Source organism: Triticum urartu, chromosome 3 (assembly GCF_003073215.2).
Source record: "Triticum urartu cultivar G1812 chromosome 3, Tu2.1, whole genome shotgun sequence".
Taxonomy (NCBI): Eukaryota; Viridiplantae; Streptophyta; class Magnoliopsida; order Poales; family Poaceae; genus Triticum; species Triticum urartu.
The window spans coordinates 101,912,992-101,978,376 of NC_053024.1; the positions used below are offsets into that span (position 1 = coordinate 101,912,992).

The 65,385-nt window shown below is 42.5% G+C and overlaps 2 protein-coding genes and 1 long non-coding RNA gene across 3 annotated transcripts; 1 reads left to right on the forward strand and 2 right to left on the reverse strand.

The window, feature by feature from the left end:
* Positions 1–19,607: 19,607 nt before the first annotated feature.
* Positions 19,608–20,695, forward strand: LOC125548086. Its single transcript, XM_048711767.1, has 2 exons — positions 19,608–19,731; positions 19,830–20,695. Exons 1-2 carry the CDS (start codon positions 19,666–19,668, stop codon positions 20,367–20,369), a joined length of 606 nt encoding a protein of 201 aa, XP_048567724.1. The 5' UTR covers positions 19,608–19,665; the 3' UTR covers positions 20,370–20,695.
* Positions 20,696–47,774: 27,079 nt separating this feature from the next.
* Positions 47,775–49,979, reverse strand: LOC125548087. Its single transcript, XR_007300898.1, has 3 exons — positions 49,673–49,979; positions 49,308–49,560; positions 47,775–49,059 (listed from the first exon to the last, which is right to left on the reverse strand). It is a non-coding gene; the product is annotated as an uncharacterized LOC125548087 (long non-coding RNA).
* Positions 49,980–51,287: 1,308 nt separating this feature from the next.
* Positions 51,288–52,419, reverse strand: LOC125548088 (chitinase 10). Its single transcript, XM_048711768.1, has 2 exons — positions 51,904–52,419; positions 51,288–51,812 (listed from the first exon to the last, which is right to left on the reverse strand). The coding sequence occupies exons 1-2, from the start codon at positions 52,371–52,373 to the stop codon at positions 51,446–51,448; spliced, it is 837 nt and encodes a 278-aa protein (XP_048567725.1). The 5' UTR covers positions 52,374–52,419; the 3' UTR covers positions 51,288–51,445.
* Positions 52,420–65,385: the final 12,966 nt, after the last annotated feature.

Sequence of the window (65,385 nt, forward strand, 5' to 3'; positions counted from 1 at the left end):
AGTACTTACTAAAAATAAACTAGTTTAACTAGTTCTATTATTTATCGACCCCCCTCATGTCGAAGTTATCGGGGAGGGGGTATATCGACAACGACATACCTGATAAAAAATAAGAAGAGGAAGAAGAAGAAAAAAAGAGGAGAAGAAGAAAGGAACAGAGGAGAAGATCGAAGAAAAAAATAAGAAAAAATGAGGAGCTCTCTATTCCTTTTTTCTTCTCCTCATTTTTTTCTCTTCTTATTTATTTCTCCTCTTCTTCTTCTCCTCTTCTTCTCTTTCTTCTCCTCCTCCTTCTCCTCCTTCCTCTTCTTATATTCATACATCCATACATAGCCACATGCATCCATACATATATGAATTAATACCTACTAATTAACAATCTAAATAAAAAAAATTAATACACATATGAACATTATATCCATACATACATAGCCACATCCACACATCCATACATACATAGGGCACGACGAGGGCGGCGAGGGGCACGGCGACGGCGACAGTGGGGGCTGGCCGGGGCAGGGGCGCGGCCGGCCGGCGCGCTCGGGGGCGGGGCAGGGGCGGTCCGGGGCTGGGGCGCGCGGGGTCGGGGACGGCGACGGCGACGGCGAGGACGAGGCACGGGTGACGGTAGGGGCGGCGGACGGCGTCGGGGCAGGGGCGGGCCGGGGCCGGGGCGCGCGGGGGGTCGGGGTCGGGGATGGCGATGGCGACGACGACGGCGAGGAAGAGGCACGGGCGACGGCAGGGGCGGCGGACGGCGTCGGGGCAGCCTGGCGTCGTCTACATCGTCGGCGTCGTCGGGGAGGAACTGAATGAAAATTTTGACAAGTGCTGTATATATAGCCAGAGCTTTGGTCCCGGTTCGTGTCAGCAACCGGGACAAATGACACCTTTGGTCCCGGTTTGTGCCACCAACCGGGACCAAAGGCCTGGCGTTGTCCGCGGCCAAAACTTTAGTCCCACCTCTCTAGTTGAGAGGGGCTCGGAGTGGTTTATAAGCCCCACTCCGGCTGCCCTCTCGAGCTCCTCTCAAATGCAGGCTTATGGGCCTAATATGACACTATGTTGTCTGTGGGCCTACTGGGCCTTCTGCGGGCCTGAATCCTGGCCCATAGTTGGGTTTCTAGTCGTATTCAGGCCGTGGATGCTCAGTAGGTGGCATTTTCCCCCTGTTTTTTGTTTTCTTTTTTTTGCTTTATTTATTTTATTTAGTTTCTACTTAGAGCAAAATACTTATTGTTTTTCTGTGATTCTTTTTTGCTTTCAGGTAATAAAATTATAAATTGTCTGTTAGTGCCATTAGTTAAAGTTTATTTTGTTTTATTTTTCCTTTTTTCCGTGATTCTTTTTGTTTCTATTTTCATTTATTTTATTAAAGTTTTTTTGTTTTATTTTGTTTCTACTTATTTGTTAGAGTTTATTTTGTTTCTACTTATTTATTTTATTTTGTTTCTACTTATTTATTTTATTTTATTTTTTATTATTTTATTTATTTTATGAAAATTCTTTTTGCTTATAATGTTTTGAACAGAAAATACTTTGATAATTTTAGTTGCATAAATTTTATATAATTTTAGTTTCAATAATACTAGAGGTTTATAAAAGTTTTATGAAAATTCTTTTTGCTTATTATTTTTCTATTAGAGTTTCATAAATGTTTTCTAGATCATTCTTTTTTATATTAGTTCATTATTTGAGCTAAATGACCCAAAAATTGAAAATGCACCATTCAGAGCCACATCATCAATTTTCAACCCTTTCTGACTTCATTTGTTATTTTTCATGCATTTATTGAATTTTTGAGCTATATGACCCTGAAAATGAAAAGCACTACAAATGAACTCTGAAAAGGTTGAAAGTTGGCATGGTATAATCATTTCACCCATGTAGCATGTGCTAAAAAGTTGAGAGGGTTACGGCAAAAACTGGATGCACTTCGTGTACAAAACAGACAATCTCTTTCGAAGTATCAGGGTTTCATACGGAAACTCGTCTGTTACAAAGGGATTTCATTTTTTTGAACTTATTTGAACTCCAGACTTTTTGTGTGTTCAAAATGCACCATTCAAAGCAACATCATCAATTTTCAACCCTTTCTGACTTCATTTGTTATTTTTCATGCATTTACTGATTTTTTGAGCTATATGACCCTGAAAATGAAAAGCACTACAAATGAACTCTGAAAAGGTTCAAAGTTGGCATGGTATCATCATTTCACCCATATAGCATGTGCTAAAAGTTGAGAGGGTTACGGCAAAAGCTGAATGCACATCGTGTACAAAGCGGACAATCTCTTTCGAAGTATCAGGGTTTCATACGGAAACTCGTCTGTTACAAAGAGATTTCATTTTTTTGAACTTATTTGAACTTCAGACTTTTTGTGTGTTCAAAATGCACCATTCAAAGCCACATCATAAATTTTCAACCCTTTCTGACTTCATTTGTTATTTTTCATGCATTTACTAATTTTTTTGAGCTATATGACCCTGAAAATGAAAAGCACAACAAATGAACTCTAAAAAGGTTCAAAGTTGGCATGGTATCATCATTTCACCCATATAGCATGTGATAAAAAGTTGAGAGGGTTACGGCAAAAACTGGATGCACTTCGTGTACAAAACGGACAATCTCTTTCTAAGTATCAGGGTTTCATACGGAAACTCGTTTGTTACAAAGGGATTTCATTTTTTTGAACTTATTTGAACTCTAGACTTTTTGTGTGTTCAAAATGCACCATTAAAAGCCACATCATCAATTTTCAACCCTTTCCGACTTCATTTGTTATTTTTCATGCATTTACTGTTTTTTTGAGCTATATGACCCTGAAAATAAAAAGCACTACAAATGAACTCTGAAAAGGTTGAAAGTTGGCATGGTATCATCATTTCACCCACATAGCATGTGCTAAAAAGTTGAGAGGGTTACGGCAAAAACTGGATGCACTTCATGTACAAAATGGCAGAAACTCGTCTGTTACAACATGCATTTCAAATGAACTAGGAAAAGGTTGAAAGTTGGCTTGGTATCATCATAATAGTTGTGGACAGAAAGTCTTCACTTTTTATTCGCTTGTGTGCTTTGCTTATTGCGCCGTAACCATGGATAATCTTCATCGTTTATCAGGATGCTTGGGTCAGCCTTGACTTTGAAGGGAGGAATTTCATGAAACTTTTCATAATCTTCGGACATGTCTGTCTTGCCCTCCACTCCCATGATGTCCCTTTTTCCTGAAAGAACTATGTGGCGCTTTGGCTCATCGTATGATGTATTCGCTTCCTTATCTTTTCTTTTTCTCGGTTTGGTAGACATGTCCTTCACATAGATAACCTGTGCCACATCATTGGCTAGGACGAACGGTTCGTCAGTGTACCCAAGATTGTTCAGATCCACTGTTGTCATTCCGTACTGTGGGTCTACCTGTACCCCGCCTCCTGACAGATTGACCCATTTGCACTTAAACAAATGGACCTTAAAATCATGTCCATAGTCAAGTTCCCATATGCCCACTATGTAACCATAATATGTGTCCTTTCCCCTCTCGGTTGCTGCATCAAAGCGGGCACCGCTGTTTTGGTTGGTGCTCTTTTGATCTTGGGCAATCATGTAAAATGTATTCCCATTTATCTCGTATCCTTTGTAAGTCAATATAGTCGAAGATGGTCCCCTGGACAGCGAGTAGAACTCATCACAAACAGTGTTGTCACCTCTGAGACATGTTTCCAACCAACTGCTGAAAGTCATGATGTGTTCACATGTAATCCAGTCGTCACACTGCTCCGGGTGTTTGGAGCGCAGACTGTTCTTGTGTTCATCGACATACGGGGTCACCAGGGTAGAGTTCTGTAGAACTGTGTAGTGTGCTTGAGACCAAGAATGCCCGTCCTTGCATATTATTGAGTCCGCTCCTAGCGTGCCTTTTCCAGTCAGTCTCCCATCATACTGCGATTTAGGGAGACCTATCTTCTTAAGGCCAGGAATGAAGTCAACACAAAACCCAATGACATCCTCTGTTTAATGGCCCATGGAGATGCTTCCTTCTGGCCTAGCACGGCTACGGACATATTTTTTTAGGACTCCCATGAACCTCTCAAAGGGGAACATATTGTGTAGAAATACGGGGCCCAGAATAACAATCTCGTCGACTAGATGAACTAGGACGTGCGTCATCATATTGAAGAAGGATGGTGGGAACACCAACTCGAAACTGACAAGACATTGCGCCACATCACTCCTTAGCCTTGGTATGATTTCTGGATCGACCACCTTCTGAGAGATTGCATTGAGGAATGCACATAGCTTCACAATGGCTAATCGGACGTTTTCTGGTAGAAGCCCCCTCAATGCAACCGGAAGCAGTTGCGTCATAATCACGTGGCAGTCATGAGACTTTAGGTTCTGGAACTTTTTCTTTGGAATATTTATTATTCCCTTTATATTCGATGAGAAGCCAGTCAGGACTTTCATACTGAGCAGGCATTCAAAAAAGATTTCCTTCTCTTCTTTGGTAAGAGCGTAGCTGGCAGGACCTTCATACTGCTTTGGAGGCATGCCGTCTTTTTCGTGCAAACGTTGTAGGTCCTCCCGTGCCTCAGGTGTATCTTTAATCTTCCCATACACACCCAAGAATCCTAACAGGTTCACGCAAAGGTTCTTCGTCACGTGCATCACGTCGATTGAAGAGCGTACCTCTAGCTCTTTCCAGTAGGGTAGGTCCCAAAATATAGATTTCTTCTTCCACATGGGTGCGCGTCCCTCAGCGTCATTCGGAACAACTAGTCCGTGATGTCTACTACACAACCTTCTTCTTGTAGACATTGTTGGGCCTCCAAGTGCAGAGGTTTGTAGGACAGTAGCAAATTTCCCTCAAGTGGATGACATAAGCTTTATCAATCCGTAGGAGGCGTAGGATGAAGATGGTCTCTCTCAAGCAACCCTGCAACCAAATAACAAAGAGTCTCTTGTTTCCCCAACACACCCAATACAATGGTAAATTGTATAGGTGCACTAGTTCGGCGAAGAGATGGTGATACAAGTGGTATATGGATGGTAGATAAAGGTTTTTGTAATCTGAAAATATAAAAACAGCAAGGTAACTAATGATAAAAGTGAGCACAAACGGTATTGCAATGCTAGGAAACAAGGCCTAGGGTTCATACTTTCACTAGTGCAAGTCCTCTCAACAATAATAAAATAATTGGATCATATAACTATAAACTATCCCTCAACATGCAACAAAGAGTCACTCCAAAGTCACTAATAGCGGAGAACGAACGAAGAGATTATGGTAGGGTACGAAACCACCTCAAAGTTATTCTTTCCAATCAATCCGTTGGGCTATTCCTATAAGTGTCACAAACAGCCCTAGAGTTCGTACTAGAATAACACCTTAAGACACAAATCAACCAAAACCCTAATGTCACCTAGATACTCCAATGTCACCTCAAGTATCCGTGGGTATGATTGTACGATATGCATCACACAATCTCAGATTCATCTATTCAACCAACACATAGGAACTCAAAGAGTGCCCCAAAGATTCTACCAGAGAGTCAATACGAAAACATGTGCCAACCCCTATGCATAGGTTCATGGGCAGAACCCGCAAGTTGATCACCAAAACATACATCAAGTGGATCAATAGAATACCCCATTGTCACCACGGGTATCCCACGCAAGACATACATCAAGTGTTCTCAAATCCTTAAAGACTCAATCCGATAAGATAACTTCAAAGGGAAAACTCAATCCATTACAAGAGAGTAGAGGGGGAGAAACATCATAGGATCCAAATATAATAGCAAAGCTCGCGATACATCAAGATCGTAACACCTCAAGAACACAAGAGAGAGAAAGAGATATCAAACACATAGCTACTGGTACATACCCTCAGCCCCGAGGGAGAACTACTCCCTCCTCGTCATGGAGAGCACCGAGATGAAGAAGATGGCCACCGGAGAAGGATTCCCCCTCCGGCAGGGTGCCGGAACGGGTCTAGATTGGCTTTCGGTGGCTACGGAGGCTTCTGGTGGCGGAACTCCCGATCTATTGTGCTCCTGATAGTTTTTGGGTATATGGATATATATAGGCGGAAGACATACATCAGGGGAGCCACGAGGGGCCTACGAGGGTGGAGGGCGCGCCCCCTGCCTCATGCTCTCCTCGTTGATCCCCTGACGTGCACTCCAAGTCTCCTGTATTGCTTTCTTTCCAAAAATAACTTTTCCGAAGGTTTCATTCCGTTTGGACTCCGTTTGATATTCCTTTTCTGCGAAACACTGAAACAAGGGAAAAACAGAAACTGGCACTGGGCTATGGGTTAATAGGTTAGTCCCAAAAATCATATAAAATAGCACATAAATGCATATAAAACATCCAAGGTTGATAATATAATAGCATGGAACAATCAAAAATTATAGATACGTTGGAGACGTATTAACATCCCCAAGCTTTATTCCTGCTCGTCTTCGAGTAGGTAAATGATAAAAACAGAATTTTTGATGTGGAATGCTACCTAACATATTTCTCTATGTAGTTCTCTTTATTGTGTCAAGAATATTCAGATCCATAAGATTCAAGAAAAAAGTTTAATATTGACATAAAAATAACAATACTTCAAGCATACTAACAAAGCAATCATGTCTTCTCAAAATAACATGGCCAAAGAAAGCTATCCCTACAAAATCATATAGTCTGGCTATGCTCCATCTTCACCACACAACATATTTAAATCATGCACAACCCCGATAACAAGCCAAGCAATTGTTTCATACTTTTGATGTTCTCAAACTTTTTCAATCTTCACGCAATATATGAGCGTGAGCCATGGACATAGCACTATAGGTGGAATAGAATGGTGGTTGTGGAGAAGACAAAAAAGAGAAGATAGGCTCACATTAACTAGGCGTATCAACGGGCTATGGAGATGCCCATCAATAGATATCAATGTGAGTGAGTAGGGATTCCCATGCAACGGATGCACTAGAGCTACAAATGTATGAAAGCTCAACAAAAGAAACTAGTGGGTGTGCATCCAACTCGCTTGCTCACGAAGACCTAGGGCATTTTGAGGAAGCCCATCATTGGAATATACAAGCCAAGTTCAATAATCAAAGATTCCCATTAGTATATGAAAGTGACAACATAGGAGACTCTCTATCATAAAGATCATGGTGCTACTTTGAAGCACAAGTGTGGTAAAAGGATAGTAGCATTGTCTCTTCTCTCTTTTTCTCTCATTTTTTTATTTTTTTATTTGGGCCTTCTCTTTTTTATGGCCTCTTATTTTTTGGGGGGCTTCTTTGGCCTCTTTTTTTCGTCCGGAGTCTCATCCCGACTTGTGGGGGAATCATAGTCTCCATCATCCTTTCCTCACTGGGACAATGATCTAATAATGATGATCATCACACTTTTATTTACTTACAACTCAAGAATTACAACTCGATACTTAGAACAAGATATGACTCTATATGAATGCCTCCGGTGGTGTACCAGGATGTGCAATGACTCATGAGTGACATGTATGAAAGAATTATGAATGGTGGCTTTGCCACAAATACGATGTCAACTACATGATCATGCAAAGCAATATGACAATGATAAAGCGCGTCATAATAAACGGAACGGTGGAAAGTTGCATGGCAATATATCTCGGAATGGCTATGGAAATGCCATAATAGGTAGGTATGGTGGCTGTTTTGAGGAAGGTATATGGTGGGTGTATGGTACCGGCGAAAGTTGCGCGGTACTAGAGAGGCTAGCAATGATGGAATGGTGAGAGTGCGTATAATCCATGGACTCAACATTAGTCATAAAGAACTCATCTACTTATTGCAAAAATCTACAAGTTATCGAAGCAAAGTACTATGCGCATGCTCCTAGGGGGATAGATTGGTAGGAAAAGACCATCGCTCGTCCCCGACCGCCACTCATAAGGAGGACAATCAACAAACAAATCATGCTCCGACTTCGTCACATAACGGTTCACCATACGTGCATGCTACGGGAATCACAAACTTCAACACAAGTATTTCTCAAATTCACAACTACTCAACTAGCATGACTTTAATATCACCATCTTCATATCTCAAAACAATCATCAAGTATCAAACTTCTCATAGTATTCAATGCACTTTATATGAAAGTTTTTATTATATCCCTCTTGGATGCCCATCATATTAGGACTAAATTCATAACCAAAGCAAATTACCATGCTGTTTAGGACTCTCAAAATAATATAAGTGACTCATGAGAGTTCATCTATTTCTATAAAATAAAACCACCATGTGCTCTAAAAAGATATAAGTGAAACACTAGAGCAAATGACAAACTACTCCGAAAGATATAAGTGAAGATCAACGAGTAGTCAAATAATTATGCAACTATCTGAAGACTCTCTAACATTTAAGAATTTCAGATCTTGATATTTTATTCAAACAGCAAGCAAAACAAAATAAAATAAAATGACGCTCCAAGCAAAACACATATCATGTGGTAAATAAAAATATAGCTCCAAGTAAAGTTACCGATGAACGAAGACGAAAGAGGGGATGCCATCCGGGGCATCCCCAAGCTTAGGCTCTTGGTTGTCCTTCAATATTACCTTGGGGTGCCTTGTGCATCCCCAAGCTTAGGCTCTTGCCACTCCTTATTCCATAGTCCATCGAATCTTTATCCAAAACTTGAAAACTTCACAACACAAAACTTAACAGAAAACTCGTGAGCTCCGTTAGCGAAAGAAAACAAAACACCACTTCATAGTACTGTAATGAAATCATTATTTATTTATATTGGTGTTAAACCTACTGTATTCCAACTTCTATATGGTTTATAAACTATTTCACTAGTCATAGATTCATCAAAATAAGCAAACAACACACGAAAAACAGAATCTGTCAAAAACAGAACAGTCTATAGTAATCTGGGTCAAACGTGTACTTATGGAACTCATAAAATTCTCAAATAAATTGCTGGACGTGAGGAATTTATATATTAATCATCTTCAAAAATAATTAACTAAATATCACTCTCCAATAAAAAATGGCAGCAATTCTCGTGAGCGCTAAAGTTTCTATTTTTTATAGCATGATCAACAAGACTTTCCCCGAGTCTTCCCAACGGTTCTACTTGGCACAAACACTAATTAAAACATAAAAACTCAATCATAACAGAGGATAGATAAATTATTTATTACTAAACAGGAGCAAAAAGCAAGGGACAAAAATAAAATTGGGTTGCCTCCCAACAAGCGCTATTGTTTAACGCCCCTAGCTAGGCATGATGATTTCAATGATGCTCACATAAAAGATAAGAATTGAAACATAAAGAGAGAATAATGAAGAATATGACTAGCACATTTAAGTCTAACCCACTTCCTATGCATAGGGATTTTGTGAGCAAACAACTTATGAGAACAAGAATCAACTTGCATAGGAAGGTAAAACAAGCATAACTTCAAAATTTTAAGCACATAGAGAGGAAACTTGATATTATTGCAATTCCTACAAGCATATATTCCTCCCTCATAATAATTTTCAGTAGCATCATGAATGAATTCAACAATATAGCCATGACATGAAGCATTCTTTTCATGATCTACAAGCATAGAATTTTTATTACTCTTCGCATAAGCAAATTTCTTCTCAATCGGAATAGTGGGAGTATCATAAGAGACTCGAATACTATAAATTGTTTCCACATTAAAAGAGTAATGTTCAGAAAAAGGGTAATCATAATCATGACAAGTTTTATAGATATAATCATCACTACTTTTTATAACATACGTATCATCACAATAATCATCATAAGTAGGAGGCATGCTATAATCATTATAAATTTGCATATCAAAACTTGGGAGACTAAAAATATCATCTTCATTAATCATAGCTTCCCCAAGCTTGGGACAAACATTAATTGCAGCAAATATATTCTCAAAAAAATCATCTTCATCAAACATAGCATCCCCGAGCTTGGGCCTTTTCATATCATAAGCATAATCACTTTCATCATTAATTGTATGGATAGAACCAATAGTATAGCAATTATCATATTATTCCAAGCAAGTGCCAAAAAGATTTTCAAGATCATAAGAAGTATCATTATCTTCCCAATCATAATCATCACAATAAGCAATAGGCATAACGAGATCACCATCAAGTGCATCATCTTCCACAATTATATTTTCATGAGGCACAACAGTAATAGGAGCAACATTATTTGGGAGAGATATCCTTTTACCTCTCTTCCTTTTTCTTTTATTCTTCTTCTTCACCACATCATGTGTGGGTTCAATCCTCTTTTTGGAGCTCCTTATTAATGAGATTGGTTGAATAGGAGGCTCCTCCTCATTACCTGATTCATCATAAGAAATAATAGGAGGGTATTGGGAAGTCTCTTCCCTTTCATTAGTATTATCTTCATCTTCTATTTCTTTTCTTTTCTTTATGTAGTTGGCAATATAAGGATTTTCAATACAATTCACCGCACAATACACATAAATTTCCTCTAGATCAAAATGAAGAACTCTATCAAGGGCAAATTCTGGAATATCCTTAGTTATACGTTCCATTTCTTCATAACCCAAGAGCAAACTAAGTTCATTATGACATGCAAGGGAAATCAAGTCATCACAATTTTTGGACACGATACGATCATGAAACAATTTGCATTGGGTACTGAAATGATCACGTTCATTGCAAAGTTCACAAGTACGGCTAAGAAAATTTAAATTTTCAGCACAAACTTCTAGCCTTTCTTGCAACCATTTAGTTTCTAAATGCTTATGCCTCTTGCAATATCTATCTTCTCTATTTGGTGTGTACTTGCAAACCCAATGCACTCCACAAAAATTGACATGTTTATAAGAGACATTTTCATCATAACTAGTGCAATCATCATTAGTACTATGGATATTCAAGAAGTTCATACTAACAACATTGCAATCATGCTCATCATTCAAATATTTAGTGCCAAACATTTTAATGCATTCTTCTTCTAACACTTTGGCACAATTTTCCTTTCCATCATACTCACGAAAGATATTAAAAAGGTGAAGCGTATGAGACAAACTCAATTCCATTTTTATAGTTTTCTTTTATAAACTAAACTAGTGCTAAAACAAGAAACAAAAAGATTCGATTGCAAGATCTAAAGATATACCTTCAAGCACTCACCTCCCCGGCAACGGCGCCAGAAAAGAGCTTGATGTCTACTACACAACCTTCTTCTTGTAGACGTTGTTGGGCCTCCAAGTGCAGAGGTTTGTAGGACAGTAGCAAATTTCCCTCAAATGGATGACCTAAGGTTTATCAATCCGTAGGAGGCATAGGATGAAGATGGTCTCTCTCAAGCAACCCTGCAACCAAATAACAAAAAGTCTATTGTGTCCCCAACACACCCAATACAATGGTAAATTGTATAGGTGCACTAGTTCGGCGAAGAGACGGTGATACAAGTGGTATATGGATGGTAGATAAAGGTTTTCGTAATATGAAAATATAAAAACAGCAAGGTAACTAATGATAAAAGTGAGCACAAACGGTATTGCAATGCTAGGAAACAAGGCCTAGGGTTCATACTTTCACTAGTGCAAGTCCTCTCAACAATAATAACATAATTGGATCATATAACTATAAACTATCCCTCAACATGCAACAAAGAGTCACTCCAAAGTCACTAATAGCGGAGAACGAACGAAGAGATTATGGTAGGGTACGAAACCACCTCAAAGTTATTCTTTCCAATCAATCCGTTGGACTATTCCTATAAGTGCCACAAACAGCCCTAGAGTTCGTACTAGAATAACACCTTAAGACACAAATCAACCAAAACCCTAATGTCACCTAGATACTCCAATGTCACCTCAAGTATCCGTGGGTATGATTATACGATATGCATCACACAATCTCAGATTCATCTATTCAACCAACACATAGGACCTCAAAGAGTGCCCCAAAGATTCTACCGGAGAGTCAGGACGAAAACGTGTGTCAACCCCTATGCATAGGTTCATGGGCGGAAGCCGCAAGTTGATCACCAAAACATGCATCAAGTGGATCAATAGAATACCCCATTGTCACCACGGTTATCCCACACAAGACATACATCAAGTGTTCTCAAATCCTTAAAGACTCAATCCGATAAGATAACTTCAAAGGGAAAACTCAATCCATTACAAGAGAGTAGAGGGGGAGAAACATCATAGGATCCAAATATAATAGCAAAGCTCGCGATACATCAAGATCGTAACACCTCAAGAACACAAGAGAGAGAGAGAAAGATCAAACACATAGCTACTGGTACATACCCTCAGCCCCGAGGGAGAACTACTCCCTCTTCGTCATGGAGAGCACCGAGATGATGAAGATGGCCACCGAAGAAGGATTCCCCCTCCGGCAGGGTGCCAGAACGGGTCTAGATTGGCTTTCGGTGACTACGGAGGCTTCTGGCGACGGAACTCCCGATCTATTGTGCTCCTGATAGTTTTGGGGTATATGGATATATATAGGCGGAAGACATACATCAGGGGAGCCACGAGGGGTCTACGAGGGTGGAGGGCGTGCCCCCTGCCTCGTGCTCTCCTCGTTGATCCCCTGACATGCACTCCAAGTCTCCTGTATTGCTTTCTTTCCAAAAATAACTTTTCCGAAGGTTTCATTCCGTTTGGACTCCGTTTGATATTCCTTTTCTACGAAACACTGTAACAAGGGAAAAACAGAAACTGGCATTGGGCTCTGGGTTAATAGGTTAGTCCCAAAAATTATATAAAATAGCATATAAAACATCCAAGGTTGATAATATAATAGCATGGAACAATCAAAAATTATAGATACATTGGAGACGTATCAGTCCACCGGGACCCTTTCTAAATATTAAGTGTAAATCAGAGACCATATCAAGTACGTGATCACCGGTATGCATGGCGGGCTTCTTCCGGTGATCTGCCTCGCCTTTGAAATGCTTGCCTTTCTTTCGACATTGATGGTTGGTCGGGAGAAATCGAAGATGTCCCAGGTACACATTCTTCCTGCATCTGTCAAGGTATATACTTTCGGTGTCAGCTAAACAATGCGAGCATGCATGGTATCTCTTGTTTGTCTGTCCTGAAAGGTTACTGAGAGCGGGCCAATCATTGATGGTTACAAACAACAACGCATGCAGGTTAAATTCCTGCTGTTTGTGCTCATCCCACGCACGTACACCGTTTCCATTCCACAGCTGTATAAGTTCTTCAACTAATGGCCTTAGGTACACATCAATGTCGTTGCCAGGTTTCTTAGGGCCTTGGATGAGAATTGGCATCATAATGAACTTCCGCTTCATGCACATCCAAGGAGGAAGGTTATACATACATAGAGTCACGGGCCAGGTGCTGTGATTGCTGCTCTGCTCCCCGAAAGGATTAATGCCATCCGCGCTTAAACCAAACCATATGTTCCTTGGGTCACCTGCAAACTGAGCCCAGTACTTTCTCTCGATTTTTCTCCACTGCGACCCGTCAGCGGGTGCTCTCAACTTCCCGTCTTTCTTACGGTCCTCACTGTGCCATCGCATAAACTTGGCATGCTCTTTGTTTCTGAACAGTCGTTTCAACCGTGGTATTATAGGAGCATACCACATCACCTTCGCAAGAACCCTCTTCCTGCGGGGCTCGCCCTCAACATCACCAGGGTCATCTCGTCTGATCTTATACCGCAATGCACCGCATACCGGGCATGCGTTCAAATCCTTGTACGCACCGCGGTAGAGGATGCAGTCATTAGGGCATGCATGTATCTTCTCCACCTCCAATCCTAGAGGGCATACGACCTTGTTTGCTGCGTACGTACTGTCGGGCAATTCGTTATCCTTTGGAAGCTTCTTCTTCAATATTTTCAGTAGCTTCTCAAATCCTTTGTCAGACACAACATTCTCTGCCTTCCACTGCAGAAATTCCAGTACGGTACCGAGCTTTGTGTTGCCATCTTTGCAATTGGGGTACAACCCTTTTTTGTGATCCTCTAACATGCGATCGAACTTCAGCTTCTCCTTTTCACTTTCGCACTTTTCCCTTGCATCAACAATGACCCGACGGAGATCATCATCGGGCACATCGTTTGGTTCCTCTTGATCTTCAACTTCCTCTTGATCTTCAGCTTCCCCCGTTGCAGCATCATTGTATTCAGGGGGCACATAGTTGTCATCGTCCTCTTCTTCTTCGTTGTCTTCCATTATAACCCCTATTTCTCCGTGCTTCGTCCAAACATTATAGTGTGGCATGAAACCTTTATAAAGCAGGTGGGTGTGAAGGATTTTCTTGTCAGAGTAAGACCTCGTATTCCCACAATCAGGGCATGGACAACACATAAAACCATTCTGCTTGTTTGCCTCAGCCACTTTGAGAAATTTACGCACGCCCTTAATGTACTCGGAGGTGTGTCTGTCACCGTATATCCATTGCTGGTTCATCTGCGTGCATTATATATAATTATGTGTATCAAAAGTAAGAAAATTAGACAAGTATCTATCTAAAGTAAGATTTTTTTCTTTCAGAATTAAGATAAGAACAAGAGGCTCACCACGGTGGTGCCGGCGACGAGATCGGCGCGGGCGATCGACGACGGTGAAGACGAGGACGGGGCGTGACGGACCGCTAAACCTAGACAAATCTCAGAAAAAATGGAGATCCTAGGTCGAGCTTCGAGAGGAGAAAGCTTAACTAATGTGGCTCGGACATTTCATCGAACACCTCACATGCATAAGAGGTGAGCTAGAGCACCCAAATGCCCTTCCTCGCCGGCCAGCAAAAAACAAAGCACTATGGAGTGCTCTGCTCCCCGGTGATGGGGTATATATAGGAAGCTCATTTGTCCCGGTTCGTGGCTGGAACCCGGACTAAAGCCCAGCCTTCTGTCCCGGTTCAAGCCAAGAACCGGGACCTATGTTTGTGGGCCAGGAGCGAGGCCCATTGGTCCCGGTTCATGCCAAGAACCGGGACAAATGGGCCCAGAAGAACAGGGACCAATGCCCACGAGGCCCCGGCCGGCCCCCTGGGCTCACGAACCGGGACGAATGCATTCATTGGTCCCGGTTCGTGGCAGAACCGGGACTAATGGGCTGGCCAGGCCCGAACGAAAGCCCCTTTTTCTACTAGTGAAGCACCTCCACCTCCAGCGAGTCCGCCGTCTCCTCTCCGCCTGTTACTCTAGCGGCCGGTGGCGGGAAGGAGAATCCCGGTGCCTCTGCTCTGGCTAGTAGGTTAAGTTAGGGTTTTGTCCCCGCAAGGCGGCGTTTGCGCGGATGGCAACGCTTCTTCGTCGAATTGTTCTTCCGGGCTCCGTTCCTCCTCAAGTTCATCCATCTGAATGGAATCGAAAAAGCTCCAGCGTAGATTCCTGCCGTCTCCTTGGGGTGGTGAGGTTAGGGTTTCTCGTCATGCATGTGCGGCGGCGAGCTATGGTGCCAGGCACTTCGGATCGAGTCAAGGGTTCAACGACGATGATTGCGGCTTCAGGGAGTTGGTCCTTAAGGGCATGTGCACAAAGACTTTCCTACTGTCGTCGACAAGGTCATGCCGGCTCCGGTAGGGGAGCGATGACAACGGCGCATCGACGGTTTGTTCTGGCAGCAATATTGGTTGTTTGATGGCCTAAGTATCTCGATATAATTTTTTTTATGTTCTGGATGCTTTGTACTTCTGATGAATTTTTATAAGACATCCGAATGCTTTTGTCAAAAAAAAACCCCATCTACAATTCAGCAGCTTCTACCTTGCACTGCTGTCACGAGGCTAGCCATTCGACATGATGCTAGGACTAGGATCTGCCTGATCTCTGTGATGCGCATGCAAGCTAGGTTCATGCCACTAGACAGGATGGGCACGCAAAATTTGTGCCACTAGGCTAGGCTCTCTCATTCTCATAGTTAGTTGAGGTGATCACGGGGACGATTGCTCCTTGGTTCTGAGGTTGTAGCTCTTGTAATGCAGATGCTTTGAATTGTAGAGCACTGCTAGCTGTGCCACTGGTAGCTAGGTGCACCCTAGGCTCATCGACCGCTGGCATGCATGTACTAGCTAGGGTGGCCATTTCAGTAGCCCCGATCGCGGGCTCACACGAGGGCATCGTGCATTCCTGTAGCTTTTCTGAGGGGATGCGCCTCATTGGCCAACTTGACCACTTCATTGATCACTTCGACGGCGATGATTGGCTGATAGGTAGAAATGTCTCGTGATGACAGGGAAACGGTGCGAACGAACATGAGTGGATACGACGCATGTACTATAAGAATCTGGACCTAGATTGCGAAAATCCTAAACTTAGGGGAGGTTGGATCATGGGCTGGATGAGGAAAGAGTTTAACTTTATTTTTGAGGGAAATCAAAAGTTTAACTTGAATGAGGAAAAAGTAGCCACTGTCGTGCAAATACTAGAGAGCCAATGCGAACCAACGTGTAGTTGGATGGTTAGGAGGACAGTGATATCCCCTGCCATCAAAGTTCAAGTCACATATTTGACACCGGTGCTCGCATTTTTCTGCATTTATTTCAGGCTTTTCAGCGATGTGCGTCCAGTGAGAGAAAACGTTCCCGTCGACTACAAAGGCATCTGTGGCGACTTCATCAATCTCAACATGATGTGCCGGCTCAGTCTCTCGGAGGCGCTCATAGGGGTAGGGTGCGTGCGTGCGTTCGTAGGGATGAGTGTATGTGCGTATGTATGAGTGTCCGTGTCTGTATTGTATTAAAAAAATAGGAAGCCAATTATCCAATGATTGTAGAGCAGCTCAACCCAAATGGTGTTACTATAATCCAACACAATACTCGATGTAGTATATAAGGAAATACACTACTTTTTTTCTTACTTTTTTAGTCCCTTGAGAAATTGCTATTTCCAACCAAGTCAATTAAATCGCATGTCATGAAACCTACCGTTGGACACGCAAAATTTAGATGCAGTAGAAACTCTGCAGTTTCTCAACTGCACAAAATTTCTAGGAAGTTATGGAGGTCTTCTTGAGTCACCCCTGCCTCTATACCAATGGCGCCACCTAGTTCGACATCACCATCTTAGGGTCCATTGTATTACCCGTCCCCACGACCATCTTCACCATCTTGCTCCCGGACGACACGGTCAAATAATGCTATCTGCAGCTCCAGATGGGCTCGCTCGCGATGGAGGTGACCATTCTTGCCAAAATTGTGCCCATGTTCGACATTATACAATTCAATTCAAAAATGACGATTAGGATACAATTTTAGGTTGAAAACTTGAAAATAGCATAGATAAATTAGATTGGTTTCGAAATAGTATAGCCTTATTAGTATCATGCATACACCTTAAAGAAACCGGTGGTCAAACTTATATTTTGAAAACCATGCTAGTGTCCAAAATGTCTTTACCACCTCTCATCATCCACATCTACTAACATCGTGAACTACTTCCACGTTGCCTTATACCTCATCTCCATCATCTGCAGCTTATTCATTGACTGAAAGATCGATCGACATCTCACCATCGTCATCTTCAACGCCATGGCAACTTACTGCGGTATGCTGGCTTCATATTGGCGTTCATTGCATCAATAGTCACCATCTTCGTCTTCTTAGCGTGCCATGGGGGAGCTTGGTCATGACATATGAGGTGAAGAATATCTTCAAGCTGCCCATATGTAGAAGTTAATGCTTGACGCGTATTTTACAACACGTTAGGGCCTTGAAGGGAATGGATGCATTCAAGAGCTATTTTACAAAATTATTAGCACAAATCTTGACGGAATCAACGATCTAGATAATTCTTGTACATCCAAGTAGGTGTGGACTTGAGTTTTCACCAGCAGGAGAGTGTGAACCTACACATGGTGTACTTGGAGCTCGCCATGGTTGGTATGGTAACGACGAAGAAATCACCAATGGAGCCCCATTGACCCACGAGCTGAACACAGGGCTACCCCCCTCCTCCCGCTCGACCTCAATAGTGCACATTACACAAGCACGGATGCATGACCCCTACAAAAGCACACGCATATCGCGCGTTAGTGTAGATGGACCACAAATACCCAGCCGCGATGCACTGAAGGGCTCCCTTTCTAAGAAGCTTAGTAGTTGTAAAGATGTGCAACACGTACCATGCATCGTGTACGGTCTGATGCCCACAAATTTTGTCCATGCTAGGGCCTTATAGCCCGCCCCCTAGGACATAGGTATTTGCAAACTAAATACAAAAAGGTGTCTCTCACATCCATTTCGTAATCAAGATGACATCGCCTTCATCGGATCTCTCTTTCTGCACCTTTTCTGCAATTTGCATGATGCATGATTGCTTGTGATACTAGCCAGTGATCGACCCCATAAACTGCACACGGCGTTATTGTTTGCATGGGATGCATGCATGTTCCAAGCCTAGAAGCATTCGTTTTCCTAGGATCTAGGCTTTGCTTTGCGGCTCCTAGTTGGGTCTACGCTGGACAGTGCCATGCAGGTAATTTGAAAGTTTTCCATCAATAAATAAATAAATAAATAAATAAATAGAAGTTCCCTTTTTTTAAGGACCCAAATATATTATAGAGGTTCATGAAAGTATAAAGCACTCTAAACATAATAAAAAAAATATGCCGAGGACATTGGACTACCGAACAACCACTACCGCAGTCAGAACAAGCCGTCAATGCACCGTTGTCGCCGACCCCTATCAGAGTTGGTCCGACCTTGTCGATGACAGCCGGGAACTCTTCATGTACGTGCCCCTAAGGACCAATGATGCAATCTTCGACATCCTTGAGTCGATCCGCAGTCGTCGCATATGCATGGCGAGAAACTTTAACCTCGCCGCCCCAAGGAGACAACATGAATTTACGCCGATGCTTCATTGACTACGTCTCAACGGACGAACTCGAGAAGGATTGTAGTCCAAAAGTCCAGCTCAAAGATGAAGCACCACTATCTGTCCGAGCGTCATCCCCTGCAAGTACCCCCCCCCCCCCCCCCCCCCCCCCCCCCACACACACACACATAATTAAACTACTAGCGGAGCCGAGGCACCGGGATCCCCGTCCCTGCCATCGGCCACCTGAGTGGTAAGCAGCGGGGAGGTGGATCCATTGGCTCGCTGACGAAGCCAAGAGGGGACCTAGGTGGCACAGTCACATGTGGGAAAGAGTCGAGTCTCACGAAGTTTCCCTTTGCATCCTTCTCGGCCTCACATTGCATGGAACCCTTGGTACATGATTCACAGTTTCGCGCCATAACTCTCTCTATCATGAATAAGATGATGCACTGTTATGAGAAAGGCCTATAATCTTGCTATCGATTAACGCCACAAGTTGATGGGTTAAACAGCCCGGGTTCAAGGCAACTACCTATTTAAATTGAATATAACTCCTCCTATGCTCAACTCATTTTAAGATGATGCACTGCTCTGCATTTAAGAGTGCATATCCATCAGACTATCACCAATCGCTGCACCTTTTTGTAACCTAGTTGCAGGGAAAAGCGATTCAAGTTGCACTTCCCTTTTAACTTTAGCAGTTAAACGGTTCACACTTTGAGCAGAAAACTTCTAATCATCACCGGTCGCTCTCTCGATCCGCCTATAAATAGGAGATTTGATCATCACGCGGCATCATATTCCCTAGCTTCGACGTACTAAATTACATCACGAGCGGCAGAACTTGGGACTCGAGGTGCAGCTCGACATGGCGACTATCCAAAGCAAATCGACAGCACCACAATCTGTTACTGCAAGCAGGCTTCCTCCCAAGGTAATTGCACATCAAATTCTCTTTCCAAATGAAGCATTATCAATTAAGCAAGTACGTGTATATGTATGTCGACTCATTTCTCATCTGTGGTTGATCAGAAGGAGGAGCAAGAACTCCGGCGAGCCTACTCTGAAATGGCGAGCAACATGGAGAAGCTCGTCGTCGCAAGCAGCAGCAGCAGCAACCCATGCCCCGACGACGGCGCCGACGTCTCGGAGGTGGAGACGGTGCGCTGCGCGTGCTGCGCCGTGGCCGAGGAATGCACGGCGGCGTACGTGGGCGGGGTCCGCGCGGCCTTCTGCGGCGACTGGCTGTGCGGGCTGTGCGGGGAGGCCGTGAAGGAGCGGATGGTGCGGGACCCGTCCGGCGGCGTGGAGGCGGCGCTGGGGTCCCACGAGGCCGAGTGCCGGGACTTCAACGCCACGAGGCTGAACCCGACGCTGTCGCTCGCCGGGTCCATGCGGGGCATCGCGCGCAAGAGCTTCGACCGGAGAAAGACGACGACGTCGACGTCGTGCCAGGACCGCCACCTCCGCACGGCAGCGTCCAGGGCGGTGGCGCTCGCGAGGTCAGTCAGCTGCGACCCGCGGTTCCTGGCGGACGTGATTAACGGGCCGTCCGGGGAGCAGTCCCGATGAGGCCACGGCCCACAACCTCACCTGGCCAGCCGGGTTTAATGATTTGTACTCGTATTTGCTAAAAAAAGACATCCATCTATTCATAAATAGCAGGAGTGTCGAGTAAGTAATAAGCTTACTAAAAGAGGACATCGATTATGTAGTACTATGTGCCATCGATGTGAACGTAGCCTACGCCATACACTTCCTGTAGACAGTTTCATAGATCTTTCATGCATACAAACATATTGTGTGTATGCACGTGATGTATTCCTTTGATGCACGTGGGCAATATAGAACGTTATGTGTGTAATTATTCTAAGAAAATAAATGCTACAACATGTTTCTCAACTTGGTCGTGAAATTATTTGTTATTTTCTCCAATTAATTGACATTCTTAAATCGATCTCTAGGGAACAAGGTAATAAACAATAAACAATACTCCATCTGGTCCTTTTTACTCCGCATATAAGATTTGTCTGAAGTCAAACTTCGTAAAGTTTGACCATATTCATATGAAAACATATCAACATCCACAATACTAAAATTATACAATATGAAAATTCAATTCATGATGCAACTAATGATATTGATTTCGTATTATGGATGTTGATACTTTTTTCTATAAAGTTGGTCAAACTTTACGAAGTTTAACTTTATAAAAAACATATATGCAGAATAAAAAGGAGAGAAGGGAGTCTTATAGTATCACTAATGTTGAATAAACCATCACATACAACACATCTTTGGTGCTTCTAAAGAGCCCCCGAGATAAAAAATTGTCTTACATTGTTAATAGAGAACTACCTCGCAATAAAAAAAATAGAGAACCACACAAATGGGTCTCAGTGGATCAATTGTCTTTAATATGAAAATATTTGTGGTGCTTTTATATTTATTGGCAGACTTCTTATGTGAACCGTCTAAGATAGGTAATTATCAGCGGCAAGCTACAAATTATAGATTTTTAGTCTATCGTACAAATTATAGGTTTTTCTTTTGAGAAGATACAAATTATAGGTGTTTCGGCCCGCTAGTGATACCAATACATGGCGAGCTCTTTTTCAAGCCTGCCAAATATATCTGGCGGGCCATGTCTAAAAGTCCAAAGCAATCCCATCTCTAAATATACACCCATCTCTCATATCTTCAAGAGTTGTAGCTTTGTCTTTGAAGGTCGAGCATCAAATCATGAAGCTCATAACATTGCCAATTTTTCACACTCGCTTGATCCGGGTCGTCATTTGTGGCTTATTTCACCTCATGACCCTATTTGTATACCTCTAAATATTCCTCTGGATCAATAAAAATTTGGCAAACTCCTAACAAAATATCCATCTCTCATCCCTAAAAAAAATGTCCATCTCTCTCTCCATGGACTCCCCTAAAAAACTCTCTCCGGGGACAGCTATGTATGGCTTCAAGCGGTACGTGTGCCTCGCATCGCTCACGTCCCCACGTTGATCACTTAACTCGCTGTGGTAGGGTGGGCCAACCCATCAGCTCTGATCGCTACATTCTGTACCATAGCGCAACATGGATATGTGGTTTTTCATTTTATTTTTTCCCACCGCATAAATAAACCTCAAAAAATTTCGTGAATACAACAATAACTGCACGAATTTGAGATTTTGTTTTGCGAATGCGAAAAAAAATCATGAACTACACAAATCTTCATGAACTAGAAAAAATGTTCACGAATTCCAAAAATGTTCACACTTTTTTAATGAATAAAAAACGATCATGGATTTGAAAATGTTCAAAAATTAATATATTATTTGTGAATTTAAAAAATCTTCACAATTTCAGAAGATGTGCACGAATTTAGAAAAATGTTCACAAATTGAAAAATAATCATGTATTGAAAAAATGTTCATGAATAATAAAATTTTATGCGAAATAAAAAATATCCATGAATTCAGGAATATTCATGAATTAAAAAATATGTTCATGAATTCAAGAACAAATTTTTTTGAAATCCCGAACAAATTTTCAAATTCCATGCTTGTTTGATTTTTTTAATTTATGAGCATTTGATTGAAATTTGAACAAATTTTAAAATTATGAACATTTTCAAAATTGCATTTTTAAAAAAAATTCAAGCATATTTTTGAAAAATCACAAACAAAATTTGATAACATGATTTTTTTGTCGAAATTTGATATAAATTTGTGAAGATTTTGAACATTATTTTAATTAATGAAAAAGTGAACATAGAAAAAGAAAAGAAAAAAGTGAAAAAATAACCAAAAAGAAAACCAGTAAAACAAGAAGTAGGAAAAATAAAAGGGTTCAGGAATCTTCTTCTAGAAGGTTCCTGAAGCCGGTGCCTTAGGTTCGCTTTGATTTTCTTCAAAACCGTTGAATGGGCCGGCCGAGGAGATGGCCATAGTTCGCGATCGCCATCTTAAAACTCGTAGTGAGCGATCTATATCATTGAGGTAGTCGCCACCTTATCTTCTATCCTCTAGGGGTGTGTTTGGCTTGTGCCAATGTTGGGCTTGCCAAATAATTGGCGAACGATTTCGCCACCCACACTTCTTCAAAAAGTTGGCACAAATTGAACTATAGTGGTACAAAAGGCTTGGCACGACCAAAATAATGAGTGTCCATCCAAATGAGTACCCAAGGTTGGGTTGACACCAACTTTTTGGCTTGACATCTCAAGGCATCAATCGGAACAACCCTTAGGTAACGATCCTGACCAGGTCACCGTCGTCTATACACAAATCGGTTGCCACTGCCAATCGCCACCTCGTTCTGGCCTTGGTCTCAGGCACGGTGACATCATAGATGTTAGTGCTGCCCTTCGTGATTTATAACTCGAGTATCCACAACCATTCTGCACCTCTCCATACAACTTTGCTTTCCTTGTGTTGTTGACATGGCAAGACACTTTATTAAATGCTATGTTAATATGTGGTTTACACCCTTGGTATCCCTTCTTTGAGACACCAGTCAATCCAAGTTCTTCTTTATCCACATCTCTGTTGGTCTCTTGCCTTTGGCCGCTGATATAACATTATGAGGCAGAGGGAACCCCGTAAAAATGTTTAGTGTGCACTTTAGGTACCTTCTACGTTAGGTTTGTGTGTCTTTGGCGGTGGTGAAGCCAATAAAGTGAAGGCTATATTAATTGTACGGGGTATAGGTCTACTGACCATAGTGGCAACAACACAATACAGTGCTTTTTAATTTTCTGTCACTATGGTAGATTACTTGCAAGATTGAACCCAACTATCACACACAAGTCCCTCTTGGAGATCATCTATCAAACTTGGCCAAAGAAAGACAAATATATTGGAGATCATACATGAATAAAAATTATGCAGCAAAGAAACCAAATTGATATAAAAAAATTGACGGATATATCTGATCATAAACCGATAATTCATGACATTGCAACAAAAACAACACAAGAATGTATCAAATCGATCACAATAATGTAGAGCAGCTCATGTGATCTTTGTATTGAGAAGTGATGGAGAGAAAACCATCCTGCCACTGCTACGGACTCATAGCCCAAAGGAAACTACTCATGGACGATGATGGCCATCAAGTTGGTGGATATGGCCACAGTGATGATTCCCCTCTGGCGGAATACTAGAAAAGCTCTAGATTGGATCACCACATAATGAGAGGTGCGCTGACAAAAACAAAATAACTCCTTGATTGATAGGGTTTTTGGAGCGAACGGCAAAATATATAAGCGCCCAAAGGCGGTGCTACCTCTTGAGCACTGCGTTGGTTTTCCCTTGAAGAGGAAAGGGTGATGCAGCAAAGTAGGTAAGTATTTCCCTCAGTTTTTGAGAACCAAGGTATCAATCCAGTAGGAGGCTACGCGCGAGTCCCTCGCACCTACACAAAACAAATAAATCCTCGCAACCAACGCGATAAGGGGTTGTCAATCCCTACACGGTCACTTACGAGAGTGAGATCTGATAGATATGATAAGATAATATTTTTGTTATTTTTATGATAAAGATGCAAAGTAAAATAAAAGGCAATGAAAATAACTAAGTGGTGGAAGATTAATATGATGAAGATAGACCCGGGGGCCATAGGTTTCACTAGTGGCATCTCTCAAGAGCATAGGTATTTTACGGTAGGTGAACAAATTACTGTTGAGCAATTGCCATAATTGAGCATAGTTATGAGAATATCTAGGTATGATCATGTATATAGGCATCACGTCCGAGACAAGTAGACCGACTCCTGCCTGCATCTACTACTATTACTCCACACATCGACCGCTATCCAGCATGCATCTAGAGTATTAAGTTCATAAGAACAGAGTAACGCCTTAAGCAAGATGCCATGATGTAGAGGGATAAATTCATGCAATATGATAAAAACCCCATCTTATTATCCTCGATGGCAACAATACAATACGTGTCTTGCTGCCCCTACTGTCACTGGGAAAGGACACCGCAAGATTGAACCCAAAGCTAAGCACTTCTCCCATTGCAAGAAAGATCAATCTAGTAGGCCAAACCAAACTGATAATTCGAAGAGACTTGCAAAGATAACCAATCATACATAAAAGAATTCAGAGAAGATTCAAATAATGTTCATAGATAAACTTGATCATAAACCCACAATTCATCGGTCTCAACAAACACACCACAAAAGAAGATTACATCGAATAGATCTCCACAAGAGAGGGGGATAACTTTGTATTGAGATCCAAAAAGAGAGAAGAAGCCATCTAGCTAATAACTATGGACCCGAAGGTCTGAGGTAAACTACTCACACTTCATCGGAGAGGCTATGGTGTTGACGTAGAAGCCCTCTGTGATCGATGCCCCCTCCGGCGGAGCTCCGGAACAGGCCCCAAGATGGGATCTCGTGGAGAAAGTTACGGCGGTGGAATTAGGGTTTTGGCTCCGTATCTGATCATTTAAGGGTACGTAGGTATATATAGGAGGAAGAAGTACATCGGTGGAGCAATAGGGGGCCACGAGGGTGGAGGCGCGCCTGGGGGGGGGGGGGGGTAGGTGCGCCCCTACCTCGTGGCTTCCCTGTTGGTTGCTTGACGTAGGGTCCAAGTCTCCTGGGTCTTGTTCGTTCCAAAAATCACGTTCCCGAAGGTTTCATTCCGTTTGGACTCCGTTTGATATTCCTTTTCTTCAAAACCCTAAAATAGGCAAAAACCAACAATTCTGGGCTAGGCCTCTGGTTAGTAGGTTATGAAGGAAATATGCCCTAGAGGCAATAATAAAGTTATTATTTATTTCCTTATATCATGATAAATGTTTATTGTTGTTCATGCTAGAATTGTATTAACCAGAAACATAATACATGTGTGAATACATAGACAAACAAAATGTCACTAGTATGCCTCTACTTGACTAGCTCGTTAATCAAAGATGGTTATGTTTCCTAACCATGAACAAAGAGTTGTTATTTGATTAACGGGATCACATCATTAAGTGAATGATCTGATTGACATGACCCATTCCATTAGCTTAGCACCCGATCGTTTAGTATGTTGCTATTGCTTTCTTCATGACTTATACATGTTCCTATGACTATGAGATTATGCAACTCCCGTTTGCCGGAGGAACACTTTGTGTGCTACCAAACATCACAACGTAACTGAGTGATTATAAAGGAGCTCTACAGGTGTCTCCAAAGGTAAATGTTGGGTTGGCGTATTTCGAGATTAGGATTTGTCACTCCGATTGTCGGAGAGGTATCTCTGGGCCCTCTCGGTAATGCACATCACTTAAGCCTTGCAAGCATTGCAACTAATGAGTTAGTTGCGGGATGATGTATTACAGAACGAGTAAAGAGACTTGCCGGTAACAAGATTGAACTAGGTATTGGAATACCGACGATCGAATCTCGGGCAAGTAACATACCGATGACAAAGGGAACAACGTATGTTGTTATGCGGTCTGACCGATAAAGATCTTCGTAGAATATGTAGGAGCCAATATGAGCATCCAGGTTCCGCTATTGGTTATTGACCAGAGACGTGTCTCGGTCATGTCTACATTGTTCTCGAACCCGTAGGGTCCACACGCTTAAGGTTACGATGACAGTTATATTATGAGTTTATGCATTTTTGATGTACCGAAGTTTGTTCGGAGTCCCGGATGTGATCACGGACATGACGAGGAGTCTCGAAATGGTCGAGACATAAAGATTTATATATTGGAAGCCTATGTTTGGATATCAGAAGTGTTCCGGGTGAAATCGGGATTTTACCGGAGTACCGGGAGGTTACCGGAACCCCCCGGGAGCTATATGGGCCATAGTGGGGCCTTAGTGGAAAAGAGAAGAGGCAGCCCAACATGGGCCGCGCGCCCCTCCCCTCCCTTGGTCCGAATAGGACAAGGAGAGGGGGCCGGCCCCTCTCTCTCTTTTCCCCCCTCCGCGAATCCTATTCCAACTAGGGTTGGGGGGGGGGGGGAATCCTACTCCCAGAGGGAGTAGGACTCTCCTGGCGCGCCTCTCCTAGGCCGGCCACACCCCCCCTTTAGTCCCTTTATATACGGAGGCAGGGGCACCCCAGAAAGACACAAGTTGATCCACGTGATCATATTCTTAGCCGTGTGCGGTGCCCCCTTCCACCATAGTCCTCGATAATATTGTAGCGGTGCTTAGGCGAAGCCCTGCAGCAGTAGTACATCAAGATCGTCACCACGCCGTCGTGCTGATGGAACTCTTCCCCGACACTTTGCTAGATCAGAGTCCGGGGATCGTCATCGAGCTGAACGTGTGCTAAAACTCGGAGGTGCCGTAGTTTCGGTGCTTGATCGGTCGGGCCGTGAAGACGTACGACTACATCAACCAAACGCTTCCGTTGTCAATCTACCAAGGGTACGTAAATCACACTCTCCCCTCGTTGCTATGCATCACCATGATCTTGCGTGTGCGTAGGAATTTTTTTGAAATTACTACGTTCCCCAACAGTGGCATCCGAGCCTAGGTTTTATATGTTGATGTTACATGCACGAGTAGAACACAAGTGAGTTGTGGGCGATATAAGTCATACTGCTTACCAGCATGTCATACTTTGGTTCGGCGGTATTGTTGGACGAAGCGGCCCGGACCGACATTACGCGTACGCTTACGCGAGACCGGTTCTCCCGACGTGCTTTGCACATAGGTGGCTTGCGGGTGACAGTTTCTCCAACTTTAGTTGAATCGAGTGTGGCTACGCCCGGTCCTTGCGAAGGTTAAAACAACACCAACTTGACAAACTATCGTTGTGGTTTTGATGCGTAGGTAAGATTGGTTCTTGCTTAAGCCCGTAGCAGCCACGTAAAACTTGCAAAAACAAAGTAGAGGACGTCTAACTTGTTTTTGCAGGGCATGTTGTGATGTGATATGGTCAAGACATGATGCTGAATTTTATTGTATGAGATGATCATGTTTTGTAACCGAGTTATCGGTAACTGGCAGGAGCCATATGGTTGTCGCTTTATTGTATGCAATGCAATCGCGATGTAATGCTTTACTTTATCACTAAGCGGTAGCGATAGTCGTGGAAGCACAAGCTTGGCGAGACGACAACGATGCTACGATGGAGATCAAGGTGTCGCGCCGGTGACGATGGTGATCACGACGGTGCTTCGGAGATGGAGATCACAAGCACAAGATGATGATGGCCATATCATATCACTTATATTGATTGCATGTGATGTTTATCTTTTATGCATCTTATCTTGCTTTGATTGACGGTAGCGTTATAAGATGATCTCTCACTAATTATCAAGAAGTGTTCTCCCTGAGTATGCACCGTTGCGAAAGTTCTTCGTGCTGAGACACCACGTGATGATCGGGTGTTATAGGCTCTACGTTCAAATACAACGGGTGCAAAACAGTTGCACACGCGGAATACTCAGGTTATACTTGACGAGCCAAAGCATATACAGATATGGCCTCGGAACACGGAGACCGAAAGGTCGAGCATGAATCATATAGTAGATATGATCAATATAGTGATGTTCACCAATGAAACTACTCCATCTCACATGATGATCGGACATGGTTTAGTTGATTTGGATCACGTAATCACTTAGAGGATTAGAGGGATGTCTATCTAAGTGGGTGTTCTTTAAGTAAATTAACTGAACTTAAATTTATCATGAAACTTAGTACCTGATAAGTATCTTGCTTGTTTATGCTTGTTTGTAGATAGATGGCTCGTGCTGTTGTTCCGTTGAATTTTAATGCGTTCCTTGAGAAAGCAAAGTTGAAAGATGATGGTAGCAATTACACGGACTGGGTCCGTAACTTGAGGATTATCCTGATTGCTGCACAGAAGAATTACGTCCTGGAAGCACCGCTGGGTGCCAGGCCTGCTGCTGGAGCAACGCCGGATGTTATGAACGTCTGGCAGAGCAAAGCTGATGACTACTCAATAGTTCAGTGTGCCATGCTTTACGGCTTAGAATCGGGATTTCAACGACGTTTTGAACGTCATGGAGCATATGAGATGTTCCAGGAGTTGAAGTTAATATTTCAAGTAAATGCCCGGATTGAGATATATGAAGTCTCCAATAAGTTCTATAGCTGTAAGATGGAGGAGAACAGTTCTGTTAGTGAGCATATACTCAAAATGTCTGGGTATAATAATCACTTGATTCAATTGGGAGTTAATCTTCCAGATGATTGCGTCATTGACAGAATTCTCCAATCACTGCCACCAAGCTACAAGAGCTTCATGATGAACTATAATATGCAAGGGATGAATAAGACTATTCCCGAGCTCTTCGCGATGCTGAAAGCTGCGGAGGTAGAAATCAAGAAGGAGCATCAAGTGTTGATGGTCAACAAGACCACTAGTTTCAAGAAAAAGCACAAAGGGAAGAAGAAGGGAAACTTCAAAAAGAACAGCAAGCAAGTTGCTACTCAAGAGAAGAAACCCAAACCTGGACCTAAGCCTGAAACTGAGTGCTTCTACTGCAAGCAGACTGGTCACTGGAAGCGGAACTGCCCCAAGTATTTGGCGGATAAGAAGGATGGCAAGGTGAACAAAGGTATATGTGATATACATGTTATTGATGTGTACCTTACTAATGCTCGCAGTAGCACCTGGGTATTTGATACTAGTTCTGTTGCTAATATTTGCAACTCGAAACAGGGACTACGGATTAAGCGAAGATTGGCTAAGGACGAGGTGACGATGCGCGTGGGAAACGGTTCCAAAGTCGATGTGATCGCAGTCAGCACGCTACCTCTACATCTACCTTCGGGATTAATATTAGACCTAAATAATTGTTATTTGGTGCCAGCGTTAAGCATGAACATTATATCTGGATCTTGTTTGATGCGAGACGGTTATTCATTTAAATCCGAGAATAATGGTTGTTCTATTTATATGAGTAATATCTTTTATGGTCATGCACCCTTAAAGAGTGGTCTATTTTTATTAAATCTCGATAGTAGTAACACACATATTCATAGTGTTGAAGCCAAAAGATGCAGAGTTGATAATGATAGTGCAACTTATTTGTGGCACTGCCGTTTAGGTCATATCAGTGTAAAGCGCATGAAGAAACTCCATACTGATGGACTTTTGGAACCACTTGATTATGAATCACTTGGTACTTGCGAACCGTGCCTCATGGGCAAGATGACTAAAACACCGTTCTCGGTACTATGGAGAGAGCAACAGATTTGTTGGAAATCATACATACAGATGTATGTGGCCCGATGAATATTGAGGCTCATGGCAGATATCGTTATTTTCTCACCTTCACAGATGACTTAAGCAGATATGGGTATATCTACTTAATGAAACATAAGTCTGAAACGTTTGAAAAGTTCAAAGAATTTCAGAGTGAAGTTGAAAATCATCGTAACAAGAAAATAAAATTTCTACGATCTGATCGTGGAGGAGAATATTTGAGTTACGAGTTTGGTGCACATTTGAAACAATGCGGAATAGTTTCGCAACTCACGCCACCCGGAACACCACAGCGTAATGGTGTGTCCAAACATCGTAATCGTACTTTACTAGATATGGTGCGATCTATGATGTCTCTTACTGATTTACCGCTATCGTTTTGGGGATACGCTCTAGAGACAGCCGCATTCACGTTAAATAGGGCACCATCAAAATCCGTTGAGACGACGCCTTATGAACTGTGGTTTGGCAAGAAACCAAAGTTGTCGTTTCTGAAAGTTTGGGGCTGCAATGCTTATGTGAAAAAGGTTCAACCTGATAAGCTCGAACCCAAATCAGAGAAATGTGTCTTCATAGGATATCCAAAGGAGACTATTGGATACACCTTCTATCACAGATCCGAAGGCAAGACTTTTGTTGCTAAATTCGGAAACTTTCTGGAGAAGGAGTTTCTCTCGAAAGAAGTGAGTGGGAGGAAAGTAGAACTTGACGAGGTAACTGTACCCGCTCCCTTATTGGAAAGTAGTACATCACAGAAAACTGTTTCTGTGACACCTACCCCAGTTAGTGAGGAAGCTAATGATGATGATCATGAAACTTTAGAACAAGATACTACTGAACCTCATAGATCAACCAGAGTAAGATCCGCGCCAGAGTGGTACGGTAATCCTGTTCTGGAAGTCATGCTACTAGATCATGATGAACCTACGAACTATGAAGAAGCGATGGTGAACCCAGATTCCACAAAGTGGCTTGAAGCCATGAAATCTGAGATGGGATCCATGTATGAGAACAAAGTATGGACTTTGGTTGACTTGCCCGATGATCGGCAAGCAATTGAGAATAAATGGATCTTCAAGAAGAAGACTGACGCTGACGGTAATATTACTGTCTACAAAGCTCGACTTGTCGCAAAAGGGTTTCGGCAAGTTCAAGGGATTGACTACGATGAGACCTTCTCACCCGTAGCGATGCTTAAGTCTGTCCAAATCATGTTAGCAATTGCCGCATTTTATGATTATGAAATTTGGCAGATGGATGTCAAAACTGCATTCTTGAATGGATTTCTGGAAGAAGAGTTGTATATGATGCAACCAGAAGGTTTTGTCGATCCAAAGGGAGCTAACAAAGTGTGCAAGCTCCAGCGATCCATTTATGGACTGGTGCAAGCCTCTCGGAGTTGGAATAAACGCTTTGATAGTGTGATCAAAGCATTTGGTTTTATATAGACTTTTGGAGAAGCCTGTATTTACAAGAAAGTGAGTGGGAGCTCTATAGCATTTCTGATATTATATGTAGATGACATATTACTAATTGGAAATGATATAGAATTTCTAGATAACATAAAGGGATACTTGAATAAGAGTTTTTCAATGAAAGACCTCGGTGAAGCTGCTTATATATTAGGCATTAAGATCTATAGAGATAGATCAAGACGCTTAATTGGAATTTCACAAAGCACATACCTTGACAAAGTTTTGAAGAAGTTCAAAATGGATCAAGTAAAGAAAGGGTTCTTTCCTGTGTTACAAGGTGTGAAGTTGAGTAAGACTCAATGCTCGACCACTGCAGAAGATAGAGAGAATATGAAAGATGTTCCTTATGCTTCAGCCATAGGCTCTATCATGTATGCAATGCTGTGTACCAGACCTGATGTGTGCCTTGATATAAGTCTAGCAGGGAGGTACCAAAATAATCCAGGAGTGGATCACTGGACAGCGGTCAAGAACATCCTGAAATACCTGAAAAGGACTAAGGATATGTTTCTCATATATGGAGGTGACAAAGAGCTCATTGTAAAAGGTTACGTTGATGCAAGCTTTGACACTGATCCGGACGATTCTAAATCGCAAACCGGATACGTGTTTACATTAAACGGTGGAGCTGTCAGTTGGTGCAGTTCTAAACAAAGCGTTGTAGCGGGATCTACATGTGAAGCGGAGTACATAGCTGCTTCGGAAGCAGTAAATGAAGGAGTTTGGATGAAGGAGTTCATATCCGATCTAGGTGTCATACCTAGTGCATCGGGTCCAATGAAAATCTTTTGTGACAATACTGGTGCAATTGCCTTGGCAAAGGAATCCAGATTTCACAAGAGAACCAAGCACATCAAGAGACGCTTCAATTCCATCCGGGATCTAGTCCAGGTGGGAGACATAGAGATTTGCAAGATACATACGGATCTGAATGTTGCAGACCCGTTGACTAAGCCTCTTCCACGAGCAAAACATGATCAGCACCAAAGCTCCATGGGTGTTAGAATCATTACTGTGTAATCTAGATTATTGACTCTAGTGCAAGTGGGAGACTGAAGGAAATATGCCCTAGAGGCAATAATAAAGTTATTATTTATTTCCTTATATCATGATAAATGTTTATTGTTGTTCATGCTAGAATTGTATTAACCGGAAACATAATACATGTGTGAATACATAGACAAACAAAGTGTCACTAGTATGCCTCTACTTGACTAGCTCGTTAATCAAAGATGGTTATGTTTCCTAACCATGAACAAAGAGTTGTTATTTGATTAACGGGATCACATCATTAAGTGAATGATCTGATTGACATGACCCATTCCATTAGCTTAGCACCCGATCGTTTAGTATGTTGCTATTGCTTTCTTCATGACTTATACATGTTCCTATGACTATGAGATTATGCAACTCCCGTTTGCCGGAGGAACACTTTGTGTGCTACCAAACGTCACAACGTAACTGAGTGATTATAAAGGAGCTCTACAGGTGTCTCCAAAGGTAAATGTTGGGTTGGCGTATTTCGAGATTAGGATTTGTCACTCCGATTGTCGGAGAGGTATCTCTGGGCCCTCTCGGTAATGCACATCACTTAAGCCTTGCAAGCATTGCAACTAATGAGTTAGTTGCGGGATGATGTATTACAAAACGAGTAAAGAGACTTGCCGGTAACGATATTGAACTAGGTATTGGAATACCGACGATCGAATCTCGGGCAAGTAACATACCGATGACAAAGGGAACAACGTATGTTGTTATGCGGTCTGACCGATAAAGATCTTCGTAGAATATGTAGGAGCCAATATGAGCATCCAGGTTCTGCTATTGGTTATTGACCGGAGACGTGTCTCGGTCATGTCTACATTGTTCTCGAACCCGTAGGGTCCGCACGCTTAAGGTTATGATGACAGTTATATTATGAGTTTATGCATTTTTGATGTACCGAAGTTTGTTCGGAGTCCCGGATGTGATCACGGACATGACGAGGAGTCTCGAAATGGTCGAGACATAAAGATTTATATATTGGAAGCCTATGTTTGGATATCGGAAGTGTTCCGGGTGAAATCGGGATTTTACCGGAGTACCGGGAGGTTACCGGAACCCCCCGGGAGCTATATGGGCCATAGTGGGCCTTAGTGGAAAAGAGAAGAGGCAGCCCAACATGGGCCGCGCGCCCCTCCCCTCCCTTGGTCCGAATAGGACAAGGAGAGGGGGCCGGCCCCTCTCTCTCTTTTCCCCCCTCCGCGAATCCTATTCCAACTAGGATTGGGGGGGGGGGAATCCTACTCCCAGAGGGAGTAGGACTCTCCTGGCGCGCCTCTCCTAGGCCGGCCGCACCCCCCCTTTAGTCCTTTATATATGGAGGCAGGGGCACCCCAGAAAGACACAAGTTGATCCATGTGATCATATTCTTAGCCGTGTGCGGTGCCGCCTTCCACCATAGTCCTCGATAATATTGTAGCGGTGCTTAGGCGAAGCCCTGCAGCAGTAGTACATCAAGATCGTCACCACGCCGTCGTGCTGATGGAACTCTTCCCCGACACTTTGCTAGATCAGAGTCCGGGGATCGTCATCGAGCTGAACGTGTGCTAAAACTCGGAGGTGCCGTAGTTTCGGTGCTTGATCGGTCGGGCCGTGAAGACGTACGACTACATCAACCAAACGCTTCCGTTGTCAATCTACCAAGGGTACGTAGATCACACTCTCCCCTCGTTGCTATGCATCACCATGATCTTGCGTGTGCGTAGGAAATTTTTTGAAATTACTACGTTCCCCAACAGGTTAGTCCCAAAAATAATATAAAAGTGTATAATAAAGCCCAATAATGTCCAAAACAGTAGATAATATAGCATGTAGCAATCAAAAATTATAGATACGTTGGAGACGTATCAAGCATCCCCAAGCTTAATTCCTGCTCGTCCTCGAGTAGGTAAATGATAAAAACAGAATTTTTGATGTGGAATGCTACTTGGCATATTTTCAATGTAATTCTTCTTAATTGTTGTATGAATATTCAGATCCGAATGATTCAAGACAAAAGTTCAATATTTACATAGAAATAATAATACTTCAGGCATACTAACTAAGCAATTATGTCTTCTCAAAATAACATGGCCAAAGAAAGTTATCCCTACAAAATCATATAGTCTGGGTGTGCTCTATCTTCACCACACAAAGTATTTAAATCATGCACAACCCCGATGACAAGCCAAGCAATTGTTTCATACTTTTGACATTCTCAAAACTTTTTCAATCTTCACGCAATACATGAGCGCGAGCCATGGACATAGCACTTTAGGTGGAATAGAATGGTGGTTGTGGAGGAGACAAAAAGGAGAAGATAGTCTCACACCGACTAGGCGTATCAACGGGCTATGGAGATGCCCATCAATAGATATCAATGTGAGTGAGTAGGGATTGCCATGCAACGGATGCACTAGAGATATAAGTATATGAAAGCTCAAAAAGAAACTAAGTGGGTGTGCATCCAACTTGCTTGCTCACGAAGACCTAGGGCATTTTGAGGAAGCCCATCATTGGAATATGCAAGTCAAGTTCTATAATGAAAAATTCCCACTAGTATATGAAAGTGATAACATAGGAGACTCTCTATTATGAAGATCATGGTCCTACTTTGAAGCACGAGTGTGGTAAAAGGATAGTAGCATTGTCCCTTCTCTCTTTTTCTCTCATTTTTTTATTTGGGCCTGTTTTATGGCCTCTTTTTTTTGTCCGGAGTCTCATCCCGACTTGTGGGGGAATCATAGTCTCCATCATCCTTTCCTCACTGGGACAATGCTCTAATAATGATGATCATCACACTTTTATTTTCTTACAACTCAAGAATTACAACTCGATACTTAGAACAAGATATGACTCTATATGAATGCCTCCGGCGGTGTACCAGGATATGCAATGACTCATGAGTGACATGTATGAAAGAATTATGAACGATGGCTTTGCCACAAATACAATGTCAACTACATGATCATGCAAAGCAATATGACAATGATGGAGCGTGTCATAGTAAACGGAACGGTGGAAAGTTGCATGGTAATATATCTCGGAATGGCTATGGAAATGCCATGATAGGTAGGTATGGTGGTTGTTTTGAGGAAGGTATTGAAGGAAATATGCCCTAGAGGCAATACTAAAGTTATTATTTATTTCCTTATATCATGATAAATGTTTATTATTCATGCTAGAATTGTATTAACCGGAAACATAATACATGTGTGAATACATAGACAAACAGAGTGTCACTAGTATGCCTCTACTTGACTAGCTCGTTGATCAAAGATGGTTATGTTTCCTAGCCATAGTCATGAGTTACCATTTGATTAACGGGATCACATCATTAGGAGAATGATGTGATTGACTTGACCCATTCCGTTAGCATAGCACTTGATCGTTTAGTTTGTTGCTATTGCTTTCTTCATGACTTATACATGTTCCTATGACTATGTGATTATGCAACTCCCGTTTACCGAAGGAACACTTTGTGTGCCACCAAACGTCACAACGTAACTGGGTGATTATAAAGGTGCTCTACAGGTGTCTCCAAAGGTACTTGTTGGGTTGGCGTATTTCGAGATTAGGATTTGTCACTCCGATTGTCGAAGAGGTATCTCTGGGCCCTCTCGGTAATGCACATCACTTAAGCCTTGCAAGCAATGCAACTAATAAGTTAGTTGCAAGATGATGTATTACAGAACGAGTAAAGAGACTTGCCGGTAACGAGATTGAACTAGGTATTGAGATACCGACGATCGAATCTCGGGCAAGTAACATACCGATGACAAAGGGAACAAACGTATGTTGTTATGCGGTCTGACCGATAAAGATCTTCATAGAATATGTAGGAGCCAATATGAGCATCCAGGTTCCACTATTGGTTATTGACCGGAGACGTGTCTCGGTCATGTCTACATTGTTCTCGAACCCGTAGGGTCCGCACGCTTAACGTTACGATGACAGTTTCATTATGAGTTTATATATTTTGATGTACCGAAGGTTGTTCGGAGTTCTGGATGTGATCATGGACTTGACGAGGAGTCTCGAAATGGTCGAGACATAAAGATCGATATATTGGACGACTATATTTGGACACCGGAAAGGTTCCGGGTGAGATTGGGACAATACCGGATCACCGGGAGGTTATAGGAACCCCCCGGGAGGTATATGGGCCTTATTGGGCCTTAGTGGAAAGGAGGGGAAAGGAGCAATGGAGGGGGCGCACCCCCCCAAGCCCAATCTGAATTGGGAGGGGGGCCGGCCCCCCCTTTCCTTCCTCCCTCCTTCCTCTTCCTTCCATCTCCTACTCCTAATAGGAAAAAGGGGAGTCCTACTCCCTGTGGGAGTTGGACTCCCCCCAGGGCGCGCCACCCTCCTTGGCCGGCCCCCTCCTCCACTCCTTTATATAAGGGGGCAGGGAGGCACCCCAGAGACACAATAGTTGATCATTGATCTCTTAGCCGTGTGCGGTGCCCCCTCCACCATAGTCCTCGATAATATTGTAGCGGTGCTTAGGTGAAGCCCTGCGACGGTAAAACATCAAGATTGTCACCACGCCATCGTGCTGACGGAACTCATCCCCGACACTTTGCTGGACCGGAGTCCGGGGATCGTCATCGAGCTGAACGTGTGCTAGAACTCGGAGGTGCCGTAGTTTCGGTGCTTGATCGGTCGGGCCGTGAAGACGTACGACTACATCAACCGCGTTGTGCTAACGCTTCCGCTTCCGGTCTACGAGGGTATGTAGACAACACTCTCCCCTCTCGTTGCTATGCATCACCATGATCTTGCGTGTGCGTAGGATTTTTTTGAAATTACTACGTTCCCCAACAGGTATATGGTGGGTGTATGATACCGGCGAAAGGTGCGCGGTATTAGAGAGGCAAGCAATGGTGGAAGGGTGAGAGTGCGTATGATCCATGGACTCAATATTAGTCATAAAGAACTCATATACTTATTGCAAAAAACTACAAGTTATCAAAGCAAAGTATTATGCGCATGCTCCTAGGGTGATAGATTGGTAGGAAAAGACTATCGCTCGTCCCCGACCGCCACTCATAAGGAAGACAATCAATAAATAAATCATGCTCCGACTTCATCACATAACGGTTCACCATACGTGCATGCTAAGGGAATCACAAACTTTAACACAAGTATTTCTCAAATTCACAACTACTCAACTAGCATGACTCTAATATCACCATCTCCATATCTCAAAACAATTATCAAGTATCAAACTTCTCATACTATTCAACACACTCATAAGAGAATTTTATTATTAATCTTGTATACCTAGCATATTAGGATTATTTAAGAAAATTACCATGCTATTTAAGACTCTCAAAATAATCTAAGTGAAGCATGAGAGATCAATAATTTCTATAAAGAAAATCCACCACCGTGCTCTAAAAGATATAAGTGAAGCACTAGAGCAAAACTATATAACTCAAAAGATATAAGTGAAGCACACAGAGTATTCTAATAATTTTCGAATCATGTGTGTCTCTCTCAAAAGGTGTGTACAGCAAGGATGATTGTGGTAAACTAACAAATAAATACTCAAATCATACAAGATGCTCCAAGCAAAACACATATCATGTGGTGAATAAAAATATAGCTCCAAGTAAAGTTACCAATAGAAGTAGACGAAAGAGGGGATGCCTTCCGGGGCATCCCCAAACTTTGGCTTTTAGGTGTCCTTATATTATATTGGGGGTGCCATGGGCATCCCCAAGATTAGGCTCTTACCACTCCTTGTTTCATAATCCATCAAATCTTTACCCAGAACTTGAAAACTTCACAACACAAAACTTAAAGTAGAAAATCTCGTGAGCTCCGTTAGCGAAAGAAAACAAAAGACCACTTGAAGGTACTGTAATGAACTCATTCTTTATTTATATTGGTGTTAAAACTACTGTATTCCAACTTCTCTATGGTTTATAACTATTTTACTAGCCATAGATTCATCAAAATAAGCAAACAACACACGAAAAACAGAATTTGTCAAAAACAGAACAATCTGTAGTAATCTGTAGCTAGTGCAAGATCTGGAACCCCAAAAATTCTAAAATAAATTTCTGGATGTGAGGAATTTATCTATTAATAATCTGAAAAAATAATTAACTAAATATCACTTTCCAAATAAAAATGGGAGCATTTCTCGTGAGCGCTAAAGTTTCTGTTTTTTACAGCAAGATTAACAAGACTTTCCCCAAGTCTTTCCAACGGTTCTACTTGGCACAAACACTAATTAAACACAAAAAACACAACCAAAACAGAGTCTATGTAAATTATTTATTACTAAACAGGAGCAAAAAGTAAGGAATAAAAATAAAATTGGGTTGCCTCCCAACAAGCGCTATCGTTTAACGCCCCTAGCTAGGCATAAAAAGCAAGGATAGATCTAGGTGTTGCCATCTTTGGTAGAGAATCCATAAGTGGCTCTCATAATAGATTCATAAGGTAATTTAATTTTCTTTCTAGGAAAGTGTTCCATGCCTTTCCTTAACGGAAATTGGAATATAATATTTCCTTCCTTCATATCAATAATTGCACCAATCGTTCTAAGGAAAGGTCTACCAAGAATAATATGACATGAAGTATTGCAATCTATATCAAGAACAATAAAATCTACGGGCACATAATTCCTATTTGCAACAATAAGAACATCATTAATTCTTCCCATAGGTTTCTTAATAGTGGAATCCGTAAGGTGCAAGTTTAAAGAGCAATCATCAAAATCACGGAAACCTAACAAATCACACAAAGTCTTTGAAATCGTGGAAACACTAGCACCCAAATCACACAAAGCATAGCATTCATGATCTTTAATTTTAATTTCAATAGTAGGTTCCCACTCATCATAAATTTTTCTAGGGATAGAGACTTCCAACTCAAGTTTTTCTTCATAAGATTGCATCAAAGCATCAACGATATGTTTGGTAACAGCTTTATTTTGGCTAAAAGCATGAGGAGAATTTAGCACGGATTGCAAGAAGGAAATACAATCTATCAAAGAGCAATTATCATAATTAAATCCCTTGAAATCCAAAATAGTAGGTTCATTAACATCTAGAGTTTTGATCTCTTCAATCCCACTTTTATCAAATTTAGCATCAAGATCTAAAAACTCCGAATTTTTGGAACGCCTTCTAGGTAAAGGTGGATCATATTCAGTCCCATCATTATCAAGATTCATATTGCAAAACAAAGATTTAATAGGGGACACATCAATAACTTTTAGATCTTCATCTTTATTATCATGTAACTAGAAGAACATGCTTTTATAAAGGAATCTTTCTTAGCACGCATCCTAGCGGTTCTTTATTTGCACTCATCAATGGAAATTATCATGGCTTTGAGAGACTCATTGATATCATGCTTAGGTGGAATAGATCTAAGTTTCAAAGAATCAACATCAAGAGAAATTCTATCAACGTTCCTAGCCAACTCATCAATCTTAAGCAATTTTTCTTCAATCAAAGCATTGAAATTCTTTTGCGAAGTAATACATTATTTAATATTAGATTCAAAATCAGAGGGCATCTTATTATAATTTCCATAAGAATTGTTGTCGGAATTACCATAATTATTAGAGGAATTACTAGGATAAGGCCTAGGATTAAAGTTTCCTCTATACGTGTTGTTACCAAAATTATTCCTACCAACAAAATTCACATCCATAGATTCATTATTATTCTCAATCAAAGTAGACAAAGGCATATCATTAGGATCAGAAGAAACACTCTTATTAGCAAATAATTTCATAAGTTCATCCATCTTTCCACTCAAAACATTAATTTCTTCTATCGCATGCACTTTTTTATTAGTAGATCTTTCAGTGTGCCATTGAGAATAATTAACCATAATATTATCTAGGAGTTTAGTAGCTTCTCCTAAAGTGGCTTCCATAAAAATGCCTTCCGCGGCCGAATCTAAAAGATTTCTAGAAGCAAAATTCAATTCGGCATAAAAAATTGTATAATCATCCACAAATTCAAACCATGTGTTGGGCAATTACGTATCATTAATTTCATCCTCTCCCAAGCTTGTGCAACATGTTCATGATCAAGTTTCTTAAAATTCATAATATCGTTTCTAAGAGAGATGATCTTAGTGGGAGGAAAATACTTAGAGATAAAAGCATCTTTGCACTTATTCCACGAATCAATACTATTTTTAGGCAAAGACGAAAACCAAGCTTTAGCACGATCTCTAAGCGAAAAAGGAAATAGCTTCAATTTAACAATATCATTATCAACATCTTTCTTCTGTTGCATATCACACAAACCAACGAAGCTATTTAGATGGGTAGCGACATCTTCACTAGGAAGGCCGGAAAACGGATCTTTCATGACAAGATTCAGCAAGGCAACATTAATTTCACAAGATTCAGCATCGGTAAGAGGAGCAATCGGAGTGCTAATAAAATCATTGTTGTTGGTATTGGTAAAGTCACACAATTTAGTGTTATCTTGAGCCATCGTGACAAGCAAGCAATCCAACACACAAGCAAACAAGAAACGGGCAAAGAGAGGCAAATAAAGAAAGAGAGGGAGGATAGAGAGAGAGAGGGCGAATAAAACGGCAAGGGTGAAGTCGGGAGAGGAAAACGAGAGGCAAATGGCAAATAATGTAATGCGGGAGATAAGGGTTCGTGATGGGTACTTGGTATGTTGACTTTTGCGTAGACCTCCCCGACAACGGCGCCAAAAATCCTTCTTGCAACCTCTTGAGCACTGCGTTGGTTTTCCCTTAAAGAGGAAAGGGTGATGCAGCAAAGTAGCGTAAGTATTTCCCTCAGTTTTTGAGAACCAAGGTATCAATCCAGTAGGAGGCTACGCGCGAGTCCCTCGCACCTGCACAAAACAAATAAATCCTCGCAACCAACGCGATAAGGGGTTGTCAATCCCTACACGGTCACTTACGAGAGTGAGATCTGATAGATATGATAAGATAATATTTTTGGTATTTTTATGATAAAGATGCAAAGTAAAATAAAAGGCAATGAAAATAACTAAGTGTTGGAAGATTAATATGATGAAGATAGACCCGGGGGCCATAGGTTTCACTAGTGGCTTCTCTCAAGAGCATAGGTATTTTACGGTGGGTGAACAAATTGCTGTTGAGCAATTGACAGAATTGAGCATAGTTATGAGAATATTTAGGTATGATCATGTATATAGGCATCACGTCCGAGACAAGTAGACCGACTCTTGCCTACATCTACTACTATTACTCCACACATCGACCGCTATCCAGCATGCATCTAGAGTATTAAGTTAATAAGAACAGAGTAATACCTTAAGCAAGATGACATGCTGTAGACGGATAAATTCATGCAATATGATAAAAAAACCGTCTTGTTATCATCAATGGCAACAATACAATACGTGCCTTGCTGCCCCTACTGTCACTGGGAAAGGACACCGCAAGATTGAACCCAAAGCTAAGCACTTATCCCATTGCAAGAAAGATCAATCTAGTAGGCCAAACCAAACTGATAATTCGAAGAGACTTGCAAAGATAACCAATTATACATAAAAGAATTCAGAGAAGATTCAAATAATGTTCATAGATAAATTTGATCATAAACCCACAATTCATCGGTCTCAACAAACACACCGCAAAAGAAGATTACATCGAATAGATCTCCACAAGAGAGGGGGAGAACTTTGTATTGAGATCCAAAAATAGAGGGGGATAACTATGGACCCGAAGGTCTGAGGTAAACTACTCACACTTCATCGGAGAGGCTATGGTGTTGTTGTAGAAGCCCTCCGTGATCGATGCCCCCTCCGGCGGAGCTCCGGAACAGCCCCCAAGATGGGATCTCGTGGATACAGAAAGTTACGGCGATGTAATTAGGGTTTTGGCTCCGTATTTGATCGTTTGGGGGTATGTAGGTACATATAGGAGGAAGAAGTACGTCGGTGGAGCAACAGGGGGCCCACGAGGGTGGAGGGCACGCCTGGGGGTGATGTCTACTACACAACCTTCTTCTTGTGGACGTTGTTGGGCCTCCAAGTGCAGAGGTTTGTAGGACAGTAGCAAATTTCCCTCAAGTGGATGACCTAAGGTTTATCAATCCGTAGGAGGCGTAGGATGAAGATGGTCTCTCTCAAGCAACCCTGCAACCAAATAACAAAGAGTGTCTTGTGTCCCCAACACACCCAATACAATGGTAAATTGTATAGGTGCACTAGTTCAGCGAAGAGATGGTGATACAAGTGGTATATGGATGGTAGATAATAGTTTTTGTAATCTGAAAATATAAAAAAAGCAAGGTAACGAATGATAAAAGTGAGCGTAAACGGTATTGCAGTGTGTTGAAACAAGGCCTAGGGTTCATACTTTCACTAGTGCAAGTCCCCTCAACAATAATAACATAATTGGATCATATAACTATCCCTCAACATGCAACAAAGAGTCACTCCAAAGTCACTAATAGCGGAAAACAAACGAAGAGATTATGGTAGGATACGAAACCACCTCAAAGTTATTCTTTCCAATCAATTCGTTGGGCTATTCCTATAAGTGTCACAAACAGCCCTAGAGTTCGTACTAGAATAACACCTTAAGACACAAATCAACCAAAACCGTAATGTCACCTAGATACTCCAATGTCACCTCAAGTATCCGTGGGTATGATTATACGATATGCATCACACAATCTTAGATTCATCTATTCAACCAACACATAGAACCTCAAAGAGTGCCCCAAAGTTTCTACCGGAGAATCACGATGAAAACGTGTGCCAACCCCTATGCATAGGTTCATGGGCGGAACCCGCAAGTTGATCACCAAAACATACATCAAGTGTTCTCAAATCTTTAAAGACTCAATCCGATAAGATAACTTCAAAGGGGAAACTCAATCCATTACAAGAGAGTAGAGGGGGAGAAGAAACATAAGATCCAACTATAATAGCAAAGCTCGCGATACATCAAGATCGTGCCAAATCAAGAACACGAGAGAGAGAGATCAAACACATAGCTACTGGTACATACCCTCAGCCCCGAGGGAGAACTACTCCCTCCTCGTCATGGAGAGCACCGGGATGATGAAGATAGCCACCGGAGAGGGATTGCCCCCTCCGGCAGGGTGCCGAAACCGGTCTAGATTGGCTTTCGGTGGCTACGGAGGCTTCTGGCGGCGGAACTCCCGATCTATTGTGCTCCTCGAAGTTTTTAGGGTATATGGGTATATATGGGAGGAAGAAGTACGTCGGTGGACCTCCCGGCTGTCCGCGAGGCAGGGGGCGCGCCCAGGGGGGTGGGCGCGCCTCCCACCCTTGTGGGCAGCCCGGGACTCTCCTGGTCCATCTCCAATACTCTGTGGGCTTCTTCTGGTCCAAAAATAAGTTCCATGAAGTTTCAGGTCAATTGGACTCTGTTTGATTTTCCTTTTCTGCGATACTCTAAAACAAGGAAAAACAGAAACTGGCACTGGGCTCTAGGTTAATAGGTTAGTACCAAAAATAATATAAAAGTGCATAATAAAGCCCACAAACATCCAAAACAGATAATATAATAGCATGGAACAATAAAAAATTATAGATACGTTGGAGACGTATCAGGGGGGTAGGCGCGCCCCTTACCTCATGGCTTCCTTGTTGGTTGCTTGACGTAGGGTCCAAGTCTCCTGGGTCTTGTTCGTTCCAAAAATCACGTTCCCGAAGATTTCATTCCGTTTGGACTCCGTTTGATATTCCTTTTCTTCGAAACCCTAAAATAGGCAAAAAAACAGCAATTCTGGGCTGGGCCTCCGGTTAGTAGGTTAGTCCCAAAAAAATATAAAAGTGTATAATAAAGCCCAATAATGTCCAAAACAGTAGATAATATAGCATGGAGCAATCAAAAATTATAGATACGTTGGAGACGTATCAGGCGGTGGAAAGGCGGTCCAGGGGAGCACTTGGGTCCACCATGTAGCCACCCCTGGCAGTGTGTTCTAGCCGTGTGGGGCCTACAAGGGTCCCCTCTCGTGGTGCCCGGGCTCTCTAGAAGATTCTCGACTCAAAAAATTTTCTTGATTTTTTTTCAGAATTTTTGGAGCTCTGTAAAATTGATTTTCTTGCAAGTCCAAAAACATGCAAAAAGCAACAACTGACATTGGACACTGAGTTAATAGGTTAGACAGAAAAATATTAAAAATTGGTACTAAAACTATGCCAAAATGATAAAATATAGCATGAAACAATAAAAATATATAGATATGTTTGAGGCTTATTAGCATGGAACTAGGGAGGAGGGGGGGGGCAAGAGGAGTCATGCTCAGAGCTTGGGGAGCTTGATCTGTCTCCAACATATCTATAATTTTTAAAATATTTATGCTACATTAATATTAATTACCTCCACTTTGGGTATACTTTTTATTGGACTAATATATTAATGCATTGCACAGTGACATATCTTGTTTTAGGTGTTTTTGGAATTTTAGGAAAGTACCACAGAATAAGTCCGAGAAAAGATAAACAAATATTGGTTCTAGAATTTCATGCTAGGAGAGGACCAGAGGGCCAAGAACCAACCCCTAGTGGACCCCATGGGGTGTAGGCGTCCACCTTAGAGGGGCACCTGCGGCCCGTGGGCACCCCTAGGCTTCCTCCTATGTCCAAACCCCTCAGCCTGATTATCGATCATTTTCACCGCCGCCACATCACGCTTTTGAGACGATCTTCGTTTTTAGCCCTGATCTGAAACTCTGGCTGAGGGAGAAGCTATCTTCATCATCACCAACCTTGATCCTTGCGCTCTAAGATGAGTTGTGTGGTAGTCCACCCCCTGGACCACGGGTTCATGACAATAGCCAAAGTTGTAATCTCTCCATTTTGATGTGTTTAGATGTTGAATACAATACCATATGAACCGCCCTACATGATTATGTTTAACTTGATGTATTTGTAGCGGTGATGTCGATCATGTGATGAATTATTTCTTTATGTTCAGATATATGTATGCCATATTATTTGATCTATAGATATATATTTCTTTCCAGTTGCTTGTCTACTCTTGGCCAATTTAGATCGATAATTATTAGTGAAGAATTCTGCATTAGTTGAGATAAAGCTTTCAAGTAATCTACCGCATTGACATAAACTGGAAAAAAGCTTGTATAGAGTTCTTGTCCCTAAGAGTTAAGGTTTATTTGAGGGTTCAATGGAATCCCATAAACACAAGAATATGCAATCTCGCTCGAAGCAATTACGTGTGTTCACACTTGATGTCCAGATGGTGCAGAGGGATCTCAATCTATGGACGAGCTATTTAACTATAAGATGCATCGGTCTGATTGTATTACAGATGAACTGCCTATGTAGAATAACATATTCATATGTCTGGCATGAGCATGAAACATTTCATTGTGCTTTCATATGATTATGTTAATTACCACACTTTCATGCTTTGGAGAGTTAAACTTACAATTGGTGAACCTATGAACCTTGGTCTAGTTTTTAGCATAAGAATTACTCCCTCCGTTCCAAATTACTCGTCCCAGAAATGGATGTATCTAGAACTAAAATACATCTAGATACATTCATACTTGCGACAAGTAATTCAGAACGGAGGGAGTACCTTCTAACAACTTTTACATGCTGTTTCCCTTTTTTTATTCTGAAAATACAAAAATACTATCTACTACCCAATCTTTTAACTGCCTTCTGCAACTAGTAAGACTAGTAAGGGTTGCCAACCCTTGTTAGACCTTTCCGGGACACAAGCAAAGTTTTATTTGTGTTGCAGAAAATTCAACTGTTGCAGGATACCAATGCCTCGATGGATTGATATATTGGTTTCTCACTAAGAGAAAGCTTGATGCGTACTACAAACTCCCACGCTGGGGATCCCAACAAAAATTATCACCGTTAGTAGCAGTCAACCTTTCTAGCGCCATTGTCGGAGAGGTACATTTTTTTGCAATAGGCTTTGCATCACCTTTATTATCTTCCTTGTTTTACATCTCGCCTAATTGTAGTTTGTTATCCTTGTTAGTGCCTTTAGTTTTGCAAAGTTATCGAAAACTCCATTTTTTTTTACATTTTCAGCCCCTAGTTACTTTTCTTGCTGACCATGTTTCCTCTTGGGATGGGTTCTAAGAAGGTTAGAGTAGGTGATGGAGACTTGATATGAAGAACGAATATAGAGTGCTTACTTTCTTATGTTTGGTTCCTTAAGAAAGAGAGAAACATACGGAAATTCAATTCTGAGCACGGGCTCAGATGCTCCCGATATCCCAGGCATCCCTTTACCTCGAGATCGCAGCACTAGGCAGTATTTCTCTCCCGTATATCTGCGTATTTGCTCAGAAATAAAAACAGGCCCACCTCATTTATTGTTGTTTGTTGGGGAAGCACCGTCCCGGTCCATAGAAAACGCTAACGGCCCTGATGTTTTCCTGGGCCTTGCTGTACAGGCTTTCCACCTCAGCCAGCTTACTTCGTCTTCCCCACACCTAGTTTCATCTGTGGATTCCTAGGGGAGTCAAAACTTAATCCTAGCTCAGGTCTAATTGCCCCTAAAAAAAAACTCTGGTCTAATTCACCTAAAAAAAAGCTCAGGTCTAATCACACTGCAAAATTCGTTATGAGCACTCATTCGCGATTCAGGATGCAAGAGGAAGTCTGCGACGTGTCCGCCATCTTTGGCACCGTCTGCAAGCGCTAATTGCAGGATTAACAACCTCCGCGTCCGCGAGTTCATTGCCTGCTGTGCCAGGCTGCTTTGTAGTATAGAATAATAGTTGCTATGCAACTAGCTGCCCGCTGCTATGCAACCGATGAATAGTCTTGCCACTGAATAATTTTGTTGGCAAACTTTTCTATAAACTGAACACCAAACATCTGTCAGGAAAGGCCAATATGCAGTATTGCTTAGTCTGTACTGTATTGATTTTACAAGCTGATATGGTCAACGGAGAACAAAACATTGCAAGCGCCTCCCGGTAGCACCATGATCAACTTTGCATACTACTCCCTCCGTTCCAAAATAGATGATTCAACTTTGTACTGATTTTATATTAAAGTTAGTACAAAGTTGAGTCATCTATTTTGAAACGGAGGGAGTAGCTGCTATACACATCAAGATTTTACTGTGAATAGTTATTCTAGGTATATAAGGTGAACACAGTTATTGTAAACACAGATTTTACTTTGAATAATTATTTTAAACACATATTAATAACCAGAAGTACAGATCTTCAACATTTCAGAATATTAAATACATGAAATGAGCATTGAAAAATTCAGAATTTCTCATCTGAGTTGGTTCTGCACACGAACTCCTGTTTTGAGGTATCGATCCTCCCAATTAATTAAGCCATCAAAGTACCAGAAGAAAAGCCATTAGCTTGATTGGAACCAGCTGGAACTTGCACATCAATTTTGTTAAGGGACAAGAGCCATGAATACAATGATTATCACAGGAATTGGAAAATCTGTTGGGAACAACGTCAAACTAATATTAACCTGAATTACTCTAGGATAAGATATTTAGCACAAGAGATGCAATGGACACAAATCGTTTTCCCTTCAACTGTTTCAGGCACATCCCAGGTGGCAATGTGCTACGCAAGGCCTTCCGCGATAGCTGTCTTTACATGTTTGATCTTCAGACATGTCAGCAATCATTCTGATAACCTAAGAGAATCAACATACTCCCTCCGTCCCAAAATATAAGAACGTTTTTAACACTAGTATAGTGTCAAAAACGTTCTTATATTCTGGGACAGAGGGAGTAATTCATATCTGTGAGATTACCAACAGAGAATTGGAAGTAAAAGACTTAACTATTTGGTTATCAGTTCACAATGTGGATTTACCTCGTTGCGTATGTTGCCGAGATCAACCTTTAAGTTCTTAAGTACAATGGCTGCTGCACCATCATCCTCATGGATCAACCCAAGAAGCAAGTGTTTTAAGAAAATATAATGTGCAGTAGCAGCAATAGCAACAAAGAATAATGATAAAGATAACAAAAAGAAGTCGCAATGCTTAACAATCCACTAAAGATATTCTATGACGAGGAAATACAGTTGACCATAATGTACTTTGGATCTATGAAATGTTTTATCAAAGCCATCACTGGAATCAGAATTGGGCCATCACTGGAATCAGAATTGGGCCATCACTGGAATCAACTGGATTGTTATTTCGGTTCAGTTTGGCCGAGTGACAAAAATTCTAACTTAAATTTGACTGAACCAGAGTTGGATGAAATTTGTGTGCTATTTTAATTCTGCTCAAATTCACGTTCACTTAAATATTTTGCCGCAATGCCATTTTGAGCGAAATATATATATTCTTATTCTTATGCCTACTAAATGATATGAAATTTTGGTGAAATTTTATGGAAATGAGAACCATATGTCTGGACAAAACAGTCCCTAAAAAATGTTTGTGCAGATAAATTGATGTGCATCAGCATTTAAATTGACTGAATCAGGAACCGTCGACGAGTTGTAAACATTTTTCTCAAGTGGTTGAACATTTACATCAGTATTGAGACATCGGTATTGACTGAATCAGGAACTGTCGATGGGCATGGAGTTTTATCCGGCGGAGCACTGCCCAGCCGTAGCCTGTAACGAGTGAACAGCTAACTCAGTTTGCTTAGGACTGCAACAAAAAATCCATTGCTGGACACTCACCCACACAAAAAGGAATGAACAGCAAAAGCAATTTTTCACAACCATAGATGAGCGACAGCAGTTGGTTTAATTGAAGCGTCTAAACAATTAAATTTATACGCACGTAGCCCCAACAAAATTTTCTCACCTAGTACTATACTAATGCGAATCAGTGGTGAAAATTATCAACAGTTCGTCACCTCTTCGTCTATCCTGGAGCTTCGGGATTCACCTTCCCGGTGGACCACGTTGACTGCATAGGCGAAGTGTTCTTCCTCATCTGGCCTGGCATCCACTTCTCTGCGGGCTACGGCCACCGACCCCCTGGGCGCAGCCTCACGCGCATTTCGACTCCTCTGCTACAACCTGATCCTCTCCGACTCGCGGCAGCACAGCAGGGGGAACCCGATATGGATGCTCAGGTTGTCGGCGAACTCTTCACGAAGGGGGAACCTGGAACGAAGCAACTCCGAAACTATATCACCGCAGCCAAAATCGCGACGAAACTATGCCCCAAACTCGTAACAAAAATGGCATCGACCACAGTGAAGAGCTGGTACCGCACCTGTTGACTGGATCTAGCAGGAACTCCAATCCATTGGCCTCCATGGATTCGTCGCCGGTAGAATCAGCCGCCATTTCAAATCAAACTCCCGGCGAGCCATGAGGCAGCCTCCATCAGAACCATCTACAACCTTAATTTAATTTCCGACTGCCGGCCTCAAGAGCACAAGTGCGTGCTTCCCCCGGGAGCCTAGACGGCTTGGTTTGGTTTCTCATCCACTTCCATTACTAACGACGAACTGGTCCATGGCTCAGCTCCCCAAGCCGACGTTCTGCTCCTAGGCTCAGCACACCGCCGTAACGGACACAACCCACGCGTACGAACTGGGCCCACAGCCACCACTGTGCACGCCCGTATAGCGGGTGTATTCCGCTTTTCGGTCGAACCAGCTCTGACACATCTGTCCCTCTTTTCCCAATCCCAACGCATCAGCCAACGAACAAGATATCAGGTGCAGCTGAGCTCGAGCACCGAATTGCCGCTTCTAGAAACATATTGCAAAGTTCTACGAGCTATGGACATTCTATATTCATGGGACTATGAGGTAATGGGTAATCGGGGAACTAGAGGCAAAGTTTCTTATGAAAAAGAAAAAGTTATTATGATAATTGAGGAACTAGAGGCAAAGTTCTACAAGCGCTCCATGGATTCTCTTTATAGAGATATTTTCATATCTACTAGGCACTATGAGGTAATGGGTAAGGCAAGGAATTTGTTGCCAGAAACAGAATCCGAAGTGGGGATCAGGTGCTCAAGAGACATGGCCTAGAGGATGGCACTTGTATTTGGTGCGGCCTCAATGAAAATTGTGACCACATATTCTTTTGATGTATAGTGGCCAAATTTGTATGGAGTGTGATCCGAGACACACCACGGGTTGCTTGTGAAATCCGGCTAGGTTTGCTGAATTCCATAAACTTATGCAAGGGATCCACAAAAACGATAAAAAAATTTGTTGGGTGGGATTTTTTGCATTAGCATGGCCACTTTGGAATGCTGAAAACCAATGGAAGGTCTTGAATTCAAGCATCCGACCGATCTTGTGTATTAAGTTGTTGTCCTTCTACAGTTTTAGAGAGCATTGGGGAAACAACAAGACTGGCCACAACATGATCGTCTTGTCAGCAATCTTTGTGCAAAGTGTCAAGCTCTTCGTGCCGCATCGAGACGGGACAATGTAGGCCAGGGAAGCCATCATGTGATCGTCTTCTTCCATTCAGGGACTCTCCGTGGGCGACCCACGTTATTTCCTAGGCCTAGTGTCTAGCTTGCAAGCGATGCGCCACTTTGTTTGGACACTTGTGATCTTGTATGTTTTGGTTCACTTTACTTTGCACTCATTCTGTAAGGGTCTTAGTTTATTGGCGAGCAAGCCCCTCTCTTTTAAAAAAAAAGGTCACTCCACCTTGTGGGGCTTGTCCTCTACAATTTTGTTGTCAAATACTTCCCGCAAAAGATAAAATAAAAATCGTTGTCGAATACAAGAAAGCACAATTAAGTGCCAACAATGAAGTTAGACACGAAGACTTTAGAGAATCTTGGTGTAGCTTTCAATTTGCTCAGGATATTTGTCATTTGTGCTTGCTTCAATTTCACTTGTTGATAGTACGATCAATGTTCTTTAAGAAAGAAACCTTAATTTATTAGATTTGTTATTACTAACAAAATACAAGTGTTTTTCTTTGTAGGCTTAACTAAACTACAAATTCAAGCAACTAGCACGTGAGGCTATGGTTTTCTCCCGGTCGAGGAACGTGAGGCTACTCCCTCGGGCTAGTACGGGAGCTGGTGCGCGCAGTCGAGGTTGGGCCCGACGTCGACGCCGAGGACCTGGCAGTACCGCCGGTAGAAGCCGATCCGGTTGTTGACCCGCGCGTCCTCGGTGATGTTGCACTCGAGGCCGCCGTTGACGATGTTGGTGACCAGCCCGAACCCGGCCGTGCGGTTCGCGGCGACGTCGGCCCGGCTGGGGCAGTACTCGCCGACCATCACCTGGTGGCACGACGGCTTGGCCTCCCTGGGCGTCATCCAGAACCACAGCGCCGTCTGGTACGCCGTGTCGGAGCAGTTGGCCACCAGCTCCGGGTTCCGCAGCCCGTCGAACCCCAGCGCCTGCCCCGCCGGCCCGTAGTTGAAGTTCCTGTTCATCAGCCGGCCAGAGGTCAGAGATCAGCACGTGTGCCGGCGCCATGGGTGAAATTTGCAGGTAGACTCGGGGGATTTATCAGTACCATGAGATTTGGATGGGGCCTCGGCCGTGGTAGGACTTGCCGGGGTAGCAGGGCCACTGCTTGTCGGTGGCGTCGCAGTAGTTGCTCTGCGGTCTGATCTCCTCCTTGTAGCACAGGCCCCAGGAGTAGGGGCCGTCCGGCGCGGTGGCCCAGCCGCCGGTCGTCTCATGGGAGATCTGCGCGAGGAAGGCGGCGATCTCGCGCTTGCGCGTCACGAGGTCGCCGGTGGCGCCGAACCTGGGGAACTTCTTGGTGGCCCGGATGAAGGACGCGTAGGTGTAGAACCCCTTGGCGGGGCAGACGGCGTCGTCCTTGTGCAGGAACAGGGACGAGTAGAGCTGCTCGGTGACGATCGCCCCCACCGGGCCGCACTGCCCGGCGGCGCCGTACCGCGCGCCCGCCACGGCCGCGGCGGCCGAGAACACGGCGACGGCGAGGAGGAAGCGGAGCTCGCGAGCCTGAGATGCCATTGCTGGAGTGAGTGCTTATTGGCTGCTTGCTCGGCATGAGGACACGCGTGCGCATTATATATCCGCTGGCTCTACCGGTGGAGGGGCATGAGGACACGGGGATGGGACAACGGCGGCCGGCAGTGGTGTGGTGGGTGGGGGCGACGCATGCAGCTAGTGGCGCGGCCGTCGACCGCGCCACCATCGGTTGACTTGATCTTGATCATGTCAGCGCAAGGCAGAGGATAGTGCGAGCCGGTCTGGGCCTCGCTCTCGATCACCACCGGGACGTGTAACAGAAGCAAGCGGAGCGCCCATGCCGCAGCTCTTGCCTGCACAGGCCATGCATGCAGGCAGGCTGAGTAAAGAAAGGAGCGAGAGGAAGAGGAAGAGGTCGTAACGGCGACGGCACAGTGGTCGTCTGACCAAGAAACGGCCATGGATGGGCGTCCAAGCAACAAACGTTATTACATGGGGGACGGACTGCGTCCTATTTGTTCCTAGTTGAATTGGCAAGTGGAGCTATACAAATCCAGAAGATTCAGCTATAGATTATGGATTGTAAGTGGAGCTGTGGTGCGTCCAAGCATTACATGCCGGAAATTGGGAAATCATTGCAGCAAATAGGAAGACCATTCAGCATGGATGCGGGAGCGCAGGGCATCTAATCTAAACCAGGTCAGCAGCTTACATGATGAGTGGAGTTCGTTGGCGCAATACGACCGGTTAGTGCTGCAATATAATGCATCTGTTCTTTTCTCGAAGGAGGTGAGCATGCGTGTCTGTTAGAGCAAGCGTTGACTGCTATAGAGTGGAAGATATGTGCACGGCCTGCAAATCACGGCCGACCTTTATTTTTTTTATCTTCCTTTCACCTTTCCCCCCCTACAAAAATCAGTATATATTAATGTGAAGATGGTGACCTCCGAATGTAACGTTCTTGAGTAATAGGCTGCATAGTTTTTCCATCCAAAAAGGAAAATGGTACCGATTACATCCGGCCTCAACAACAATACAATATCAAGATCTTTCTTTTTGCGAGAAAACAATATCAAGATCTTTCTTTTTGCGAGAAAACAATATCAAGATCTAATCAAGGGCAGGCTCTAAGTTTCGGAAGGCCCTTGGGCAGAGTCAGACGGCATGGTTCCTTAAGAGCATCTACAGCTGGGTGCTCCAAACTCATCTCAAACGTCCGGACGGACACCCTGTTCACTGACCGGTCATAAAAAAGCGACCCAGACGAATGTCTCAAACGGGCCTCAAACGTCCGGAGCCCCGGACTGACCAGCATCCCTCATATCCCCTCAAATCTTGGGAGGATATAGCAATGCCCGGGCGCGTCCGCCACATCAGATAGGGTCTCATAGGAAAACACTCTGAAACCTAGCGGTCCAAAGCTCGTCTCCTTCGTCGGACCGATGTCACCGCTCCGGCAGGCCACGTAGTGCCCCAGCCTGGCTATTTAAGCCGACCGTCGGCACAAAAACCCTAATCGTCCATACCTCACCCCTCCCGTCCGTCGCCGCACTTTCCAATCACCGTCCGCCACCACTAGTAGCCATGCCCCCACCCCGCCGGGTAACGAGCTACCCATATCTAACACAGGAGCGCCGGCTGCAACTCCTTGAGCAAATCCGGATAAGGCGCGTAGCCCGGTTCGCTGTGGGGCTACCTCCGGAGGCGGTCGATCCCGAGGAGGACTTGGAGGTGGTGGAGGAGGAGGTTGACGAGGAGGAGGAGGAGGAAGAGGTTGACAAGGAGGAGGAGGAGGAGGAGGATGTGGGGGATGTTGGGGACGCGGATCTGCAGGTGGAGCAGCATGCATCCTCGATTCCCTCCTGTCGGAATCGGAGGCAGAGGCCAAACGCCGTCGTCGGCAGGAGGCGGAGCACGCCGTGGAAGCCGACGAGATGCTCGCATATATGGATGATGATGAGGAGGAGCCGGAGCCCTCCTATGCGCCCATCTACCCGGCGGCCGGCACCGACGTCATGGACATCTCCGACGACGAAGCGTAGTAGGTAGCGTGTCGTAATACATAGGTTTATTTTGCATGGTTCGTATGGATCTAGGGGATGAAATATGAAAGACTCGGATGCATAGCACCATGTATGAGGAGTGGTCGGTCACTGTCTGCGGACGCACTCGGTCGCGTCCGTGGGCGTCGAAGAGGTCGGATTTGCCAAGTCCGGCTGTAGATACTCTAAGGCTATATATATACTTATTGGCTATATATGATTTTGTGAGTGAGAGCGTAGGTTTCAGTTGCAAAGTATTAAGATTTAAGAGTTGACTTTGAACCAGACATTCTTAGTTTGAGACTCCGAAATGAATAAACAATAATAAATGGGAACTAGTGTGATTACCTCAAATAAGAACAAATATAGTGACTCCATCAACAATAATGCTTCAGTGCTTAAAAAAGCGCTTGGGGGGCATTCTTGATGCAAAGCCACTAAGAACAATGTCGAGATCAACTTCATGACATCAACATTGCTTCAAGATAAAAATAAGTCATTTAAAGCACCCTTTTGTGATTCAATAAACCGATTTCCACGTTTTATTTTTTGCCTTTTGGGGGGATCCAACAAATGCTTCCTAGGTAACATTGTAAGTCATATGAACTAAAATCATGAAAATAGATGAATACATATAGAATTATAAATTTATAAATTAGGAACCTAACAATCCGATATCATGTAGACTAAGGATAGAATTGGGGATGGATGAATCATATAAATACTTGTGAAAGATCAAGATGACGACAAACTTGCATGGTTGCGGATGTGAGCCGCCTTCGACTAAGGCGCAGGTGGCAATTACGCAAGATCAAGCTGCGGGTGGCAGCCGGCGGCAGGACTCGAGTCACGACTAGCGTGCGAGGAGCTATTAGGTAAAACCCGTTCCACGCTTGATGTGCCGATTAATGTGTTAATCATGCATGGTGCACACACCGTCAATTTGCTACTCCATGTGTTTTAAATTATAAGTTGTTCTAATGTTTTTCTCCTGAAACGGGTGTATATAGACATGTTTTAGTGTGTTTGCTCACTCATTTCAGTTCATATGTAGTCTATTTTTCAATCTTCAAAACATCTTACAAGTTGATGATGTTGTTGCTCTATTCATCCATCCATCTTGGGCTGATCTTAATGTGATACACGAGATTTTGGAAGTCTTTGGTGGAGCCACTGGATTGAGGGTGAACTATACTAAATCGACAGCCACCTTAATCCAAGGAGTCCGCAAGATAAAGACAGAATCAGGGATGTATTACAGTGCACGTTGGCTGACTTCCCGTGTGGATATCTGGGCCTGCACCTTGCGATCAAAAAGCTCACCAAAGTGCATTGGCGGCCCTTGCTTTATATGGTCAGATAGTTCATCCCCGCTTGGCAAATAGGATTTATTCAACACTCTGGAAGGCTCGTGCTCGTCAAATCCGTCATTGCATCGAGGGAACTCCATCAATTACTAGTCATGGATGCACCTGCATGGGTCTTCGAGGACATAAACAGCTGGATGAGGTTTTTCTTTTGGGCTGGGAAACAGCTGGATGGGGTCTTTCTTTTGGGCTGGGAAACAGCTGGATGAGGTCTTTCTTTTGGGCTGAGAAAGAGAAGACTAATGGAGAGCAATTGTTTAGTAGCTTGGGGCACCATATGTCGCCCTCTCTGCTTTGGTTGGCTTGGGATCAAGAACTTGAAGCTTTAGGCGCTTGCACTCATGGTCCGTTGGGAGTGGTTGCGACGCACTTAGACGAAGAGGCCCTGGCCAGGGCTTGCTCTCATGATCGACACTGATGCTAGGCTTGTCTTCGACAACCTAGTCAACATTAAGGCGGGAAGAGGGGATGAAGTGTTGTTTTGGAGATCATTGGATCCATGGATTTGCAATCAAGGACATTACCTCTCTGATCGTTGCTCTTGCGGATACTCGCACCGTCAATCACCGTTATGTGCAACAAGAAATGACTGGAGAAGCTTGGATTCAAGACATACAATCCATGTTCTCCTTCACGACGCAACTACAACTCATGCATCTTAGGCATGCCATTGCCATAGTCCAGACAAATTGCAACATGTCAGACGTCTTCTCTTGGCCTTGTGCGGCAACATATTTGTACTCGGCCAAGTCGACCTATGCCCGGCTATGCCTTGGACTGACGCGCTCTCCTTATGCTACATCAATTTGGAGAAGTTGGGTACCCCTCAAGTGCAAGATATTTGCCTAGGATGTGGACCACGGATCGGTGCGCTAAACATGGATTGCAAGATGAAGCTTCAGCCAGCTATATGTGCCTTCAAGACGAAGACAACGTAGATCATAGCCTCGGTTGGTGTACGCACGCGAGAGGAACCTGGCACTACTGGCTCGACACTTTGAAGCTACCTATTCTAGGACTGGATGTGACAAAAACTTTCTTCGAGTGGTGGACGCGGCAGAGACATAGATTCAACAAGGGGGGAGAAGAGGATTTGACTCCTTGGCCATTTGCACAACTTGGATGTTATGAAAGCAACGAAATGCCCGTGTATTCAACCGAGTGGAACAAGTAGGACCTCATGTCCTTGCTTTCATTATTCTAGACGAGGTCAAGGAAGGAGTGGTTGCTTGCGCTCAATGGAGTTGGTAGACTTCAACGTTTTGTGAGAGACTAGCTTTAGGATTCTAGTTTGGTGTGGTGTGGGTGATCCTTTGACGATGTTCGCATCATCACTAGGATTTTTGTAAACTTATTGCTCCCTTCTATAAAAATATGGTACGCAACTTGCGTACTCTTGAAAAAACATCTTACATTAGTGAACAGAGGTAGTACATTCTAAGGGGGCTCGTCCATATTAGTGTAGCCTCTCTCCTTCAACCGGTTTTGGAAAGCTTCTAGAAGGTTCCCTTTGCTTCTTTTGTGTCGGATTTGTGTGTGTGAACATTTTCCAAATTTATGACTTCTTTCAGTTCACGAACATTTTTACAGTTAGCGAATACTTATCAATTTCATGAACTTTTTCCAAATTCGCGAACATTTTTTTAAATACATAATTTTTTAAAATTCATGAACACTTTTTAATTTTTTGAATTCCTTTAAATCATGAATACTTTCAAATCCATGAACATTTTTTAAAATCCATGTTTTTTTAAATTCATGAACACCTTCATTTTTGAAAGTCATGAACTTTTAAAGTTCACATACTTTTTTGAATATTACAAATACCTTTATTCATAAAAAACCCGAAAATCAGCAAGTGAGGTTAACCAATTTAGCGAGCCAGGCGACCAAGAAAGGCCTACGAGGCAAACAACCCATGAAGGCATTATTGGGTCACGGCCCACAAACCATCCACACTATAGCACTGGCAACATAGGGGCATGTGAAAAAAAGGCGATCTCTGCCGGAGCGATATCTCACCTACTGCAAGACAGTACTCCGCTTTGATTGGTTTCCTATCCCGACGCTGCCTGGTGCAGTGATCGGTTTCCTGTCCCGGCGTTCGTTTGCAACGACCGGTTCTAGTTACTGCAGTTCTGGCTGTTCCCTTGGCGAGTCCTTGCAGTCCGGGTACAACAAACAATTCATTGGCGATCTCCTTCGAGGAGGATCGCTGCCTGCAATGAAAATACTAAGTTGGAATTGTCGGGGGATCCTCGGTGCCCCAACAGTTCGGCTGCTTCTGGAGATCCAGAGGCGGCACAAACCGGATGTGTTTTTTCTGTCGGAAACACATTTGGATAATGACAAGGCTGAAGTTCTTAAGATCAAGTTGCAGATGGACAAGATGTTGGTTGCACCAAGTCCAGATGGAAGAAAAGGAGGCTTGCTGTTGGCCTGGAAGAAGGAGGTTAGGATCTACTTCCGGGCCAGCACACTAGATTTCATAGATGTGACGGTGGAGAATACTAATGGTGATATGTGGAGACTGACTGGCATCTACGGCGAGCCTAGCTGGAGCTGTAAACACCGTACCTTTCAGCTATTGAGGGATTTGCATGCCTAGTCGAGATTGCCGTGGGTTGTAATAGGGGACTTCAACAGATTCTTTACTCGGATGAAAAAGAGGGTGGGGCTCCCAGAAGCCAGACTTGCCTCCAGGCCTTCCAGGATGCCCTAATAGATTGTTCACTTGAGGATCTAGGCTTCAACGGAGACAAGTTTACATGGTTCCATCAAGGGCTACGAGAGAGACTGGACAGAGCTGTCTCTAATGAGACATGGCTGTTAATGCACCCATTAGCTGGACTCAGTAATTTGGAGATGGGTAAGTCGAACCATAGGCCGATTTGCCTTGATACAGATTATCTAGAAGGGGTGGCAGAACCTACTGTAATTGCCCCACGTAAGTTCGAGGCGAGGTGGCTTGCGGAGGAAACCGTGGAAGAAATAGTTAAAACTGCCTGGCTGAAGGCAGTGAACCAAGGGCTCTGTCCTACGGCTGCAGAGAAGTTGGCTGCTGTCCATAACGATCTACACGATTAGGACAGGAAGATTCTCAAGGCGCCTCGCGCGAGACTAAAAAAGGCCCAAAGAGAGTTGGAACGATTGATGAATATTCTCTTTACCCCGGATGTGGGTGTTAAGCAGAAAGAAATGTCGGTGTTGATTGAAAATCTGCTTGAGCAAGATGAAATCTATTGGTCACAACATGGAAGAGTTAACTGGCTTCGCCATGGTGATCGAAACACCAAATACTTCAGTCATTTTGCCTCGGCTAGAAGGAGAAATCTAATCAAAAAATTGCGTGTGAATGAGAATGGATGGGTTGAGGGGAATGATAATCTCAGGCCTCTTATCTCGGATTACTTCAAAAATCTTTTCCAGTCTTGTGCAGAACAGGTAGATGTTAATATTCTTGCATCGGTAAAGTCTGTAGTAACTAATGATATGAATGGTTTACTAGTTGCTCCCTATACCAAGGAAGATGTGCGCAAAGCTCTATTTCAGATCGGTGATATGAAGGCCCTAGGGCCAGATGGTCTACATGCAATTTTCTTGAAGAGATTCTGACACATCCTGGGTGATGAACTAACCAAGGAAGTACTGTAAGCAATAGACAGCAAGAAAATCCCATAGGGGTGGAATGCAACAAACATCGTGTTGATTCCAAAGGTACAAAATCCTGAGGTAATTACACAATATAGACCAATCACCATGTGCAATGTGGTGTATAAAATCATCTCCAAGATGATTGCTAATAGTTTGAAAAAGATTCTTCTGACATTATAGCCCCAACACAGAGTGCGTTTGCGCCTGGGCTTCTAATAACTGACAATGTGTTGGTTGCCTATGAGTGCTTTCACGCCATCAAGAAGAAAACTCATGGCACTAATGGCTATTGCGCAGTAAAGCTGGACATGATGAAAGCTTACGACAGAGTTGAATGGGAATTTCTGAGAGAGATTATGAAAAAGATGGGTTTCCAGGCGCAGTGGATTGAGCTCATCATGGAATGTGTTTCTTCGATAAGCTACAGAGTCAGATTTAACAATACTGAAACTGATGAGTTCCTCCCTTCCCGTGGACTAAGACAGGGAGACCCCTTGCCCCCTACCTATTCTTACTTTGCTCGGAGGGATTGTCAAGTATGCTAGCCCATGAAGAGGAAACAAAAGGTATAGAGGGAGTGAAAGTGTGTAGGAATGCCCCATCAATATCCCATTTACTCTTTGCAGATGATTCTCTCATCCTTATGAGAGCTGATCTTCAGAATGCGGTGACCCTGAAGAGGGTGCTTGATACTTATTGTAGAAGCTCTGGACAATTGGTAAGTACTCCCAAGTCGAGTATTTTCTTCAGCCCTAATACTAGTGTCCTTGTCAGAGAAGGTATTTGTGGAGAATTTGATATATTAATGGAGGCCCTTTCAGACACATATCTTGGTCTCCCAACTATGGTTGGGGTGGATCGCAGCGATTGCTTCCAACACCTCATTGATCGAGTGTGTCAGAGACTGAAAGGGTGGAAAGAAAAGGTTTTGTCTATGCAAGGAAAATAGATTCTCTTGAAATCAGTAGCTCAAGCAATACCATCCAATGCCATGTCTGTGTTCAAGCTACCAAAGAGTATATGCAAGTCAATGACAGATGAAATGTCAAGCTTTTGGTGGGATGATGGTGAAGATAGGAAAAAAATGCATTGGTATGCATGGTGGAAAATGTGCATCCCGAAGAAGGAAGGTGGAATGGGATTCAGAGACTTACACATCTTTAATCTTGCTATGTTAGCAAAGCAGTGTTGGCGACTGGTCCAAGATCCGGACGCTTTGTGTGCGCGTGTTCTCAGTGCAAAGTATTACCCCGATGGTAACATTCTTAATGCTGGCCCTAAGAAAGGCTCTTCTTATACTTGGCAGAGTATAGTATTAGGAATTCAAACATTTAAGAGGGGTTTATTTGGAGAGTTGGGACAGGTTCTAATATCAATATTTGGCTGGACCCATGGATACCGTCAAGTGCCTCGCGCAAAGTTGTAATGCCGAGGGGGCATATTATGTTGTCCAAAGTTGAAGAGCTCATAGACCCGCACTCGAGCACATGGGATGAAGCCTTATTGCAGTCTGTGTTTAATCCGGTCGATATGGAAAGGATACCAAGGATCCCTCTTAATGTGAGTATTGTTGACGATTTTGTGGCATGACCGTTTACACGGTCAGGAACCTTCTCAGTCCGTTCAGCATACCATACAGAGTTCAATCATCAGTTTGGCTCGCGCGCTTCTCCTGCTGATGGACAAGGAGGGTCTGTAGTAAATGGCATTTGGAAACATTCGTGGAAACTCCGAGTTCCTGGCAAGATTAAGCATTTCGCTTGGAAGGTGCTCAGGGGCGTTTTTCCATGCTATGGAGTCCCGCGGAACGTCATATCCCGGTATCTGGTCAATGCCCGGTTTGCAAAGTTGGGTTTGAAGATATTCAACATTGTTTATTCTTGTGTTGCCGTGCTATGGAAGTGTGGAAAGAATTAGGCCTGAATGAGGTGATCAACCAAGCAGCAATGGAGGACCGCTCCAGATCAGTTACCATGGAGATTTTATTGCGAAACCACTCGTCAATTGGTGATCTTCCAGCGGCTGAGTTGATTACGGTGGCTGCGTGGTATATTTGGTGGCAACGTCGCCAGTTTGCAAAGGGGAAACGATTTCAGATGCACACCATTCAGCTATTTCAATTAAGGTCCTAGTGACGAACTATGTACGAGCAGCAACACCTAACCAACCAGTTAGAAAGAGAGATCAAATGTGGAAGAAACCAACCAGGGGGAAGGTGAAGATTAATGTGGACGCCTCTTTTCACGAGGATATTCTCTCAGGGGCGACGGGTGCCATTGCAAGGGATGATAGTGGCCAGTTCTTGGCTGCTGCATCATGGTTTCTTCCACATATTAACAGTGCTGTTTCAGTAGAGATTCTTGCTATACGGAATGGTTTATACTTAACTGCCCATATTGGATGCTCCAAGGTGATTGTGGAGTCTGATAGCCAATTGGCGCTAGAAGCGGTGGAAAAATCTGAAAGTTATCTGGGCCAAGAAGCAGCGATTGTCATGGAGTGCAATGAATTGAAGGCAAACTATGCTTCTGTTTCCTTCGACAACTGCACACGCGAAGCAAACACCATAGCAGATTGTCGGGCTAAATCCAGTTTTAATTCAAAGTCTAGTTCTATGTGGGACGCTACCCCTCTTGATTTTATTTCTCAACTCATTGTAACAGACTTGGCTATTATCTGAGAAATAAAGTCTTGTGATTGTAAAAAAAAGACGGTACTCCGCTTTTATGATCGGTTTTCACGTGTTTTTCTTTTTCCTGTGGTAGTTTTCCTTTTTTGTCGTTTTGGTTATACTTCTTTTGCTTTTTTAGTTTTTTTAACTTTTCATTTCTTTCTCTGGTTTTCTTCCTTTACTGTGTTGGTTATATGTGTTTCTTTACCGTCCTTTTGTTTTCCTTTCTTATTTTAAAATTTTCTTTTGTCAATACATGTCAACTTTTTTTAATACATGTTGTACATTTTCTATATACTCGCATAATCTATTTATACACACGTTCAACATCTTTCAAATACATGATTAACATTTTTTCAAATACATGTTTGAACATTTCCTTTGATTAAATGTCAAATATTTTCAAATATTCATTGAACATTTTTTATGTGAAGTGAACATTATGTTACAATATATTAATGTTTTTTTAAATTTCATGAACATATTTTTAAATGTGTGAAACTTTTTTAAATGGTACCAAACATTTTTTATATTACATAATATATTTTTGACATGGTATATATTTTTTAAAATGTTACAATCATGTTTTCTGGAACTTGTGAACATTTTGTCAATGTCACGTGCATTATTTTTACTGGTATGACAGTTTATTTAATCTTACACAAACATTATTTTACACTTCAATTTTTTTTACAAAAGCATACGAACTTGTGAAATTCCTAAACATTTTTTCAACATCAACAACATTTTTCTGAATGGTATTAACATTTTTTTAAGTTATGAAACATTTTTTAATACATTGTATACACTCCATTAACATTTTTCTGAATGCATGATGAACTTTTTAAAATTGAAGTATAAGGTTTTTTTCATTCCAGAATTGTTATAAAAATAAAAGAACAGAAAAAGCTAGCATGCGTCGACGATGGGTTAGCCCATTAAGTAACCGCTTGAGGAGGGGGGGGGGGGTGCTTCTGTCTCGCACGAGGCGAGGCAAATCGCTGCCCGAAGGTCTCGAGCGATTGTCGATGCATGTAGGATCTGTTCGGTCGTGCGTGGACAGGATGATGATGTTTCACTGAAATCACTAGTTAAGGGTTTACCCCTTGTAAAGAACACTTCCTTCCTTCTCAGGTGCTAACAAATGGCGTGCTTCATGTGTGTCACTTGAGAGGTTATCCTTTTTTCGTAGTTGTTTATTCTAAACATTTTACCTCTTGAACCGTCCGTCCAGATACTGAATTGTTTTCACCGTTGGATTTCTCACGTCGAGATCTTTGAAACTAACTCCTATGTTAATATGTTTCGATGAGAAAAAATCAAGGAAAAACCGGAAACCGAAGAAAAATAAAAGAAAAAAGAAAAACCAAACAAATTGGCAACCGAAAAAACAAATACAAAAAAATAGCCCGAAAGAACGGTTGCAATTTTTTACTTTTCTCAAAGCACAAGCTTTGCTCTTTACGTTTTTTGGACGGAGGGGCTGCACTTCTCGCGAAAGGAAGGTTGTTCTTCTCGTAGAATTACAAGATGTTCTTTTCTATTTTTTTGAGGAAGCGCATGTTGTGCTTCTCGCAGAAGAAAGGTTGTGCTTCTCATGGAACCACATGCTATGCTTTTCCCTTTCTTTGATGAAACATACTTGTACCTTTTCCTTTTCGAGAAGCACTACTGTGTTTCTACTGCAAGCACCGGTTGTGCTTCTAGGGGAAGCAAATCTATCATTCTCTTTTTCTTCGAGAAGCACACATGTGGTTCGCAAAAAGAAAAAGGAAAATCAATAGGGTCGGGAAGCCCAGGCAAAAGCCGAAAAGCCAAAAAAGCCAAAAAAAATTAGGCAGCAAACGAGAAAAAACTTTGCTCCCGCATCAGGGCCAGAGCCGCCACATGGCGCGCCGAGAGGGATTCCGTGCGCAGCAGTTGTTTGGTGCAGAGGGCGCCCGCTCATTAGTTGCTCTCAACTTTCACATTTTCCTAGTCTCCAACAGAATGGAAAGCCCATCTTGTCTGTCTCCTTAATTTTTTTCTCCAATTCTATTACTAGGTTGAAAGACCTCTCTTCCACTAGTGTTATCTACTGCCTTTTTGCGCGCGCTATCGAGTACTCGCCTACCGGCGATCCGAGGTGGGTTGCAGTCAATAAGCACATCGTTCTATCAAATAACATGCAACTGGACACACAAAACTGGTTCACCATGATTGTCAAAGCTTTGGGAACCCTCCGTCTAGTTTTGCCAAGTTTGAGAAGGTTTTCTTCCTTTTTATTTTATTTTTTCTCACGGTTATTCCGTTTTCTTTCTTTTTATTTATTCTCATGTTTTCATTCTTGAGAATTTTATCAAATTCGTGAACATGTTCCGAATTTAGGATTTTATTGAATTCATAAATATTGTGAAAGTTTGTGAACAGTTTTTTGAATTCACAAACAATTCATGGGATTTTTTAAATCCAAGATTATTTTCAAATTCGTGAACATTTTTTGAGTTCATCAATAATTTGTAAATCCGTGAGTGTTTTTGAATTCATGAAATCTTCCCAAATTTGTGATCCTTATTCCAAATTTGTGAGCTTTATTGAAATTTTTGAACAATTTTATAATTCTAAAACATTTTATAAATTCCAAAATAATTTTAAAATTTACAAGATTTACGAATACATGAACATTTTGAATTAAAAAAAATAAACTTACGAATATTTTTCATATTCACGAACATTGTTTTAGTTGCCACATTTTTTGAATTCATGAATTATGTTTCAAATTTTGCGAACATTTCCAAATTTGAGAACATTGTTCAAAATTTAAAATTTGTACATTAAAAAAATTGTGATCATTTTTAAATTTAGCAACATTTTAAAATTCATGAACATTCTCCAAGTTCGTGATTTTTTTTGAATTCATGAATATTTTTGAAAGTCATGAACATGATTAAAGTTCTCAAACATTTGCTAAAATTTGGTTTAGGAAGAAAAAAATACTATTAAACAAGAAACAAAAATCCAACACTATATAATGCAACATACTGTAGTGGGCGGGTAAAACCAAATTGTCGTTAGGTGGAATGGCTCAAAAGCACCACACTTACGCACATAAATATGGTCGCTGATAACCCATAAGAGTATGTGATTAAGTGTAGTTCTTTTTGATAGGTAGAGTTTCGAAATCAATGAGAAATAGAAGGAATTGGTTGATAGATAATAGTAGGGAATCACTGTAAAAGTTGTAGAAACTTTTGGTTGTTTGTTTGATCAACAGAGCAATTGTAAAAAATGTAATTCGTAACCATGTCATTCAAATAGTCTCCTTGTTTCTAAAAATAGCT

Coding starts and splice junctions, on each gene's coding strand:
- LOC125548086 (XM_048711767.1), top strand. CDS start 19,666: ATGGCGACTATCCAAAGCAAATCGACAGCACCACAATCTGTTACTGCA. Junction 19,732..19,829: donor CAAGCAGGCTTCCTCCCAAG/GTAATTGCACAT, acceptor GTGGTTGATCAG/AAGGAGGAGCAAGAACTCCG.
- LOC125548088 (XM_048711768.1), bottom strand. CDS start 52,373: ATGGCATCTCAGGCTCGCGAGCTCCGCTTCCTCCTCGCCGTCGCCGTG. Junction 51,813..51,903: donor GGCCCCATCCAAATCTCATG/GTACTGATAAAT, acceptor GCTGATGAACAG/GAACTTCAACTACGGGCCGG.